This window comes from Pholcus phalangioides, unplaced genomic scaffold, assembly GCF_987345545.1.
Source record: "Pholcus phalangioides strain wild (caught in Gottingen) unplaced genomic scaffold, Ppha-v1.0 ptg000009l_1, whole genome shotgun sequence".
In the NCBI taxonomy this organism is placed as follows: domain Eukaryota; kingdom Metazoa; phylum Arthropoda; class Arachnida; order Araneae; family Pholcidae; genus Pholcus; species Pholcus phalangioides.
In genome coordinates, this window is record NW_028301602.1 from 61,121,989 (window position 1) to 61,194,077 (window position 72,089).

Here is a 72,089-nt window from a genome sequence, read left to right on the forward strand (position 1 = left end):
TTTATAAATATCATACTATATTTATTTTTTCTATGTGGCACATTAATTGAACACAGGTAATTAATTTCAATAGAAAAATCACACCAGTTATTATTTTATTTGATAGGTGGCAGCAGTTGTTCTAGTTCAACGATGGTTTTCACATGTAATACAATTTTGCACTCTGTGCTTATTTTCAATATTTTTCAGAAGCCACGTTTTTACAGATAAAATTTTATTTCTACCCGTTTATTCGTTACGGGCAAAAGTAAGAAGGAAAGTCACAATTTTTTTTTTGATCAAAGTCACTTTTGGTCCTTCACATGCTTTCATACTGTTTAGATTGGTCTTACAGTGTGCGGGGGGGGGGGGGGGCTGGGGGTACTTATTATTCCACACTCGAATGTTTACACACTATTTTGTGTAAAAAGAGTGGCCTAGAAGGTGTGTGTAAGCATGGGAGTGACTAAGAGAGTGTGCAAGCATGAAAGTGATCTGGAGTGTGTGCAAACATGAGAGTGACATCTGGAGAGTGTATGCAACCATGGTTTCTCACATGGTTGCATACACTCTCCAGATGTCACTCTCATGTTTGCACACACTCCAGATCACTTTCATGCTTGCACACTCTCTTAGTCACTCCCATGCTTACACACACCTTCTAGGCCACTCTTTTGATCTCTCTCCCATGCTCATAAACTCTCTAGATCACTCTTTCGTTCGCTCACTGATCCGGTTGAGTTCTGTTTTGATTATTCACATATGCTTGCATACGTTCTAGGTCATTCACATGCTTTTACACATGTTTTGGTTAGTCCTACGTACTGTGCAAGCTTACATTCTTGCCTACTTTCTTGGTCACTTTTACACTGTTTTGGTCACTCAAATGCTTGCATACACTCTATAGGTCACTCTTCTTTTCACTCTCATGAGAATGACCACATTTTTTTGGTCACTCATTGACTCCTCAGTCCCTCACTTTCTAGGCAAAGGTGGATTTATGATTTTACTACCTGTGACCTATAAAAATTTTGCTGCCCTTCTACTATTCTACTCATTTTCATGACCATTCACCCCTCAAATTTGCCACCCTTACTTACCACCCTGGACTATAGCCCGTTAGGCCACCCCCGCCATCCCTATAAATATGCTTCTGAAGGCAACCACTTTCTTTTCGCGGCTGCGAGCAATCGAAGAACGGAAGAAAACTTTAGCAGATGTTTTTGTCAAACTCGACATGTCTAATATTGCAATCATAGGAAATTATGAAGACACCCAAAATCACTTTAGCAGAAAACGTATATGAAGGGTCAGGCGTTCCCTTGATTGGGTTCTGGGAAAAAAGCATGTAATCTTTAATCATCATCATGTAAGCCCACGTGTGTGACTAGAGTCCGAAGTGCTTGATAAGTCCAGTGTTCAAAAATGCGTGCGAAAGTGACACTAATTAATTAATTAATTAGGCGGGGACAACGACGGATAATGAGGGATAATGAATGTGGTACAAGCTATAATGTAAGGCAGAGGGTACACAACCTGCAGTCCGCGAAGGGGGTTCCATCCTTACCGCATTCCGTTGGAAAAGCATCAATACACAGAACACGAAAAAATACCAATTCTTACCACATTTCTTTCACAAAAATACTGTATATCACTAAAAAAGTTTTGAAGGCAAATTACAGGGGGAAAAATTGCCAAAAGAAAATTAAGTTGCCACTTACTGCGAAAAAAATTGCTAATACTGAACAATACCTAGACTGGCCACATTTCTTTCATAAAAGAATGGTTGTCGCCAAAACAATTGTTCTAAAACACTAAGGCAAGACTTGTTTAAGTCTAAGACAAGTAAAGTTGCCGATTGCAGTCGAAAAAATTGTCAAAGACAAGTAAAATTGGCATTAACAGCCGAAAAAAATCGTCATAACCAATTAAAGTTGCCATTTACAACCGACAGAATTGTCCAAGCCAAGTAGTGTTGTCAAAAATATTGTCAAAATGCAAGTGAAGTCGAACACTATTACTAAAATTGCTGAAAAAAATCGCCAATCGTGGAAAATGATGGGCACTGCAAGTCGAAATGCAACTCACCAAAAAAAAAGAAGAAAAAGAAAAAGTATACGTTTAACAAACATGTGAGGTGAATACATTTAAAAGACTATTATATTATGATAGAGTCATAATTATCATAATATAATTTATAAGCTGTGAAAATAATCTTAATTCAACAAAAAGCTTTGGGTAAATCAGTGAATGCCTGTTGTTTAATTAATGTAAGGATCCCCCCCCCCCCTATTTTAGTATCCTGGGCAAATGTCCGAGGCTATAAACCCATTTCCGCCCATACATGCATCCATACTGAATGATTTTTGTTATTGTGTGCAAAATTTGTCAGATTTATTTCTTTTTTTTGCATGCAGACATTGCAACTACCGGCGGCTTCGCGGGCGGGATCGTCGTTGCTGTTATCATCATCATTGGAATTTCATGTTGTATGTGCCGGAAGAAGAAGATCGCTCAGTTACAAAAAGACGACCCAAACATTCCTTCAACTGAGCAGTCCTCAACTCGGAAACCCGACAGAGCCAAATCTAGGTCATATCCAGCCGAGAGAACTAAGAAGTCACGCAGAGTCAAGCCTGCGCCCCATCCAGCCGACTATGATTACCCTTATAGTAGTCACAGATATCCGAATCCGAACGCGGCGACCGAACGATCTTACGTTCCGCGAATCCCGCGTCCTCATGGCGCGAGACCCTCGACAGTGCACATCGATGTGCCGTACGGGACGCACCAAGGCACTATTTCGACTGGTGTCGAGCGTATACCCTTCGGCACGGAAAGCAGCCGTCCGAAACACTATCGCCAATGGACGGCCGCTGCGAACCTTGCGACCGTGCAACTCGCCGCCATCGGGCCGCACAGTGGACACGAGACTGTGATATTACACCCAAACAGTCCTCCTCCTGTGGCTGTCCCTATACTTGCGGTAACGCACTATGTAGTCCATCATCCGTCACCTGGCTATATCGATCAGCCGTGGTATTTGAAATGACTAATTGTATGTATCTTCAGGGACAAATATAAAACGACTTTTACAGTGCAGTGAAAAAGTTATTCATTTTCTCACTCGTATGAATATAAGGGGTGTATCATTATTACCGTATTTATGTGTTATAAACTTGGCTGACCACATTTGTTCTAGAAAAGTACGGGGGATTAGGACCTCTAATATTGGAATATACGAGACATAACTAATTATCGCCAAAAATGATGCGAAAAAGTTGCCAATCGAAAAATGAGTGAATTGAAATGAATTCTACGCAAGAGAAAACGTTTTTGAGGTTAATGTTTGTAGTCATAAGTCTTATTACAATTAATAAGTAGAGAAAATAATTCTAATCTTGAAGTTCAATGAAGAATTAGAATTCAAGTTGGCTTTAACGAATATACGTGAAATAACGGGACGCCAATCGAAAATGATATCACTCTCTGCTATCCATATGAAGGTTTCGACAGCTGGTTGATGCGAAGACTACTAAACATCACATGCACCTTCTTCATATTCCTCTGCGGGAATTCCAATGAATTGGTACATGTTGAAATGTGTATATAAATGTTGCGAACCTAACGTGGAGTTTGTTTCTGTGTAATGCTTGTTATGTGTAGTGCTGCCATCTGCCGTTAATTTTTCTAACTATGACTGGAGTGTAACGATTGGATAATTGTACTATTGCTCTCTGTAGCGAGACTATTTTACGGGGAGATCGTCTCGCATTCGTGCCTCGAAGTTGGGAACCGCAGAAAAGTTGGTGCGAAAAGACTATCGTATCGTAAATATAATAAATCCAGCGGGAGCATCGGAAACGTTTCGAAACAGTGGGTGCTTGCCTTCAGCTTTATACAGTCGACGTACATTTTTAAGAGCCCGTACGGACACTTGATAATTAGTTTGTAAGATCGAGAGTTCGTAAATGGGATGAAAAAAAAGTGCAGGAAATGAAAAATGAATCAGTTTTCCACATTTAAATTGGTGCTTTTTTCAAAAAAATCATTTTTTTTTTAAATTTGCAAAAACAAACACAAAATACATTTCAAAGACAAAACAAAAACCACACAAAAAGGACAAGACATGAACACATAATAACCACTGGTTTATTTTTGTTTGCTTCGTTGCAAAATTTTGGTAAATGTAAGATCCCACGGAATGGATGTAGGGTAAAATTTCGCGCGAATTCAGATTCTCTGAAATATTTTCGGGATAGTGGGACGCCGCTGGAATCACTTTCAGTAGAAACGATCTTTTGCTGATCTTTGATTAGAGAAAACTCGGTGCAATTTATGAATCCCGTAACTTTTTGTCAATTTCTGTCTTTGTAAGGAATTCCCACATTAATTTCTTTCGAAATATATAAATATATTTTTATCCGAAGTCGAGCACGAGCTTTTCCGTTTTGCTGACATTGCGAAGAGCATAATGCACAAGCAGTTGGACGAAGTCAATCGACTACTACTACTAAACCACACACGCACCTCGTCCATAATCCTCTGATTAACTAATTGGTACATGTGTGTGTGTCCGTGTCGTGAACCTAACGTGACGTTTATTTCTGTGCAAGGCTCGTTATAGTGCTGGCATCTGCTTTTCGAACTGTGAGTGAAGTTAATGATTGAAGATCTTTCCATTGTGTAGGCCTGTTGCGAGAATTTCAAACCTGGAGCTTGGCGGACATCTATAGCAGAAGGCCTCCGCGCGAAGCCCGTGACGACACTGAAGGACGCCATTTCCCATGTAGCAATCGGATATAGCAGGCCAACGCGATATTTTTACCTTTTTTTGGCCGCATATCCAATGACTATATGTGAAATGGCCTACTTCGGTGACGTCACGAGCTCGGCGCGGAGGCCTTCTGCTATAGATGGTGTTGGATTGGCACGCATTTGCACCTCGGAGTAGGGAACCACGGAAAAACCCAACTTCAGACGACCACAGCTGTGACAACGATGGGTTCGAACCCGGGTCGTCGCGATGCTAGTCCGTCACTACGACCACTCGACCACCACAGCGGCAGTTCGATCGAAATAGCCTTATCATATACCTAATACAGTGTTCCTCCAACTTTTTTTTTTGACTCGCAGAGCCATTTATAGTCTATAATTTCTATGGCATAGTCCAGTAGCGCACTCTTTTTTAAAATTTATTCATCAAATCTTCTAATTTATTTTATTTTCCTGTAGCGTCCATGGAGTGACCGTACAGCTCCGCGGAGCAAAGGTTGAGAACCCCTATGTAAGTGTGTGTGTGTGTGTGTGAGATGATTTATCATACCATTTCCTCAAACCACCAGTTTGAGGAAATGGTATGATGCACAAAGAAGAATGAATTACATTGTCAACGCATCTTCACTTCAACGCATGGTCACACCGGCCAACCATCGAATCGTCTATGAGTAGGGCTCGGATTTGTATGACGTGCCATATTTTTTATGACAAGTCATATTTAGTGCGTTTTTGAGCTATTAGCACGTGAGAGATATTTACTTGGACACACGAAATCTTCGAGTGCAATGAATTTTCATCATGCCTAAAGTCAAAGCTGCAAGTAGGTGTAATTTTTTTTTCAGGGGGGGGGGGGGTAACTTGGTTTTGCAGCCGCCCCTTTTTCTCCACGGCCACGCGATCATGTGGGCATCGTGCTGGACTCGCATCGTGAGTACTAAGGTTCGAACCCCACTGACGGCGTAGTGAAGGTCGGTTGAAGTTGGAAAACTGGCTCACAAGGCGAAAATACGCGAGAGCCGATTGCCAATTTAAAGTCTCTCCACAGCGAACAGTTGGGCCTATAACATTAAAGTCCTACATTCCAGATTCAGTGGTAATGCTGTGCATCTGATACATTTAAATGGGCCATCATTACGAATTTGGCAACCCGGAGCCAAACAGTTTTTGAGGACTATGATTTCATATAGGCTACATATTTCGAGAAGCCAAATTAGACATCCAAAAGGTATACATAATTACAGAATTTACAGAGTGCCAAAAAAACTTTAATTAAAGAAACAATTATAGAATTATTGAAAAATAATAATTCCGTAATTGATGAAAATCTATAATTAATGAAAAAATAGTTACAGAAATACTGAAAGAAATAATTGCAAAACTAGCGATTGAAATAATTTCAGAATTATCGAGGGCAATTTTCTCAGAAGTGTTAAAAGTAGTGATTCATGAAATTTTTTTTTGAAAGAAATGATTTCATAATCAATGAAAAATTAAAATTAGTGAAAAAGTAATTTCATAATTATATATCGGGACAAGTTTCAGGTTTAATAATAATAATAATAATAAATTAAAAATAATTAATGAATTAATCAAGTAATGAAAGGAAATTATTTAAAATAAATATTAAAATTTAATGAAATAAATAATCGTAGTGAATAAGTGTCCAATGATTTGGAGAACCCTGTTAAGTGACCGATAACAACACGGTATGACTTGGTGACCCGCGGGATTCATGGAAAATTTAATTTGGCCCGTAAACTGATTACAACTGACCCGAAGTGAATTTCTGAACACGCCGAAAAAGTCAAGTGATGTGGCAATTACAAGATGCAAACGGAAATATACGATTTGTGTATACCTGAAGAAGTTGAAAGTAGAACACGGAGCACCAGCACGAATTAAGTGGAGATCACGAATCGGAAAATCTACTGTATTTACTTGTCGGTGAATTGCTGGCGGTGAATTTTCCGGACACGCCGTCGTATATAGAGGTATGGTTTCAATTTAAAAAATCCTCAAAAATTGTTCAAAAATTACTCTGTACTAGTTTTGAGAGTGAGAATACAGTGTGTAAGAAAATAAAGAATCTAAATTTTTATACGGTCCCCCCTTCCTCTAACTTCCAACTAGAAAGTTGTTGCCTTGCATTTTCTGAATCAAACAAAAGAGATCCTATGTTTCCAACTACTTCTACTACTCAGCGGTACATGCACCTCTTACACATTCCTCTACTCAACTGATGCTTCGCGGAGCCCTAAGGGCTCCTTCAATACTCCCCAGGGGCTCCGCAGCAGCTCGAAAAAAATAAAAAAAACAGTAAATTTGAAAAAAAAATTGTAAATATTTTAAATAATATCAGTAATATTAATAAATAAATTAGTAACTTTGATGAATAAATAAAAAATAGGCCTACGGGGGTCTGCCATAGAAATTGCAGATCAAGAAGGGCTCCGCGAGTCAAAAAAGTTGAGAACCGCTGCTCTACGGAATTTCTAACGAATCGGCACATGCCGGAATCTGTGCTCTGAGTGTATGCTTGGCCCTAATTCATTTGTGTTGTCCATTCGCGCTTGTTTCGTGTTCATGCTGCCATCTGGTTTCCGTTTTCTGAAGTAAAGATGGAAATGCTTGAATTCTCATGTTTTGTCAGTATTGTGTTGTAGGCCTGCCTGTTCTCTTCAACTTATGTTTTCAACTGCAATATTCACTCAAAGGTCAGTGAAAAGTTTGTGAAGGAGTGTTGTCCGTTAGTTTTATCTGTTCTTTCATAACTTTTCTCGGTTTTTTGAATTAAAATATCGCAATGAATATTACAGTTAGAAACATGGGATTGTATAAAAATTTAGATTTTCTATTTTGTGATGCTACTGCTATTAAATAACAAACACACACCTCGTCCATATTCCTCTGAGAAAAAAATTGGAAATATTGTGACCCACTGTATTCTCACTCTGAAAACTGGTATAGGGTAATTATAAGGCCTTTTGAGCATTTTTTAAACTGAAGTCATACCTCTACGACGGACGGTTGATGCGATAAAGGCCGTATTAAGCGCTTACAGGACACCTTGTATATTGCTTTATAAATTTTTTTTTCAAAGAAAAATCTGAATCCAAATGCTCAAAGAGGTGTATTGCTGCTTTGAATACGAATACTTGGGAAAAATCAACAAAACTAGATCTATAATTCGGGAGTTTCCCTAATCCGGAATCACCAAAGACCCAAAGAGTCTGGATTTGAGAGGTCGGGTTGTATTGCATTTCCCACGTAATTTTCTCTTTACTCACCACTTTTTATTCCGTATAATACTGGTGAAATGACTTATTCCAAGTGACAAAAGAAGATTAACACAAGACAATAAAAAGCCGATCCGAAAAATAATGGACCAATGAAAAGGACCGACATCTAATTGCCTACGTCACGTGCAAAAAATAATAAATTATAATTTTTTCTTTTCAAACAAGAAAAAAATATCGTATTCTCCGCGCCGAGGCGATATTTCTATTATTATCATCATCTCATCACTACTTTCCCACAAAGAAGTATAATGTACTTAATAATTCGTGACTTGCCAAGGCCATAACGGACGTGTTACACATCAGTGAAGGACATCAGTCAGGAAAAACGTTGGACTGTGATGATACGAACGCACACGTTATGTGCTATAGCTTTTATAATCGCCAGTAGTTGAGACTCATCATCATCACACGAGTCCTAGGCCCCGATAAGCATCTTTTAGATGACTCGATAGCTGATGCGTTAACACTCTTTTCTTATAAACACCTTCTTTTCAAATGTGACTCCCCCACTCTTTCTATCTTTCGTGTGGGCGTTACACTAGGATAATGAAATGATGGGTTTTCAACTCCCGAATCCTTGAAAAGCTAATTCCAAGTGTTGCGCCTTTAGGTCGATCTTCCATTTCGTAGACTCTTTGTTCTGCGAATAATAGACGACCTGGGACAGCACCACTTGAGCCGGAAAACTTCAACGAAAATAATTCCGAAATTATTAATTATCTATGCTGGAAATTTTTATACATGAACAATGGCATTTGTTTTTTTGCCCTTCCCCCCCCCCCCAGAAAAAACTATAGGAAGTACTGGTAATTATGGAATATACCATTGTTTTTCTAATTTATAAGGTGACAGGAACCCGAAATCTGTATTTTATAAAATTGGCGTTCCTGTTGTTGTGGGGGGGGGGGGGGGGGTTCACAAAATGAGGAAAACTAATTCAAACTGATAAATAAAAAAAACCAAGGGTTAATGAGTCTATAAAATACACGCTCAATCCATGGCTCACGGGCCAAATGTGTCCTTCGCTGTCATTTGATGTGCCCCGCGACATCAAACTTAATTTTGTAAAAATGAACTAAGCAGCGCACTTAGCTGACCCACGGCACATTCGCAGATCAATAAAGGGATTCGCGGCACATTTACAGATCTATTAAGTGAACTCGATCAGAGTTCTAGATCACTTAAGCTACCCCGCGGCACACTACAGATCAGTTACGTGATTGCGTTTTCAGTTTCCAATTAATTGACCCGCAACACATTTGCAGATAACTTAAGTGACTCGCGGCGCATTTACATACCACTTAATTGACCCTCGGCGCATCACAGACCACTTAAGTGACCCGCGTCACATTTACAAATCACGTATGTGGCTCGCGACATATTTGCAAACTAATGAGAAGCGGCCCACACTCTTGTTGAGCACCCTTGGTCTATGCGAATGAAAAATAAAAAAAATTGGTAGTTTGTTTTTATAGTCGGCAATGATGTCATAGAGAGTCCATTTACAAAAGTCTTTTCTGCTTTCGGAACATTCAAGGTGGACACACAGAGAACGGGACACGCATTTTATTTCCACAGACCTCTCTCCATCTATCTTCCTATAACTTTTTGTATTGAAGAGATATTGCAGCCCAACTCTCTCAAATGATACTTTTTGTATTCAATATTATTACCCGACACACCATCTTTGAAAAAATAGCCCTCCCCCATTTAACCGTTAGCTAAACAATGAGCACAGCGTAATAAAATGCAACTCTTGCGATGCTTGTTCTTAGTTTGAGAATACTAGGCGCTATTCATTTGTAATTAATAAATACTTTTGAAAACTTAACAGGTTGGGTTTTCCGGACATGCATTCCTATGTGATTCTGTTTTGTTTTTGTGTTTTTTACCCCTTTCCTAAAAATTCGTACTTTGAGTTTTGAATCACCCTGTATATGGTGTAATCATACTGAGAAGTGACGAGGGGGGTTACAAAAAAAAAAAAGCCTTCAGAAAGTCACATCCTTCCTATAGTCTGGCTTCCGAATTTATAGCTAGGAGAAAAAGCATGTCCACCAACTTTTAAAATGACCAGGGGTCAATGATGATTGATCTCCTTGAACACTTCAGCATCAGCAGCGAGACATTGCAATGTGTGCGTCGTATCATAAAAACATGTGTCCGAGGAATGTTGAGTGCGAGTGTTGTGCTGTTGCCCGCAAATAGCAGCCCATACCTGGCACACACTCAACAAATTTCACATACTATCTCCAATTTTCGCAGGGGGCGGGGGAATGTCACATCTTCCCCCGTCAAACTTCGCTGTGGAAATTTGCCTCGGAAACACAGATGAAGGACGTTTTATAAAATAGACGCTTTCAATCGGTGACGAAGCGCGATACCACATTTGACACTTTTATGACCCATGGCTCACTAGTTATACTACTCACATGCTATCAAAGAGCTCGGTTGGAGGGAGGGGGGGGGGGTCACGGTTGGTCTGGAGGGCCATACGTTGGTGCTATAACAAAAGCATTACACAAAAACAAGCATTACGTAGGTTCACAACACATATACTCACGTTTCCCAGCATGGCCCAGGTCTTCGACCACTTGCTAAAATCTCTTCATTGAGACAGAGCGGTGGGCCATGGTCTGGTTAGGGGTCATTCAAGTATTGCGTCAGCATCGATGGGGGGGGGGGGGTTTGGAGGGGGATTTAAGGTTTGCTGACTTTTGATGGCAAGGGGGGGGGGGTTGAATGATACTTACGTCATCAACTACCCTTTATAAAAATATGAAATATTCTTAATGTCATCTTACTTGTCGAAAACGAGAAAAAAACTTTTCCCTAGTTTGTGGTTACTGAACTAACATTTTCCCTATTGATAAGTCCACTATAGAGCCACTTTAGTGACCTCTAAATGTTCCGCGGATCCTTCAAGTGTTCTAGAAATGTGTAGCCGGCTCCCTTAAGTGCTCTAGAAATGTGTCGCGGGCCACTTAAATGGTGTGAAACTGTGCCGCGCATCACTCAAGTGATCCATAATTATGCCGCGGATCATTCAAGTAATTTGGGAATGTGCCGCGGGTAACTTGAGTGATGTAGAACTGCACAGCGGCCCAATTTAGTGGTCCAAAACTGTGTCACGGACAACTTAAGTGTTCTGAAGCTGTGCCGCGGGTCACTAAAGTGATCTGTAAATGTGCCACATAGTTAACTTTTACGAAATTAGGTTTGAGGTGGCGGGCCACATCAGATTACCCCGAGGGCCACATTTGGTCCGCGGGTCATTTGTTTAGCATATATCGTTAAGAGGATGAGTCTCGCAATGAATTTCTTAAAAAGAAATTTTTTAATACCTTTGCCTTCAAATAGCGTCGAAATTAACAGAAATCGATTATAATAACATATAAAGTTTTCTTCTGAAATTTTAATTAAAAAAAAATAAAAATTTTTGCTCGTCTGGGGAGGGGAGACATAGGAGCGCTCGTGTCCCTCCTCCCCACGCACATCTCCGATCCAAATATGCGTTAGGAGGTAGGGGGCAGAGCTGACGGGAGGGGGGGGGGAGCAAAATCTACTGCTGTAATACTTGAACGGCCCCTTAGGAGGAGGAGGGCCATACGCGCGCGTGTTGAAAGCCTTTGCTCTCACATCCTAAATTCCTTCTTTAAGAAATGCATGCAGGCCATACACCAGTTTAATAAACAATGAGATTTATATGCCTTCAGGCCCAGTGCAGTTATTTCTAGATTGTACGTGTCTTTTATCAACAGGGACTCCCGTCACATTTTGATTTGACCATTGACCATATTAAGACTTCATACACGTTGTTTAGCATCTTAATCGACTTGAGAGGAACGATACTATGAAGGAAAGGTCCGAGGAGCAATAAAACAAAAAGCAGTAAAGGTCTCTTTAAAGGAAGATTTTCCATCTACTTTGATCAAAGATTTAAGATACAAATAAGGTGGATTTAAAAAAAAAAAAAATTTAGTTACCCATGCCATATCCACCCCCCCCCCCTCCAAAGAGAGAGAAAAACCTTGAGAAAAGGGCAATAGTTATCCCGAAATCTCGACATTTCAGTGGAAAAACCCGAAGTAAAATACAAGAGACAATAGTGGACATGTTGGGGAGGAATGGATTGTGAAAATGGCGAGACATTGACTAAAAAAAATAAATTTCTCCAACGAGATGTCAAGGTCACCATTGATGATGATGATAGTGATTTCCGCCGATTCCAAGACCATCATCATCTCGGTCCAGACATTCGGCATGGATGGGTTTCTCCTCCCAACAGCACAGATTGGACTAAATCCCAAGTAATGTACAGCAGCTAGTTGTCTGCACGGATCTTGTCTTATTGCGAAACCCGCGAAGATCTTCTTCGAAAGACATTAATTGCCATTAGGAGAAGATTACAATCTATACATGTTAGAGTTCAAAGGTCACACCTGCAGCAAACGAAGATTTATTCATTTCTTTTCTTCTGTGAAATCTTTCTCAATTTTTATTTCCCTTGTAAATGAAAGTCGGATTTATTGATAAATCCAGTTTTCTTCATTTTTTTTATTTCTTTAGTCGCTAAAGAAATAGAAAAAAAAAAAACTCTCTAGTGATTCACTTTCTCGGCCGAATGGCTTCTAACGGCTAAAATGTCAAGGATATTTACGACGAGTTTGCATTGGAGATGAGAATGGCCATTATATCGCACGTGTATGTGCTATATACATTCAAAAATAAAATCGTCGCGTTTGATTTTTGGATAAAGCCAAACTTGTTCCGAGGTTTTCATGGTCTTTATCCTCATAATGCGGTTCAATTATTGAGTAATAAGATTGATGATTTGTGATGATTGAGACGCAAAAATTCGAGGTTGGGAATTTTCTTTGTTCTGAAAGCTTTACGACTCGTGCAAATATGAAAATGAAATTATGCGGTTTTGGTCCTTGGGGATCGCGCGGCTTCAATACCTTACTTTTTATTTTCCTCTCGATTTTTTTAGGAAACAAACGATTTTTGCGATGTCTGCGAATTGTTCAATAATCGATTATTGGGATAGATGACACTTTTTTTCTGATGATGGATGGATTCCCATTCAGTGTTTACCGTAGAAAACAAACAAAAGAATCATTTGTCAAACAGGGCAAAGTGACGCAGTCTGCGGTTTGAGATGTGATATGCGAGGAAAACTTAATTTTGGTCTCGACTGACTGAATTGCTGCATTTTTTCATCGATTGGCCTTGAGCGACACTGTAGCTTTAATTAGAGAAATGAAGCTGTTGAGTGGACTGATATGCTGGCATTGGTAGTTTATTATGTTTCTAAAAATTTGTATGAAGACTTTTCTTATAAATTCTCATATAAAATACTTTGCTTTAACATAGTCGGTATCACCCTATTCTTAAGTAAAATTCAAACTAGTTGAACGGAGTTGCGCAGCGCACAACAAGGAGACTCAAAACTAATATTGAGATGTTTTCACTATATAACTTAACCGTACATGCACCTCGTATATAAGCATTCCTCTAGAGAATTTCTAACGAATTGTTTACATGCAGGAACGTGTTTCGTGCGTGTGTGTGTGGCCCTGAGTATTTACGGTGTCAGAGTTATTCTTTGTTGTTGTTGTTTCATGTTATACTGGTGATGCTATGGCTATTTGTCTTCCATACTTTGAAGTGATACTGGCAAGTGCCTGAATTTTTATGTAAGTATTGTGTTAAAGCTCTGCTAGTTCTCCGCGTAGAAACTTTTTTCAAATGAGAGCCTGTCTCCCATTCGAAAATTAATCTATGTAAATCATATAAATATAGTGTGTTTCCCTGAAGTACAACATCGCATAGTTTTTTAAATATTGACAATAATATATTTTTTTGTCACGTAACAGCATTCAGGGTACCTTATTTGCCTAATCTCTGGATATTTTAACCATTTAATTGATAAGCATTGAATTATTTTATGTTATCGCTTAATATCCGAAATTCTGTGATATCTGATTCACTATAACGAGAAAGAATACATTCGCAAATAAATTACTCTGACACAAATTTCTCTCTGCTTTTCATTAAGATTAATGGGGAAAAAATAACTTTTGTTATAGGAAGGTATTAGTTGACACTCATAATATATCAATTTTATGAGTAATCATTTTTCATGAATTCAATTCGCATTGCTTTTTTTTTTCTGTAGAAGAACACACAAATATAGAAGAAGCAGCATAATGCACATTTGAGATGAATCGGCCAAAACGAGTGTTAAGAGTGAATAGCATAATGTTCATCTTCATGGTTCGTTTGCGTGGTGAGTGAGCATTAACATTGGAGATGGAATAAAGAAAAAACAAAACAAAAAAAATGACTCAAAAAGATCACGTGATCATTCATTATGAAAAGAAATCACAAGAATGACAGGCTTTTTTTCTGCTATTAAAAGAAAATTGTTGAACAAAACAAAAGGAATATCATTAGAACTTCACTTTTGTGACTGGACTCAGGAAATCATGATTGAGCTCCGTCTCTGTGTTTGTGAACACGAGCGGAAATTTCTAGTTTTCGCTTTCTCAATGTACACTCAATTCAAACAAAAAAAAAATTGTTCTTTTTTTTTGTTTACTCTCCTCAGGCATGTCCATTGAATGAGACAAAATAAATTAATGTGACGATCAGTAGTCGCTTCCATTTAGAACCTTTTCCTTTAAGGTTTATAAACGTGGTGACTGTTAGCTAATGCGTCCTTCATGAGGAAACCCCGTCGATATATTTGTCGGAAAAATTTCACGGAAACCATTGCGATTGTCTGTTTGGGAGAAATCATGCCCTCTTTAGTCAACTTTGACGCATCACGGTCATTTTTTGATTTATTCAAATAGCCGAGATTGATTGAGACCTATTTAGCGCCGGTTCCAGAACTGAAGGCTAAATAAATAGTTACATGAATGCCAGGTGTATAGTATTTATTCTTCCTGTACTAGTGGCTTTGAAAAACTTTGTTTTTTTGGGGGGGCGGGGGTGTGGCGGCAGACCAGTCAGGGCTCTGAATTCATTCCACGATCACTTATTCAATATGACGATGAGGCGTCAAAATAAATGTTTGTCCCAGTCAGGGTTGGCAGAAACCCGGGCTTTCTCAGAAAACATCCAACCCACTTGTTTTTTCGGAGTTTTCAGGTTTTTGGGTTTATGATACTACTTTACCGCTTACCAACTCCAATCATATATCGCCATATGGCAATTTCCAACTAGTGGAGTTGAGTGGGAAACGAAGGAGCCATCTGTCGGTGGCCGCCCCAGGATCGATGGGTAAAGAACTTTTCTGATGTTCTCTTGGCTGGATTCGAACCTATGGACCTTGACGGCAACCTTTATGATACCAGAGCATGAGGAAAGCAAGTTATATATACCGCAGCTTCCATAAATATAATAGACCTAGTAATGTATGGCAATTATTTATGTAATTATTATATCAGTGGTGGCTCATTACACAAAATTCTGGGGGGGGGGGCGAAATCATTTTGCATCTTAATATGATAAATGGGTTTATAAAATGTGTTTTTTAAGGGTTTTTCCTCTCTAACCGCTACAATCGAAATTGCATTAAATACATGGATTTATTAATGTATTACTCTTTAGATAGAGTATGAAAATACAATAAGCCGAGAAAGCATAATATTTGCGTGTAAGTGCAGTTTTGAAGTGTTATTTTTGTTGGTCTTTTCACCAGGGTTTTTTTTGGGTTGGACGAAATCAGACCGACCCTGGTCCCAGTAGGCCGTGTTACGGCCCTTGAAAATGAGTCTAGGACTGCTCCATCCATACAAAACTGATTTTTTTTTCGAACTATGTATTCCATCGAAAGCTGCTAATAACATCAAATCGTTGGGGAAAAACGATGGCTTTTGAAGTTTTTATTCTTTTTCTCTGATATTTGTTAACAGATCTATCTGTAAAGAATCATGAATATCCCTGAATTACTTACAGTGGATCGTTATAAATAAACTAAACTGACACTGCTCAGACGTATACATCCACTCCGAAGGAGGTATTTTGATGAAACTTGGTATATAGGATACATAGACCACGGGGAAAAGAAAGATTCAATAAAAAGTAATTCACTTTTCGACCACCAGGTGGAAAAGTGGCACTTTTTATAGCGGTTATATTTTCCCCATAATCCAGCGATTCTCAAAGTGTGCGCTGCGGCTCCTAGGGGCGTCGCGGCGAGATGGAGATATTGATGTGTTCCTACTCTCAGTGCTTTGAAATAGTTCTTTTATAGACGCAGAATATGTACTGGATTATTCTGGGGAGCAGCGGATGAACTATGGCTAGGGCGAAGGGAACGGTGAGAAGCACTGTCATAGACCAAATAACGTATATATACCAAGTTCCAATGAAATACGTCCACCACAACTGGCGCTACATCGGAGTAGTGTCAGTGTAATTAAGCTGAGTAGCGTCACTTTAATTATACTTAAAGTCAAACTTTTCTCTTTGTTTAAAAACTTACAAGTATAGGAAAATATCCAGAATTTTCTTGATGGCCCAATAAGCTAAAAAATTAAATAAATGTATGCGTATATTTCTTGAATATAACAATACTTCGCAATGCATGGAAATAATTAATAAATTAAAATCTTAGCTTTTCGAATGCTTTCTCAGTTCTTAAAATTCAAAGCCGAGTCAAATAATGAAGAAATAATAATAATAATAATAATTTAACTACTTTCTAAGTTGTAACTACAGATCATCAAGAAGTGTTGAGGCCACTTCAAGGTCTATGAATAAAGTAAACTCTAGAAACGGAACAGCTCAAATACCAACTCACACATTGGGTTTTTCCGTCGCTTAATACAAGTTCGACTTTTTTTTATAAATGTCACAATTTTCTTCTTTTCTTTACCGTAGGTGTTAAAAGAAATAAGTCATCAACTTGCCGTAAGATTTTGAAAATGATGGAGGCTCTTAAGTTGCACAAGAGACGGAAATGAACAGGAATTAGCAAATTACGCGCATTTCACCTTGGGTAACATCCATTCAAACGATCATCAATTCTATATTGACGAGAGAAATTAATTTTTTTTTTTGCTATCCTTAGAAACATAATGATGGGAAAAGATACTCAATAGGACGTGAGGAATTGTGGGTACATTGACCTTTAGCAAGACTTTTTCTTTTCAAAACCAAATGTTTATATCTATTGAAATCCAGATTGCGCTGAAGTAGATGTAGGGATTTACGCTATTACAAAGCACTCATCCTAATGCTATATTTCATTTTTTAAAAATTTTCCCACCTAAATCTTTCTCAATGACTTTATTTGTTAAGAACACCGTTTCTAAACTGGGGCTTACCCGAGACATCGCAGGGGAGTATGATCCACGAGGTATGGAATAGAAAAACAGTGCAGGTGATTGTATTAATGATATAGAAAACGGATATAAAAAAAATAAAGATTTGCTGAGACATTTTTGATTTTAATACATGTTTTGAATATGAAACCTGCAGAAACATTTTGAAAATTCTAAAAAATGAACGCTCGGGTCTGAAATGGATATGGAACCACTTTTTTGCCAAAAAATTGGGGTCAATGGTACATGTTGAAGTGTGTTGTGAACCCAATGTGAAATTTGTTTCTTTGGAACGCTTGTTATGTGTGCAAATAGTGTTGCCGTCTGTTTTCCAATTTCGAAAACAGACAATTCGGCAGGTTAAGTTTTGCTTGTTGTGTCAATTCTAAAATGTTGTAGGCTTGATTGCTATTTGTGGAGAGACTTTTTCAAATGGCTCAGCTATACTACACACAGAGGCGGATTAAATGGCGGGAGCACCGGACGCGCGCCCGGGCCCTGACTACAAAAAGGGCCCCGAAAAACCAAAACTTCACACTTTTTCCTAATTTAAGGGGCTCAATATTTCCTTTTACGTCAGGGGCCTCGACCGACTTTAATCCGCCACTGACTACACACGTTACTCCTCAGTGAGCTACAAGCAGCCTGCGTACCAAGCGTTGAATATCCTCGTTCTAGAAAGTAAATGTTATTTCATGCGTTCTATAGAACACGGGCATTTTCCTGATGAGATTATGGATATTTTCGAGGTGATTCCTGGAAGACGCATGATATTCGAGGGCTTATTTTTTTCAACGTTTATGCTTCTTAGTGTGTGAGTGGATTCTTAGACTATAGATATTATTTCAAAGGCTCTTCTTAGACCATAGATATCACCACAAGGATTCCTTTGAACACGGTAATTGTTTGAAGGGTTCCTTAGGACGTGGATATTGCTTCTGGAGGGGGGGGGGGGTATTCTCTGGAACATGGGAATTATTTCCAACTTTCACCAAGGGTAAGATCTGCACTACGCTTCGGATTATACATGTACTAAAATTGGAACGATACAGAGCAAGGGCAAGAAAAGACACAAACGAATAAAGAAAAATTAAAATAAGTTGAAAGAGATCTTCACATGCTTTTTTTCTCTCTCGAGAAGTCAACGACAAATTTTCATACCAATGACTCATTAGTTCCAAAAAATTTTAGCATAAATCTCGAAAGAGAAATGTTCAGTGTATTCTCACATGAAACTTGCTTGAGAAATATTTAAATGGACACAGAAAGAGGGAAAACGTTTTGATAATTTACCAACTCTATTCTTACTTCGAAACATGAGTATAGCACCCACGCACACACATTAACACACTCACACAACCTAATATTGTGGCAATTTCCGTTGTATTTCAACAAAGGAATAAAAACAAAAGTGTAAAATAAGGTCCTATTTTCAAAAAAGAAAAAGATGATTGTTTTCGCTATCTCATTACCTGTACTTTTGACGGCCTATCATTTATTCTTTCACAAAATACAAATGAATCTCCGGTGTATTGTAAAACTAAAAAATAGTAGAACGGACTTCAATAACCGAGGTTTTATTTTTGAGGAAGTCTGGAAGAGAGTATATGAAAGAGGTATTTTATATTTTGACAAGGGTTCAATTCCCCGTGTGGTTGAAGGTCATTTCGTACCTCACATTGGACCTACGCGCTCGGCTTGACGGCTATAGACGTCCGAGCCAAGTGACCCATTTCTCTTGTTCACATATAAGTTTCCATCAAGATGGAGATTTTTTTCCATCATTTTTTTTCGTTCCGATACCATGGGTTCCCTGAACAATGATGTCTCTTGACCCCGTTTCCGTTTTCTCTATCTTTTATTCTTAAATATACATTTCGAGAGATAGATAGAGAGAGAATTACTGTATTATAACATTAAATACTCTCATACAGCGTTTTCTTTCACGGGGCTGTATGGTAATGAAGGTGTGCAGCACCTTGCCCTTTGATCTTTCTCGATGGCCCAGCTTGTCCGTGTATTTAGACGTACTAATAACCGATCTATAGATCTTTTTTTACTTTTTATTTCTTAACTATTAGGGTCAAGGAGAAATTCGAGTAATGTATACCAACAACAAATCACGATCGGTCGTTTCGTCACTTATTTAGTATTCAGAATGGACAGTCCAATTATTATTATTTTGATAGTGGGTGAGAATTTCATTACACCTATCTAATAATATAGTTTTTCCTCATTTTTTTTTATTTGATTGAGGGCTTTAATCTATGGGGTCGAGAAACAACATTTTATACAATGTAAAAAGGTTATGATAGTATCTTATAATGATATAAACATGTAGATTTTGTATTATTTTCTTGTATTATATCGTGGAGGGTCAAAGAGTCTTCTTCGCGTAGAAACTTGTTCTCCATAGTGTAATAATAATGATTTACATTAGATATTTCTTTTTTGTAGGTATAGATCTGATTATTATGTAAATATATTTTGTTTTTAATTTTCGCGTTTTTTTGCATGAAATTTTTTAAATGAAAATTATAGTAGTTAATGGTTTGCAAATGATCATGTTTAAAATTATTCTAGCATATACCGGCAATGTACCTAAAGTCGACGCTCATTATAAGGAACATGCGTTATTGCGATCGTTCCGTTACAAAGACCAGCACAATATCTCCAAAAATGCGTTCCCATTTATCGCGTTATTTTTCATCCAATATAACGACCAAGAAAGGACACCTAATCCACTACAACGTCCGAATTCAGCTCTATTCTGACCCTTTCTTGCAAATAAAATAACGAAGTACGCGTTTTCCGTTTGTCAAAAAACTGTGTTTCACCTTAACTATTAATACTATTAATATGTATTGGAGAATTCGATACATATGTGTGCATTGTAATACATAACAATTTATTATTCCAGTTTTACTATTATACTATTATTTTCTAACCTGATTCATTTTCATTGCATTTGTTAGTGTTATAACAAAATGAATAACATAATTTTTTTTTATTCTGTCAAAATAGTAATTCTCTTATGAAGTTAGCTTTTTTCAAACGTAATGATCTTCCCGTATAACAATTGGGGGGGGGGGGGGTCGTTTAATGATCTTTGACTCATCGCAATTTTCTGCACGTAATCGCAGGTGCTAATTTCGCTACTTCAAGAAAAACTGACACGTGTAATCCCCAGTGGTGTAAAATCCACAAAATTCATGTAAATTTCAAATAACTATGCCAATTTCGCTCATCAATAATGAAATCTTAAATGATTTAAGAGGTTTTTTTGCCACATTTCTTGGAGAAGAAAATTGCCCGAAAGAGAAGTCAACTCTTTTTTTCTACTCACATCTATAAACAGTATCTACAAATCTTTGAAAAATTATTTTTATTAGAATCAGTTTTGAAGAAAAACAACAACTTATCTCTATTCCAACCTCTCATGAAAGAAAAAATAGGGCTGGGAACCGATTAAAATTTTCAACTGGTTAATCAAAAAAAATTTAATCGATTAATCGAATTTAGTTGAATATTTTCAAATGTTATTCATTTACGGCAAATAGCGTTGGTAACTATGTAATATCAATTGATGGGGTATAAAAACATATTCTATTCAGTTTTCACGCATCTATCCACTGGATGAATGTAAATATATATAGAAATAGATTAACACACACAAGTAAAAGGCTGCCCGCTTGAAGCTATTAAATATCGTCTCCCCTTTGCCAGAAATATGAATGTTAAAATTTCTAGAACTTGGAAAATGACTTTCGAATGTATCTCTCTCCATGTTACTCTATGGAAGTTGTTCTAAAATGTTTTTTTAAAATGTATTTCAATAGGAGATGCGCATTTGCGCGTTTCTGGCAAAACTTAGCAAAGTAAGTGAACCAACCAGCTGATAATCCCAAAAGTCAAAATTTGCACATTCATGTCCCTAGCATAAGGGGGACGATATGCTGAATATGCTTTCAAATCCTGGAATTACTTAACTTCAATCTTGTCGTTTTTTTTTTAAATCAGTAAATTTTAGAAATCATCACTAATTTACATTGATTCGACTTACGTTTCGTCATATTGAAAAATTTGATGAAAATATTGATCCAAATAGTTTTGAATACAGCCACTTATCTGAAATATCATGTACAAGAACATAATTTAAGACATTTAATCAGTTCAGTCAAATAAATCATGTAAAAGTATAAACTGTTAATACAAATTTTAATCGAATTTTGATCGGATTGATTGAGTCAATCGACTCAATCAAAATTTTTAACTTCGATTAGCAAATGATCGATTAACCGACCCGATTAATCGGACCAGCCCTAAACATTCTCTGGACTGATATTTTTTCGTATGGAATACATGGATTATACGCAGTAAATTACGGTATTTCGCACCCCAATGAAAATAATTGAGGGAAATTCACCAAACTTACTAAAATGCTCAATATATAATAACTGAATTTATCACATTGACCGTTATACCAGTTAGTTTGTATTACGGCTAAAAATTTATTTTTTTTCTTGGAAGGTCTTCGTGAAAAATTTAAATACATACAATATGAAACAAATGATATACAAATTTCAAATAACTTATATTATTTAATTTTTTTCTACTTTTACCTAAAGTAGAGAAGAATATATTTGCAGATATTTCTTCAGGAAAACTGTCTCGCCCATGTCTTGAAAAATTTCAAAGTGATGACGTTGTCAAGCACGTATAAATCAACGATGTTGCCGAATATTAAAAAAAAATTCAAATTCTGTAGTTGAACGTCTCCGATATAATAAATAATGCGAATAACGAATGAAAAATACCATAAAAAAAATCACGAAACATATTTTTTTCCCTTCTAAGTAAGAAATTTCTAGACATTGTACGTAAAATTAGTATATAAAAAACAGAAACAAAGTAGAATCGTTTACTACAAGGACGTAGATAGAATTCATGGCCACTTAAAAGGCCATCGGTGTCTCAGTATAATACCCGAATACAAAAGAATACCAAAATACGCTAGAAACAATAACTTATATCACGTTTGAATTATTTAGTAGTATCAGCGAAAGGTATATTACAAACGGAAGTTTGTAAGTACTGTATTATAATTGTTCTTTCTTAAACAAAGTGCTCACTTAAGTTGTTTTTTTTTAAACGGTTTATGTTAAACAAGTAAATTAAACAATTATAATATATAAACATATGTATGTGAAGGTTGCCAAACAGAAATAAATAAGTGGTGCACTGACTCCAAATGATGAATGTTCATTATATCGTTTCGCTTGGAAGAGGATTTTATTGAATAGAACAACAAGAAGCTATTTTGTTTTTTTCTTTCGTCTTCTTTTGTTATCTACTATTATCATGGACGGTGGTAATTCACTGACCACTTTCACCAGTAACCTTTAAGGAAACAAAGACCTGAAAATAATAGTCGATACAATACAAAAAAAGGCATTGTAAAATAAAACATAAATGTGTTTTTTATTTGGATAGAAAATTCTTTTAAAAGAAACATTTTGTTTTACTACTCGTTTTTTGTTATTTTTGAAATGAAAGTTTTGTATTTTGCACGTTGTGCATGTTTTTTGTGTGTGTGTAAGAATGAATGTTATCCATGTGTCGAACAGTATTCTATGGTTTTACACTGTTCGATGATGAATAGATTATTGTTTAAGAAATTGTTTTTATTTAATAGCTTCATCTTATTTTTTTTCAGATTTTTTTCATCGCAAAAAATTGAAATTTAAAGTTTTTTGTTAACGGAGAATAATTAATGATAAAGGACGGAAAATTTTCAAATGTGGAATATTTAATATAATTTATTTTCATTAACGGGAGGAATTAAGGAAAGAGTTGTATAACGAATTTGAACAGTATAAAATATTTTCACTTTTGCTGCAAACTTTTGAAAACTAAATTTCTAAGTATAATATTCAAAAGTTATTCTAAAGCAGATTTAAGTTCGCTAATAACACGAAGGAAAGATCTAAAATTTATCATTCATTGTCATTTGATCATTTTTGTCGCCCAATGGCCATTTTCTGCACACGAGGGCAAATTAGACCGGGACCTACAGTTTATTGCCGATTTCTAACGGCAGGTTTGTTTTTTATACTCATTGAGAGGTTGGTGCGCTAACCCGTTGATGAGGGATTCCCTGCGGTAGTAATTTTTTCTGTGGTCATGTCGCCGTTTCTGTTGTACCCCTGTATCAGGAAAGTTTTCTGACAGGACGAACCGGGTATCGAACTGGCGACACCTCTAAACATCCTTTGGTACTTTAGGAGAGTATCTTATCGACCTGGGCTACCGCACCCATCATTTGTTGTATTAAAATATCATTAAATAATCAAAATTTGAAGAAAAAAATTGATTTATCATGAAAATAATCAGACTAGCTTTTGAATTAAAACTTTTAAAATGTAAAAAATTACGTGTGGTTATATGTATTAAAATTTCTTGTTTGTCTCAAGTATGGTAAATTCCAGATCTTTATTACATATGAATGATTTTATTGTAGTTTTTAAAAACATTATTATATGAATACATTTTTTAGTCATTTATTTTTTTATTAAAAACCTAGTTTTATTTTACACTGAAGCAGTCAGGTACTTTTTTTAAAGAGATGAAATAAAATAAATAAAAGTGATTTTATAATTTTTTGTGGTCTATAAATAATTTCTTATATTTTTGTACTATAATGCTCACATTAAAGTAAGAAAATAACCATAATCAAATGAGACTCATATGTATATATATATCAATACAATATCAATATCAATCAATATCAATATATCAATTACAATACGAATAAGTATATTGTGAAAAATTCAAGTGCATTGTCTGAATTTAATTATTGTGAAATATAAGTAAGGTGACTCTTATACACATATATATCTTTTATACTTGTATTGAATACCAATGATTATCATGGAGAGTTTAAAAATTAATAAAAATATTATATATATATATATTTGTTCCAAAACAATTATTTAATCTGATTTAAAATATTTGTGCTCAAATATATATATATATTCACATAAAAAATTTTGTAGATGGAACGGAACCACATGATTTATTCATGAAAAATTAGTCTGAAAATGAAAAAAAAAATTTAAGACTGTATCATGTCTGTATTACGATTAGTTATTTGCTTAATTATTCATCATAGGATTCTGAAGATCTTTTGCATCATTACATTATTCATGGAAATTAAATTATCACAAATTGGTAAATATTAATACAAAATATTGAACATGTTAACGTTAAATAATTCATAATCGAATCGAGTGACAATAAATTAAATAAAATGAGAAATATATACTGAATTTTTTTTGCAAATTGATGAATTTTTATTTACTTAAATATTGATTAAAAAAAATTAAACGAGTTGATTTTAGAAGGTTAATACAAATGTGGATGATTGATTGGTTGGTATGAAAGCACAAAAATACCAAAATTTATCATTTAACTTAAGATTTTATATAGAAATGATCATTTCCGGTTCGGAAATCAGAGAAATGCAAAGATAAGAAAATTATACCACTGCCATCCGTAGACCACCAAGGACTTAGAAGATAAAAAAAAATTAAAAAAAATCTTCTAACATATTATTCGCCGAAGTTTCCACAAATTGAACACGAAGAAAATAAAGTAGAATAGTTTAGAACAACTTGACAATCGAGTCATCGTAAATTGTGTGACCGCATTACCATACTCATTTCTCAAGGTATATACAATCAACGGAGAGAGAGAGAGAAAACAATTTACACTGATTTATTATTATTGCTTTTGTTTTTCTTTTTCTCTTCTTCTTGCATTTATAATAGCAGTTTGTTTATTTACCAAAAAATAGCATCAATGATTGTCAACTAGAAATTTCCTAGTCACGAATCACAGAAGAAAAAAAAAAAAACAAGGAACAACATGATAGTGTTTATATGACCAACCAGAAAGAAGGCCAATTATCATCTAAGTAAATTCTCAGTATAACGAAGGATGACTAAATTTAATAAATTTCCCATATTCAAAATTTGATGGTTTCTTTTTTTAAATTATTTTTCTTAAATGAAGTCGAAACCAGTTTCGTTTTAGGAAACCAAGGTTCATTTTCTTTTCTTGTTTTTGAAACTTTTCGAAAGATGCTACGATATCATTGGTCGTTGTTGTTGCGGCAATCGTTGTAGAGAGAGAGAGAGGATGTTCAAGAGAGTTACCGCCTTGAAGATATGCATGTTGATTTGATGTTGCGTCACGATTCCTTGGAGGCCCGAACAGGTAACGTCATCTTGGACGCGTCTAAACGGATGTTGTAGAAGCCATCTTCTCTCTCTCTCTCCTCCCCCATCTTGTCGTGGTTCTTCTTCATCTTCATTGGATTATCCCCACTTTCGGTTTTTCTTTTTCTTTTTTGTTAGTGGAAACATGTATATATATATGAAAGCATGTCATACAAAACGTGAGAAATCAAGAATCGAAGCGTTTTTTTGGGATACGAGTCTTGTGTGAATGCTGATATCATGAAGATTCTGGTGAGCGAGCGTTTATGCATTTTGTCTGAAACATTAATAATTTTTCGAATAATATTTATAATTTCTTTAAATATATTTTAAGAAAATGAATAATTTCCATATTCACCGGTAACGAGATATAAAAGTTGTGGAAATACTTTTTTCAGTAGATATCACCTCTTGAATACTTTTTGGAAGTACCGGTATGTGTAGTACTTTCTGGCTGTATCAGTAGTGCACAAATTTTTCACGGCGTCATAAAACCACACTTTTATAACGCTTGTTATCATGTGCTATGTTGTTGGAAAATACAAGTGATGTTTATAATGTTCGACATGTTCTTAATGTCACTCGATTTAAGTCAATATAATGTCAAGGTCGATAAAAAGCAAATTAATTTGATTTTCTATCCTGAAATTTTTGTAAATTTTGAAATTGGGGCTTAGAGCCGTGTTGAAATGTCCGGGGAAAGGTTTGCATGCACGGCACAACCCTAATTAAAAAATAATATTGTAATACATAGTTCACAAAAAAAATTCAAAATATTTCGCAGTTTATTGAATACGTTGAGGTTAGTAACAGGAAACCACTTTTTCTTAATTAGTTTGTATTAAGGCTAAAGATTTAATTTTTCTGTAAAAGTTCTCCATAAAAAATTTAAATACACAACATTAAAAAATTACATAGAGATCAAAAATAATTTTTTGTTATATAAGTTTTCCCCCTTTCATTTGAAGTAGAAAAGAAAATGATTGCAAAAATCTTCACGAAAAATGCCAAACGCATAAAAAATAATTGAAATTCTAATGCTGAACGTCTCCGTTATAATAAAGGAATAAGGAAATGACTTCGCAATATCAGCTTAAATTTTAATATAACTAATGTTTCAATAATGTATGAATTTCAATTTATTAAATTTTAGCGATGAATAATTTATATCAATATTTTAATATGATAGTTATTAAGTTTAATAGAAATTTCATTATTTTGTGATTCATTAAAAAAAAATTATCGAAGCTATTTCAAAAACAATTAATAAAAGATTGCCAATTAACAAACGGTCACAACAAGGATTTACATACTCGCTGAATGTCTATAATTATAAAAATTATGAATAACACTACAAGAGAAGAGATATTGGTTATGATGGGTAAAATTTTGCTGGTTTTGTACCTTATAAGTGTTTCAAAATTTAAATCTTAAGAAGATTCATTTGGATTTCAGAATAGTGTCTTTAAGAATATGTAGGCTGTCATGAGGATAACTGCATATTTTCTGGTTTTTACTATTAACATTTGAAATGACACAGCAGGTATCACTAAACTCCCTCCAAAATATCATATCTTTTTTTAGTGGAGCAAGCTTCCTTCCGATTTTCCGTAGGTGTAAATTAAGGAAAGGGAGAAGTGTTTCAGTGAGAAATCAACTTTACCAACCATCTGGGCTGGTCAATAATAAGAGGCTTTTACGGTGGCGAGATATCTTGTCAATGCCGCTTAAAGGGTTAAATAATTCTTTTAAATTATTCATTATAATTATCTACCGTCTTACCAAATATGGGGATGGGGATACTGTGAGCACGAGTTGCTATAACAATCGCTACAACAAAGAATTAAGTATGTACAGGGTGAACCAAAAGTAAATTATTGTTTTAAAAATGTATGAAAGTTGAATAAATTTACTTACAAGTATGCAATACAAAATTTATTCAATGCACAATAGATCATACTCCGAATACACAATAAATAACATTCGTAACATGATTCCTGTTATGTATTATGATTTTATTTGGCAGCAAATTACATTTGGGTTCAAAATATTGCGCTCCCCCGAAGGAAGCATAGAGATACCGTAATAAAATTATCTTCAAAAACTTATGTCCATGAACAAAATTTAATTTATTTTCGTTCGCTCGACTGCAATATTTCTTAAAATTAGTTTCTTTTTTCAAATGTGCTGTGGAAGACAAATTGAATACATGATATAAAACATTGTCTGATTAGGCAATTGACATCATTCGAGAATATTTGATTTCGTTAAATGCTTAAAAAATGAAATAATTGAACTAATTTTCAGCTATTATCTATAATAATATCATGAAATCCGAATTCGGGATATGAATTGAAAATAACTTGAAGAGTTTATTGATAATTTCTTGTTGTGCTTTCACGGAAGAATTAATATATTTTTTTGAATTATGAATTAAGATTATATGGTATTTTTAATAAATTAATACAAACGTCAATTGGCAGTTTCCAATTTTCATCAAGATTATATTAAGAAAATCTCGAAATGTGATTTTTGCCTCCTTTAATCCCATTTACAGATTCTCGAAGTTATGTTAATTCAATGAATTTGTAGACTCTGAGAATTTTTCTTTCGTGGGTGGTTAGAGATTTTACATTCTATTAGAGTATAGTTTGCATAAGTATTGTATTTAAGTACATCAAAATGTTTATTAAGTTTGTTCAACGACTTTTGCTGAGATGCACAGATTATATAAAACACGTAGACTCAAAATTTGTAGAAGATATGAATTTTTTCGAAAGAATTTATCAAAACTGTATGCTTTTTTTCTTCAATTCTTTAAAACTTAAATGTAATGAGAACTGTTGAAATATCATATCAATAATTGATAAAATTTTGATTATATTTTTGAATATATTGATTGAATGTATTGAATACAATGAGGTAAACTGATATTTTCGTGACGACGCAGGGAAAAAACCTAATTGAGTTACTGAACATGAATGTCAAGTTGAAAATGAAAATAGAAGTTTTACTTTAAAAAAAGAAGAGGAAATTTCAAAAAAAATTTAACGGAAATTTTCTTTTGTTTTATTTTAGGTCCTCCTTTTCATGTTGCTGGTAGCCTTCGCTTCTACCACGGGTACTGGATTCGGAGGAGGTGGCGGCTATGGTGGTGGTGGTGGATATGGTGGCCGAGGAGGATATGGCAAAGGTGGCGGTGGCTATAAAATGATTTCTATTAGCGGAGGAGGGAATAGAGGATACGGAGGTTATGGCGGCGGCGGTGGCTATGGAGGCAAAGGAGGTGGATATGGCGGGGGCAGAGGAGGATATGGTGGCGGAGGCTATGGAGGATATGGTGGTGGTGGTTACGGCGGTGGACACGGTGGCGGCTATGGTGGCAACCGAGGAGGTGGAGGTGGATATGGAGGAAAAGGAGGCAGAGGGGGTTACGGTGGAGGAGGTTATGGTGGTGGTGGCTATGGTGGAGGCTACGGTAAAGGTGGCTACGGAGGCGGAAGAGGAGGTTACGGAGGAAGCAGAGGAGGATACGGAGGTGGTGGATACGGAATGAAAGGTGGATTTAGTGGAGGAGGACGAGGAGGATATGGAGGCTATGGAGGTGGTGGATACGGAGGCGGCAAAGGTGGATACGGTGGTGGTGGTTATGGAGGAAACTTCAAAGGAAGATGACCGTAGAAAAGAAGATTGTGTCAATCAAAATTTTAGGTGAGTAACATGTATCTTTTCTCTTATACGGAAAAATGTTAGCCCATAGTTAAGGATTCGATGTCTGGTACTCGATATCGAACAGAAAATGCAGTATGACAACAGTAGGTTCTATACGTATTAAAAAAGAATCTTTTTCTGAATATTCTTATAGGCCTTGGAGAAGATCGAAGTATACAACGCCTAACGTCTGCACAACGATTGTATATTACATCTCATACTGCCATACTTTGATCATGATGATGATGATGTCGATGCATTCTAATACTTCCTCGTTACGATTCGCACATTTCCCTTTCATGCAATGATTATTTGGTTCCTAAAACTCATGATTTTGATTTTAATTTTACTTTCACGTTTATTCGATGCTTCAAAGACAATTTCAATACGAATATTGAAAAAAATTTAACCATGAATTATTTTTTGTAAAAATTTATTCAAAAATATTTTTTAAAGTCTTTTTTTCTTTAAAAAAAACCCATTTTTTTGTTTTGTTTTATATGAATAAAAAAATGTAAAAAAAATATAAAATTAGAATTTTTTCACGTTTCATTCACTGTGTGCTGATATACTGTTAGTGTTCACAAATCACCTAGAAGACACTCGTATATTTAAATAGTGTTAGTATATAGTAAAATAGTTCTACGATCAGATATATTTAGGACATGGAGAAAAGAATAAAAGCCATCAAGTGGAATGTTATTGATATTCTCTGATAAATATTATTATTTATCGGTTTTCGCACGATTTTTAATGTACTTTACGAGAGAGACTTCGTGATCTCAGTCATTATCTCAGTACAAGGAGCATGTTTGTTCTATGAATTTTCTAGAAACATTTTTTGATCAGAACTTATTATAACATGTTTTTCCGCCTTATAGACATATATATAAATTTGCATTGAATACAATGTCTGGTTATTCATGACAGAATCACTTTTTTTTTTTGGGCTTTTATTTCTTATTCAAACGCTGGCGGTTCGTCGTCTCATTTATTATGAAAAAATTCAGTTTCACAAAGATCGTGTGGACAGTTTGAAACAATAGCGTGATTTATGCTATAAAACTGAAGGACAAATTGGAAATGCATTTCAAGCCAAATGCGAATCGATTAATATTTCTTTATGGCATTTGAAGATTCCTGAATGAAAATTTTAAGAAAACGAATAAAGATGATAGGACAATTGGGGACTTGCTAAACTTCAGTTACCCATTCTGAAATTGTTTCGGTAAATTATGATAAAAATTTGATGGTAAAAAAATATCTGATATATATTTCTTAAGTACGGACTTTTGGCAACAAAGCTACGCGATGTGAATTTGATACAATGAAGTACCAGAGATAAATCTCCAAAACTGGTATTATTGCTAACATAGAGGGTGATTCAAATTGTTTGTCCGTAGGACCGCCTCCCTCCGTAACCGTTGACTTTAGAAGTATACTTCCAACTAAAAAACATTATCAAAAGACACGCGGTTTCTTTAAGTGACGTAATTTTTATTGAGGGATCGTACGCAAGAAAAACTAAAAACATTAACTTTTTATACAGTCCCCATGTGCCTAAAAACCTGGTTAGAAAGTTGTTGCCTCTGTTGTCTCTTCTGAGGCCAGTAAAAGAAAAAAAATTCACATTTCTAAGTGTAATATTTGCTGATATATTTGGATTCAAGGATCAGAGAAAAGTTATGGGGGGGGGGGGGGGGGGGCGTCATTTCAACTTTTTCCGGGGGGGGGGCAAAGCACATGTACTCGATGTATGTGTGTGTATATATATATATATATATATATATATAGTGTATTTTCAAAAGCCAGCTCCCCCCCCCTAAATGACAGGCCTTGGGGACAGCATAAATAAAGAAAAAGAGCTTTTTCCGTAAGTTTATTCTGTTCTTTCGCAACTCTTCTTATTTTTCGAATTCAAATATGTCAGCGAATATTGCACTTGGAAACGTGGAATTTTTTTTCGTTGGCCGGAAGAGAAATAGAGCAAGAACTTTTCTTTTTAATTGGGTTTTTTAGCACACGGGGACAGTATAACAGGTTGGTGGTTTTTATTTTTTATGCGTACGATCCCTCAAAAAATTACGTCATTCAAAGGAACCGCATGTCATTTGATAACTTTTTGTAGTTGGAAGTATACTTCTAAAGTAAACGGTTACGTAGGGAGGTGGACCTACGGACAAACACGTTGAATCACCCTGTATAGGGAAACTAATGGAGAAAAGTCGAGAAGAAGAGGAAGTTTTCCATTCTTTACCCTCTCTCCCAGCAATCTTTATTTCCTTCGTCAAACCGTAACGAGAGAGAGAAAAAGAAAATAATGCTGAGGTGAGAAGGAAAAAAAAAAATCAGTTTTTTCGTTTACAGGGTTGCCAATGAAGAGACTCGAAAGAAGGGGAAGAGAGAGAGAGAGAGGGAGAGACCAAAAATACACCGTTTCCATTTACTCAAGGCCGAGATATCTCGCTCGTACGTTAGGGGACTAAAGGAAAGTATGGAAAGAAAAATTCCAGAGTCTTCATTTTGAACACAATCAAAAACAGTTCTGATAATATGCCAATTGATATTAAATCAAATCAAGAGATTTTTAGGGTATCATACCGAGGTGAATTCCGGAAAAAAAGTTGTTTGTCTCCATCATGAATCGAGCCCCGAACATCTTGCAATAGGGGCAAGTACAATTTTTAATGGCTATTAACAAATGCGCTAATAGTCACTACTTTTAACAAATTAAGGGCGATATTCGCTGTGATATTTGAATTCGAAAAACGGAGAAAGTTTGGGACAGCATTAAATGCGGGTTTACTTTTATTTACTATGGAAGCATGAATTTAGGATCCACGGTTTGTCAGTAAAATGTCGTGCGTGGTGTTACCTATGCACCCTGTATAACTATGCAGAACATGAGCGATATTCGTTTCATTCTGTTCGAAATTAGAGGAAATATACAAAAAAAAAAAAAAATGTGTGAGAATTTCGCTCGATAGAAGTGAAACTTCTAGGTTTGACATGACAACATTCACCTCTCCTCACATCTATGCCAAATGAAGTTTAGAAATGCATTAAAAACAGCTTGCACACATGATAAAATAGTCCGACACATCAATGTAATTGAATAAAAATTCATTCAATGAAAGGTTGAGATTTCATTGACGCAATCTTAATCAAAATTGAATACAGAAATTTTAAATAAGATTGACCTTGTTTACCGCTAATTTTTCTTAAAACCTCCCCCCCCCCCCCCACCAAACATGACAGGGGAATGTGATTGACCCACTTGATCTTATTGTTCCCTTAAACCCCAAGGGGCATCATCAGCCCCGTGCAATTCAAACGAGTTTGGCGTTATATGGAATCATATCCCGCTAAAAATCCCATGTGAGGCAGATTTGTTCACTAAAAATTTCTGGCGATTATAAGGATTGGCTTTAAAACAGAATGAGGGGGGGGGGGGCTTTTTATATCGGGACTGCGACTTTTAAATGACAATAAACTTTCACAAAAGAATTTTACGCGCAAAGAAGAGTGAAATTTCTGATTATGCGCAAGTACCGAAATAATAGTTCAATAAACAAATATCAAATGATGTGGTTGTATTCGGTTATGTTGTCATTGTTGATAGAATGGTTTTGCCAAGGTACAGGTAAATTGTAAGTCTAGTACAGGAGTGAAGAGCAAGAAAAAAGTGAAGCGCTCCGGATGTATTCTGCGTTATGACAGCACAGAAAATTGGAAGCTGGCACTGTGGCGTCGCAAAACTTGCGCTCGCGAGTTAAATATACCCTTGCGTGGCCAGGGGGCGTCACAACGGGTAGGGAAAGTTAATAAGAATAACTTAGAAGAGAAATAAAGGGAAAGAAAAAGGAGAATTATAGATATTATCCTCTATGGATTTCATCCCGCACAAAAAGTCCAAATCCCACCCCCTCCCCCAAACTTTACTTTCTTACACGAATCACTACTGACATCTCCCCCACCACAACCCATCTGCTTCTCGGAACTTCTCACACGATAAGCTACGGAACGGGTTTTGAAGGGGGAAAAGACAACGTTTCTCATTCTGTGACGAATTTTCTATCCCTCACGAAAATTCACTTCCCTGGCTAAAGAAGTTTCACTTCAAAAATTGACCATATTACCATGAGGCATCTTCTGAAAACTCGTTGAGAATCGAAATTAATGTTTCTACACGAAAAAAATGAACATTGCAAAGACCAATTCAAACAGGAATTGTTGCTAATTTTATTTTATCAGAAAAAACAATACACAGTAAGCTTTTCCACTAGTCAACTTAATTACTAGTTTTGATTCACGCAGGGATTCGTTATATGGGTCAGAGAATCATATTAAAACAGTTAATTCAGTGAATGAAGATGATTTTGGCTATTGCCTATAGGTGTTATGTTTATCATTTATCTCGCCTCGGGTATTTCGAAAAATCCCGGAAAGTTTCCGATTGGCTCAAAGGGAGGAGAAATCGTTGGCCTTCCGTTTGGGAACCTTCTTGTAGGGAACACTCGATTGGGTCGCACCGTCGGGACTCTGATGGGAGGCCTGGGTGGACGTTTAGTAGGTGTATTAGCTACTGGATCTGCGGGTGGATAGACTGCCGGCTTTGGTGGTGGATCCGGAGGAAAATAAGGATCTTCAACAATCATTCTGTCAGGAAAGATTTGTGGCCTCGGTCTTTCAGGACGTCTCGTAGGTGCATCTGTTACAGGATATGGATCTGCCGGAGGATAGGCTGCGGGTATTGGTTGTTCATAATTGGGTTGGTAATAGAGGTCATCAACGATAACTTTCACTGGTTCGACGGCTGGTGCACTGTAAGGCGCTTCGGTGTATACTTTTAGTGGGAGATAGTAAGGTGCCTTCGTGCTCGCTTCAGTGTATAAGGTTCGCGGAGGATAATAAGGTGCTTTCGTGCTTGCTTCAGTGTATAAGGTTCGCGGAGTATAAGGGGCTTTCGTTGTCCGTTTCGGTGGCCGATGACTAACTCGACAGGGTTTTGGTTTCGGCTTGACAGGGGGAGCAACTGTCGATGGTTTGTAGTCCTTTACGTAATTCGTGGTCTTTATGATTGGGTAATCACGGACGGTTACTGGCGGTGGACTGGTGTACACAGGTTCAACAGGCACGATTTCTCTCGGAGGCACGGCTACGCGTGGAATAGCTGGAGGCATCCATCCAGTTTTTTTGTAAAGACTAACCTCGGCGTTTCCGAATGAAACCGCGTAGGCATTGGAACGTTGTCTTCCACTCCTGGAGAAGCTGAAATGGCCAATTGGAACTCCGCCTATTGAACCACCGAACATTGTACCGCTGTCAAATGTATCAAATTGGCCGTTGGCTCGAAAACTGGCTGATGGGAAGATGAAAATCAGAAGCTACGGAAAAAAAAAGGTGAAGGTGAATACATAGTAATGATCTCAAAAAAATTTAAGTACTGACTTCCATGGAAATTGCAATAAGTTAATAAAAGCTCAAACAACGAGGACTGACTAGGTAAGAATTGCGTTTTCATTGAATTTTGGCCAAGTTTTAATAAACAGGCGTTTCCCAACCTCTGGTCCACGGGCCAGAAGTGGTCCACGATGATGGTACGGGGGGGGGGAATTCGCAAGCAGATTTGATAATTTAATTATTTAATTCTAACTGAATGAAAATAATTCAACTGTTGTAAGGGCACGGAAGCCCATTTCGATAAAATACTCGCAATACCAAAGGATGTTTAGAGGTGTCGCGAGTTCGATACCCGCTTCGTCCTTGTCAGAAACTTTCCTGACGCGGTGATACAAAAGAAACGGCGACATGAACGGCTATCGCAGGGAGTCCAACACCGAAGGGTTGGCGCACCAACCGCTCGGTGAGTATTAAAAGAAGGCTACCGTTCAGAATTGGCAGTAAATTATGGGTTCCGTTCTAATAGCCTTTATGTGCAGAAAATGACTGAAGTGCGACAAAAATGATCACCTTTCATAATTTATATTAATAATACCCTTAAAATAAAAATTATAACTTTACGGTAACCATATCTTGTCGGGAGAAATTGCAATACCAAACATAGGATATCGGTACTTGTAGCCAATAATAATAATAATAAAACATTTTTCGACAAATTTTCTAATTATTGCTGAAATTGCTGAAGGGCGGGACAGTAAAAGGGTACTGTTTTGCGGGATATTGCGGAGGCAATAAAAAAACGAACGGTAACGCATTTCATAAAAGAATAAAAGGAATATTCATCGTGAGACCATTACTACTAAACCCCACATGCACCTCGTTCCTGTGTGGAACTTTTAACGAAGTGGTACATGTTGGGATATGCGTGTCCGTGTTGTGAGCCTAACGTGAAGCTTGTTTCTGTGTAATGCTTGTATAGTACTGCCTTCTGTTCACTAATTTACACGCTATTTACAACATGGATAGATAATTTTAAAAATAATTAAATATTTCCAATTACTAAATTTAAAAAAATTAAAAAAAAATTAAATGATTACTATGATTCAAAAAAACTACACAAGTGCTTTGATAAAATTAACCATCGCTCTACTAATTTACTAATGGGAAGAACTATTTGAAAAAATTAAATTTAAATATTGAATTTTTTTTTCAAATCAGGAAAATTAAAAAAAAATGGGCGCGACATTTGTGTGGAAACAGGTTCATTTCACCAACGCATGCTGTAAAGAAAACTCCCACGAAATTTCAGGAATTTTAGTGCAAGTAATTCTTTTAAGCAATCGGAGAAAATTACATTCAAATTACAAAAGCACCGCACTTTCACAATTTCATTTTTTCTTCAGTTCTAAAAGAAACAATTGACCGATTGACACGCAGTAAATTATCATATGAATTTCAAATGAAGTGAATTAATTAAAAATTGATTTTTGGAAGCTTCAATGGTCGTGACACCCCCTTTATTTTGACACATCTTGATGGGTAAAATTATTATAGATAAATAAATAAATATATATATATATAAAATTGTAAAATATTACCGCTAGTAACATCCTGGAGTTTGTTTTTCACAGCCGCATTTGTCACGCACGTTTACTTGCAACACAAAAGTATTTTTTTATTAATTAGTACAGAAGCTAATCGAATGTAGCAGAGAGAGAGAGAGACAGAAGTTCACGCTTGTTTCACGGTGAAACCTAATCGATGTTGCAGCTGAAAAGTTTCAGTTAAAAAAAAAACTTCCCGCCTGTCACAAACAAAACGCCTACCCTCTTTAACATAGTGTGAAAATAAAACAAAAATAAACTGAGAGCACTCATGTGCCATAATCCATACCAAATGTATCAGACAAGAGAAAACAATGTATATTTTGGTAATGTTACATCTATTCCTGGAATGAAATGGAAAAATAACTTTGTTTACGTTCTGGCACGAGGCTTTTTCTCGGTAATTTCCCCTGAATATGGTAACGAAATCATGAAAAAACATATATTTTAATCATTTTTTACTGATTATATTAATTAGAAATTCGAGTGACATCAAGTCGGACTAGACATGATCAATTTTTTTTGTGTTCGCGAGCTCATTTCCACAAACAATGAAAACAAAATCTACCCCAGTGATTTCGAAAATTCTGTTTTTTGACAATGAAGCGGCTGATGGATTTCAATTAAAATTTTAATATTAATTATCAAATTTTTGCAAAAACCAGTTAAAAAATGCAAAAAACTGATGGAAAGTAGCTATAACTAATGGAAAGTAGCTATAACTAATGGAAAGTAGCTATAACTAATGAGTAATTTTACTCGGCTTTTCACGAATTTCTCGGAATGAGCTCCGCGTTGAGGAAAAACGATAGAAAATAAAAAGTGTTCTGAAAGGAAAAGATCACTTGACTATAGGAACATTTAACCGTAAATTTGAGAGTTCTTATATTCAAGTTCTTTCATCAAGTACTACAGTAACCTCATTCATTTTTGTAGAGATAGACTGTGGTTACGGACGGTCAACAAAGTGATTTTATATGTATTTTTTAATCGTGCAAATATGATACACACTCGGCCACGCTCAATCGGGTAACGGTTAAACGGACATCCCGCTTATGTGGATAAAATCCTCATAACCCAACCTTCTTCCATAGAGATCATGCTAAAGCTGTTCACTCAGCACAAGGGTTCTCAAATTGTGGTCCGTGGTGCCCCTTAGAAAGGTTTTTCGAGAGAAGAGATTCTTTGCTAAACGTCTCAGGGGACCTGCGGGGAAAGGGGCGGCGCTGGTGGAAAAAGTTGAGGACCCTTGGTTTAATATAATGATTTCCTCCCCCACCCAATCAAATACATTATATGAATTCTCAAGGCAATTGTGAATATATGTTAACCACTTTATAAGTGATATGTTTATTTGATAAAATATTTAAAAATTATGATAAATATATCATAATTATGTGTTTAATTATGATATATATTTAATTATTTTTCATTAAATATTACAATTTAAGATTTAAAAAAATATCGGACTTGAATGCTTGAACTGGCCTTGATGGTCCCCCGGTATTCTCAAACTATCCTCCACCAAACATTTCTTGGTGCCCTCGAAGATAATGTAGAATAAATAAATAAATTTTCCAATTATTTTTCGAAAACTTACATTTATTCCAGGTTATTCTTGGGAGCTATCTTCCTTTCGAATCAATGAAAGCAAATGCCATTTTCAATATGCTTTTTAATATTAACTACATGGTGAGCAAAAATTCCGTAAAAATTTAAAAATTCATAAAAACCGGAAAATTAACTGAAATAAAAAACGGTTTGCGCTGGGTAAGCATCGCTTGGTTACGGGAATGTTTTGAAGACGGGGGAAAAAAAAACAGCCGGTAAGTAGTGCTGACGCACATAAAGAAAAGATACGCAAATAACGAACAGAATGCCTCCAAATCGTTTATTACAGAAGTATGTGTTCTCCACGAGAATACACCACCATAGGGAATAATACATTGCGGGCGAATACATTACATCCAGCAACGGCAGAGTGCAGCAGGTTCATATACACGGTTTATAACGGTGAACTGGTTGTGGATTAGGGGATCAAGGTGTTATAATCGTCTCATTTGCATATTTACAACGAAGTCTCTCGTACCAGCGCCACCTACCGGCTGGTTTTTTTGCTATTTTTTCCCGTCTTAAAAAAATTCCCGTGACCTAGCGATGCTCACCCAGCAAACCGTTTTTCATTTCGGTTTTTTTTATTAATTTCTAAATTTTCTACGGACGTTTTGCCCACCCTGTATATCGGGGCAAACCTTGAAAGCATTGTTTTTGCACTAAACTTCGTTCACCCTACCAGGAGGTGAGCAATTTTCGAGAGTATTTCTTCTTGGTCTGGGTCCATACGTTAAGACGCCTGTGCACCACATGCCATCTTCGAATCGCAATTAACTTGTTCGATTTCAATCAAGCATTACCGGATTATAGTTTCATACGCGTTCCACTATACTTTCACACACAGCCACTCACCAGCCTGGTATAGTTCATTTATATATTGGACTAGTCATTCCATGCACCATCAATCAACAATGATCCCTTCCAACTTTTAATGAATGTATTTATTTATTTTTTTTCAAACGAAAACACACATTAAATAAAAGTAATGAAATAACGTAATCTTCGTTTTGATATGCTCTTCCCGGGCAAATCGATATTTTGGGGTCTCTGTATATAGTTTGAAGTACCTGCCTACCAATTTCTATACTTTCTCTCGAAAATCAGAGTGCCAAATCTCGTAATACTTGAGGCCTTTGGGCCCATGCATTGAGACAGTCCGCTGTAGACCAGTGTCCAGCAACCTTTTTCTACTTGAAGACATGTGAAATTAAGGGAACAAATAATTTCGTGGAACGGCATAAATGGGATGTTCGTGTAAAATGTTAATTTTTATATTTTAATAACTATACAATCCCTTGCAAAATCGATTACGCATACATATATATGAGTTCTACTCGTTATTTGGGTAATTTTTGTAAATGGAAGTATGTCTTAGGGTCAACGGTTCGCCAGTAAATTGCGGCAAGGGGAATTAAGTAGTCACCCTGCATATAACTAATTCATACTTATTACAAACTAATTCACTAATATTACAAACGACCATTTATAAATGTTTATATAATTTGCTTTAAATTTCACAAAATGCACTGAAAGATTATATTTTCTTTGTATATTTAACCGCCGAATACGATCAAAAATACGTAAAATATTTTTACTCCATTAAAATCCGTTTTATTATTCGAATCGTCCTTTCAACCGTTTGCTCAGCTCTAATTATTTTCTTTTCTTTCGAAAAAAAAAAAAAAAAAGAGCCAGCGAAGAGTTTGAGCAAATCAGCAAATTATTCGCAATCAATTACGTCTAATGTTATGTCTACTAATAGCCGACTCCGCTAAATCAGGTAGATAATAGCAACTAGGATCTAAGTAGTCGGTTACTATTCCTGCATATTCCGCACACGGCTGGTTCGTTGCTTACATTTTCTCTCTCTCTCCAGTCAACCCGACACCATGAAATTTTCGGTAAGTCTCACATTTCCACAAGAAATTTGTTTCATTCAGTTAATACCTCGAAACCATTGTTCATTTAAAAGCGTTGAATTTCACGCGATAATTGCAATGACTATAAAATGATGAATGAAAGTAAAAAAATATATAGTTCAGTAGAGTCTCAATAATCCGAGGTGAACGGGACCGAGGCTACCTCGGATTACTGAAAATTTGGATTATCCGAAAATCAATAGAAAAAACTTTCATGGGGTGGAGGGGGGAGAATCTTTCCTTTTTTATTTCATGGTAAGCATGCCATGTACTGTATATTGTGTAGTAAAAAAATTGAGAAAATGCAAGGTCCATCCCTGGGCCATCGGGCTGGTGGAGCTTATCCTTCTTACGCGTTTTCTTTGGACCTACGCGTATTCGTACTTACCCTCGAAGTTTTTAAATTCTTGATTCACTTAATTTCTTAGATAAGGGCTGCTAAGGTCCATATCCTGTTTATAACAGGGGCTGCAGCCCTATTAAAGAAAACAGTATGTGATTTTTTTTTAAATACTATAAATTTACTACAGATGATCCTGCGAAAAATTGTGCCCTGAAGTCCTCCGGCGACTTCTTTCAGTCATGGATGGAGGTAACGGGACAAGGAAAATGTCCTCTTGAAACTGAAATGGCTGGCATTCCTGGAAAAAATGAAACAAAACGCATTGTTGGCAAAAATCAGGAGAGAGTTTTTTTTTTGAGAAGGAATTTTTCAAAAAATTCCAGCACCGGGAACGTTTCGAACTCCAATTAGGCCGGTATTACACTATAAAAGTCTTATTACAAAATTTTGATAAAAGTTCTTTTATCAAACTCGAAAAATGCAACCGATAAGCGCATCGGTTACATTCGCTAAAATGTAAGCGACGCGCTTATTGGTTGCATTTTTTTCGAGTTTGATGAAAGAATTTTTATCAAAATTTTGTAGCGTAATCCCGGCCTTATTGATACTACACCGTATGACGCTTTTTTCCCCTTTAGAAAATTTGCACGGGGAATTTGAGAAACAATGTCACGGTAAAAGCCTCGAGAACGGGTGATCGTGTGAAATTTTGATTATTTAATTATTTTGATTGATTATTTTGATTGATTATTTTGATCATTTTTATAGCACCACGGCCCTACTATAATAATTATTTCTCAGACTATAAAAACATTCTTTTGTAAAACTTGACAAATGCAAATAATAAGCTTATCGGTAGCATTCGAGCGAATACAACCGATACGCTTACTGCTTGCATTTGTCAAATTTCATATAAGAGAAGTTTTATTAAATTTTTATAGTGTAATGCCGTCTATGTAATTGACCTTAAATTGATATGAAATTTATTATTTTGTTTTCAAACCCGATACAATTTCATTGTAACTGCTTCCATTAAACAAAATCAATAATTTTTTTATTAGCCCGAATATGCAATTTTCTTAAGGCTAGGGTTACACTATAAATGTTTGATAAAAGTTCGTTTATAGAACTTTTATTTAAAATGCAAACAATAATCGTCTCGATTACATTAGACCGAATGTAATCAATAGGCTTATTGGTGTTTATTTAGTCTTTTGAAAAACTTTCAATTTTTTCGGGGTGATTTTTCGTTTAACGATCGGGTTGCAATATACGACAGTGAAAAAAAAAAAAATCAAAACTATTATTATCATTCAAAATGGGTGTGATAGTGTTTTCCCAATTCAAATCTAAATACAGGGTGCTCTATAAATTCGTAAAGTTTAGAAGTTCATTAAAAAAAAAGGAATCGGTATATTTGAACAGGAAAAAAATTTTTTGGTGCAGAAAAAAACTTAGTTCAAACATTGTCGATAGAAGGCGCTGAACGAAAGCAAATCACTGGAAATACGCAAATCAGAGTTCCATTAAATGCAAGGGTGTTTCAACGGCTAATTTTTGAATTTTGTTGTTATTAGCGATTAGATAAGGTTTTCATTGTGGTGTTAACATCGGTGGATGAATCATTATTGGTGAAGTTATGTGTGTGATTTACCTCAGCCACGAATCACGGCGGAAGCTTTACGAACGTTTTGGACAAAGAAGGGTTTGAAGAAAGAGTTTCCCTCGAAATTCTATAATTTCCTTTCGCTTAGGCTTAGTGCCCTCTATCAAAAAACCCTGTGTCAAAAAACCCTTCCTGAGAATTTTTCGCAAACGGCATTCAAATGCATAAATTTCTTCAATTTTTATGAATCTTTAAACTATTTACAAAACATTTATTAATTAACGTTTATAAACATTTATTTCGTGAAAACTGAAGAAATGTGTTCTAATTAGTTTTAATTGTAATTGTTATTGTCCGATACTTAATGGGCGCGCTGATCACTCCGTTAAAAAGCTACTCCTCAGAGAGTAACAGGCCTACAACGGTACAATTATTTAATTATACCACTTCACTCATAGTTAGAAAAACTGATGACAGATGGCAGTACCATAATAAGCATTACACACGAACAAAACTTGACGTTAGGTTCACAACACATACACGGGCATTTTCCAGCCACAGGAGGAGGAGGTATTTAGTAGTGGTGAAAATTATATATATATATATTGATGATTCTTCGCTCTCTTTTTCTTAACTTTAGGAATCTGAATCCTGGTTCATGGTCGGTATTCAATGTTAATGTGAAATAATGGGCACACAGTTGTTATTTTTTCGAATCTCTTTCAAGGTATGCTTGTTGGCCGTCGCAGTCGTTGCGATAGAATGCCAACGGATCTTACCTCAAGCCGGAGACACGGACGAATATGCTGCGTCTCTTGGCGGAGCTCCGGTCGGAATGTTCAGCAGATTCAGGGATGCCTTTGGTGGGACCGAAGTCCATGGAATATCATTGTCAGGAGCTAAAGTCGGGTTGGCCGGAAAGGATAGAAATTCTAACAGCATGGCTATACCTTATGCAGGTACGAGAGATACCTCATTATTATCACTATATTTTATTATTATGCTATTCCTCATTATTATAACTTATTATTATTGCTCTACCTTATTATTATTTTATCGGTTCGACTTTAATTGAAATTTCATTCACAAAATCAGTTGACATTTAGTTTTATTACCACTTTAGCCAGTATACTGGATCACTGGTTCTCAACCTGGGGGGGGGAGCCCATATGCTCCTCCTTGCGGTCCTGGGATATTCTAAGTGGGCCCACGGGTCAAAATCAAATGAAAGGGGAGCCATGGCAAGTGGTGAAGGTTGCCACGGAGAGCTGAGAAAAATTAGAGCTGTCTGGTGAAATATGCTGGTGGAAAATATTAATACTTGCAGAATATGGCAGAGAGCTACATTGAACCAGAGGCTATCTTACCGCTCCTTGCCCTCATATCCATAGGGGGACGGAGATTACATAATGACATCTGATATAATGATTTTTGTATGTAAGTATGAAAATATGTAAGCTGTTATACTTGCTTGCTATGTATGGGCCCTAGAACATCACTTTGTCCGAGGACCCATCGAGTCAGCCATGCATATCCTTTCACAAGAAGGAAGCTCACTGATCTCTAGCCCAGGGTAGTCGCAGTCGCAGACCGAGAGTGATGTGTCAGGAAGGTTGATTGTAGGTTCGTTGTGGATCGTCCCATATTTTACACAGACCTATTTTTCACTTATAATTCTGTTTTCTGAGGGTTAATTTCCCTGCCCGCTTCTAGATCCGTGACCGACCCAGGGTTCCAGAGATCCGTCTTATTTATAAATTTTTGTTCATTAAAATTTAGTCTTGATTAAATTAAATTACATAGGTAGAAAGGGTCTTGATCGGGGATGGGGAGGGCGAGAAGACAAGAACCACAAGAAGTAATATGAAAGTATATTGCACAAAGATTGCCGTGGATTGAAAAGGTTGAGAAACACTATAATATAGACGTATCCCCAATTAAATCGATATGTTTTTACGTATAACAAAACGCTTGATATTGGTGCCTAAGACGCCCTCTGTTTTTCAATTTATTTTCAAATAAAAAAAAACGCGTCTTTCAAGCCGGTAAATACGGTGTTTCTATTAGAGCACGAATTGGAAATACGTTGCAACTATTATCGTAAGTTGATGATTTTTGTTTTTAACGTTGTTTCTTTTAAATTTTAAATTTTTCTTCAGTTGCACCACCACCACTATTACCCACTGCATTTCGATTTCCTCTTCCATATCTTCAACTGAACCCGATGGTACCTTTCCTTGGTTACCCACCGAGGTATCCGTCGTCATTGACCGACTACGACTACAGAAGGAGGCAAGCATTAGCCGAATATCAAAGGATACCATGACCCGAAAAAGGTACATTTCTTAATTATTTTCATCGAGCTTTTCATACAATATATACTCACTATAACACTTCCAAACAATATCTTGAAAAAAAAGAGAAATTTATGTGTAGTGGGGCAGGTGGAAACGTAGAAAAATAATTATTCTGTATATTCCCCCCATTATATTATCAATGAAACAACCATGTAGATGATGGCGAAAAAAATATACAGGGTAATCCAAAAGTAACAGAATAACTTATAAAATTCAATATTTTCCAATTTGTCTTAGTTTTCTGCGAAAAATCCACGGAGATAAATTTCATTGTTTCAAAAAAATACATCATCGTATTGTTCGCAGCCGCGTATAATATGCAAGTGAAAATCTCATTCATCAATAATTTTATCTTAACTCCTTGATAGTGATGCCCGAGAGTTATCAGTTCGGGTAACAGAAAAATTTTATATTTGTGATTTGATGATTATATTTGTGACAAAAAAATAGAGTTTTTAATGATGTCCGAATTGAGTTTGTTCATCTTTTTTATTGATAAATTTCAATTTTTTATGAATTTTTCTGAAATAAATTATGCTGTCAAGAGGTTAATCCAGTGTTTCTTGAAATCTGTGTCGCGGCTCCCACGGACGTCACCAACCTTTGCCAGAGGCGTCGAGGCGAGCTGGAGATATTGATTTGCGTGCCTGTTTATGCTTTGAAGTGTGGTTCTTTTCTAAGTAGTAAAATATCTACTGAACTATATATATATTCTGGGAGCTGCATATGAACCATCAATTGGACAAGGCAGTCGTGGGTGACAGAAGTTTGAGAAACACTGGTTTAAGCAACGGAAGGGGGTAGCTTATCACATTTTCGTAGAGAAAATGTCTCGCCATCTATCTATAAATCCTTGAAAAACTAGTCTTTACAAAATAATTTTGAAAAAAATATTCATCTCTATTCCAACCTCTCAGGAAAAAAATGACAGTTGCAGATAAGACGCAGTGGTATATAATCAACATTTATAAAATTCCGATGTTTCTTTTTTACATATAATCCACTGATTATTGGCTTAGGAAATTACGATCTGCACAATACGATTTTCAGAGGAATGTACAAAAAGTTACGCCCGGAATACCCATTTTTTCCGGCATGCTGGGAAATTCGAGTAACAGATTCTAGAGAGAATTCTTAAATGTCTCTTTATTTTAAAAATCCACTGAATTTACCAAATGCATATTGTGAGTCTTTTTAAAGTTTGCTTTTTCCGGCATTCCTGGAACGGAACAAATCCCAACTTGTAAAAAGCTGTTGTCTCTCGAGTTTATGGCGTTATCTCTCTTACGTTATGGCGGCTAATGCGGGGAGAATACGATATTTAGTTAATTTTAGGAAAAGAAACTAAACTTACATCTATATTTAAAATTTTCACTACCTATTTTCATTTTTATTCCAGAGCTCGGACTATATTGAATGGAAAAGAACATTATTTGTGCTTCAAGAGAGGAGATCATTTGCAACGAGAAAGAAAACATTGACTTTTTCAAACAGTATATAGCTTGCTATGGTTCATCATTTTCATTTATACAGTGTGATTCCGTAATTCCTCTTGCCGCAAATTACTGTTCAACCGTTGATCCTACAGGCATACTTCCAGTTAGAAAAAGTATCCAAATAACGAGTACACCACAGATAAGTCATTCATATTGAAGGAATTGTATGACTGTGCTTCAAAATCCAACGAAGAAGTTGTTGTCCTGTCTTTGCTGAAGCGGAAAAAAAAGTTTCCAAGTGGCTGAAATATTTGAATTCGAAAATCGGAGAAAACTTGGGTGGGGGGGGGGAATAGAATAAACGCTTTTTACCCTCAAATTTGTGCTGTTCTTTCCCAACTCTCCTTTGATTTTTGAATTCAAACACACTCGGTCAACATTGCGCTTGGAAACGTGGATTGCTTCTGCCGGCCTCAGGACAGACGAGGCAACAACTTTCTAATTGGGTTTTTGAGAACAGGGTAGCCGGGGTTAATGTAAAATAATTTTTATATGTTAATAACTATAATAACAACCTCTTGAATAACGTAAATGTGAGTTCTACATGGTATTTGGATACTTTTTCCAATTGCAAGTATGCCTCTAAGATCAACGGTTCACTGGTGAAATGAGGCAAGGGGGAATTATGTAATGACTCTGTATATCTCTCACAGAAAACATATTAATTTATCACGTATGCAAGCTTGAACATAAATCTGTATGATTCTCAAAATAAAATTTCTCATTTTTAACTCTATTTCATTATTTCTTTTCGTTAACCCATTTTTGACTGACGTTGCATTTGCACATCGCTTCGTTTAACAGTTTTTAAACTTTTTTTAGAAAAATATGATGAATACAAAACGTATATATGCTTCATAATTTCAACCAAATTTAAATAATCACTTTAAAAACTGAGTACAGGAAATACGGAAAACTGGCTACATGTAGAGATGTTGATTTTTTGGAAAGTAAAATTCATCCTTGTCTCCTCGGGAACATCAAGTGTGCCGAGAGAACGTTCTACCATTAAGCTATAGAAGCAGATGGGATGTTTCCCTTTTTGGAGCGTATATATGGAGAGAGGAATTTTTTTCTCACAACAACTATTGATTTAAACATCAATAGTTGTTACCAGAAAATAAGCAATCTCTGTACATATGTAGCCAGTTTTTCTTATACAATATCTTGTATTAACTGTGCATGTGCAGCTCACCTCGTATATATTCCTGTAAAGTATGGTTACTCATAACTTCATCCTGAGAATGCCATTGTTTGACTAGTAATAGCTAATGATGTGCACCGGGAGGGAGTTACCCAGTGTCGTCTCAAAAGCATCATGACCCCCCTCCCTCGGACAAAGTAGCTTTCAGGTACCACTTTTACCTGGATGGAAACACAACCTTCCAATTTACATATTTTTCACAATCATAGCAAAAGCTATTGTTATAACTGAGTTCTCCTATACATCCAAGGCTCCCAGACGCGGCTTGAAATGACTGCCTACCAATTTGCATGTTTACTCTCAAAAAATTGAATCCGATCTGCTACTACTACTACTAAACCAACGCATGCACCTCGTCCATAACATGCTCCTGCAGAGCTTCTAACGAATTGGTACATGTTGGAATGTTCGCGTTGTAAATATAACGTAAAGTTTGTTTATGTGTAATGCTTGTTGTGTGTAGTGATGCCATCTGCCATTAATGTTGATCAGATCGCATTCTTCATAAGGGGTCATTCAAGTATTACGTCAACATCAGGGGGGGGGGAAGGGGGTTTCGGATTTGCTGACTTTTGATGACAAGGGGGAAGGGGGGGGGGTTTGAAGGTTGCTTACGTCATCAACCACCCTTTTTGAAGAAATTAAGTATTTAAGTATTCTAAGCTGCTGACGAAATTTTGCTGACAGGGGGGGGGGGGGTCAAAAATAGCTAAAAATCTGCTTACGTAATACTTGAATGGCCCCTAAGGCTGCTCCCTGTACTTGAGGGCAGTGTCCAGATAAGTCTCATGCTTTATGATGGCACTGTTGAAAAATCGAAGCGAATAAGTTAATATATAAGTAATATATATATTTTTTTTATTTGCTTAGCTAAGCTCTGCTCGGAAAGCGGATTCACGTCTCGTAACAAAACGAACAAACCATTAAGTCTACAGTACACTACATTTCCCTATATTATAATATTGCAGCAGCGAATTTGATATTTCTTTTTCTGCGTCGCCTCAAGGAATCCACTATATACGGATATTTTTCTAGATCTCCCTCTTATATAAGGCTAAAGTTTCATCTCGACGAGTCCTCGCTACCGTTCGTCGATCCAGGAACCCGCTTTTCGTTGTTGTTGTCGTCGTCGTCGTCATTGTAGTCGTCGCCGCTCTTATTCAGTACGCCGCCGTCCACGCGTTGACGATCCACCAGTTTGACAGTCGGCAGAGGATTGAACCTATAGACGTTCCGGTATCTCTTGGCGCACACTTTTAGCTTCGTGCGTCGCTTCGGTCCTTCGTTGGATGACGGATCCGCTGGAGACGGAGTGATGTCCATCGTGGCTGCTGCGGCGTTTGTCTTTCCGTTACCCCGAGGTCCGGTTGTATGCATCAAACCGTCGGAGGTGGTCCCGGAATCGTCGATGGTCAATGACTCGCCCGACTCACCGGATGATGAAATGGACACCCCGTCGTCTTCGGATTCGAAGTCGTTTTCCATCGTCGAATCGACGACGTAATAATCATCAGGTGATACACGCTCGTCGTTGTATTCCGCGTCGGTTATAGCTTCACCGACATATGGCGGAGTTGTCGGCGAGCAACTCTCCAGGCCGCAGTTGTTCAGTAGATTGCAAATGTCGTCCAATGCTTCACCGACGTCGTCGTTGTCTATCCTGCTGAAATATTGTGAGGTCTGCGACACTTGCCTGGACCCGTAGTTGCTTCCGAAACTCGAAAAGCCACCATCTGATTCGTCCGCATCCGACGTGTCGAAAGGCAGCCTCCATTTTTTTTTCGGTGGACACGGAACTGTGGGAGCCCGGAATCCGGGTGTCGTAGGATACTTCTTATCCCTTTTTCGTACATTTTCTTCGTCGTCCGTCCTCTGGAACGCTGCAATTGATATTCAAGATTCATTGTTAAATGAGCATGAATGGAGCACATTTCTTTGAAATCGGTTTCAAATCACAGTATACAAAATCTAACAGGTTCAAAACCTTAAATTCTCCTGATTCATGATTGATAAAACAATTTTTTACAGCAATGGCGGTAAAAGCAGGACGTGGGTAAGATCAGTGGTTCTCAACCTGGGATCATATGGCCACCTTGTGGTTCTTGCTTATTCTAAGTAGTCCACACTGGTGAAAATCAGATGAAGGGGAGCCATGGCAAGTGGTAAAGAGAACCACGGGTAGCCGTGAAGAATTAGAGCTTTCAAGTGAAATATGGTAGAAGAAAATGTTACTGCTTTCAGAATCCAGCAGAGCTGCCCCCTGAACCAGGGCCATCCTATCCTAACCAACGCACCCATGTGGAAATGGCCCGTGGCCTCATATTCGTGGGAGGCCTACATAACGAAATCTGGTGCTATGATTTTCGAATGTAAATGTAACGGCTTGCATATTTACATTCGAAAATTGTAGTGCTAGATATCCTCATGTAGTCCTCCTATAGATATGAGGCAACGGGTCAACTAGGTCTGTGTGAAAAGTGGGACGATCCAACAGAACCTACAATCGGAAAGATTATTATACTTCCTTCAAAAGAAATTATGAAAGGCGACTGAATTTGCCGATTACAGAAAAAAAATTTCCAAAAGCATGTTAAGTTGTGAACAATCGCAAATTGCTGAAAAGTTGCCGATCGCGAAATGTAATGTCAAATGTCGCGCATGTCAAATGTAATTCATCAGAAAAAAAGTATGACAAATATGTGAGATGAATATTATTATGTGTGATTATTATTAATTATAATAAGTGGAGTCATAATATAATTTATAACTTATGAAAATAATCTTGATTCTTGATTTTAAAACCTCTTTGAAAATAAGGATCTAAAATGTTCCGTTTTTCCTCTTACAAGTTGGGACGGCCAAAATTACGGGAATATCTCTTAAAATACAGATCCTAACACCACCCACCCTTTACGTGCAAGTTTCTAGCCCCCGAGCGGAAGAAATACCGAATATCTGACCCGCGGACTGAGAAAGTTTTAAACCCCTGCTCTGAAAAAATGAGTGAGTCACGGATTCCAGAGACGTCACCAAACTTTGCTGAAGCGTCATGCTGATTGATACATCGCCATAATGGTGACTCATCCTGGTCAATGTTTCTTGGTGGATGTTTGCTCCTAGAACAATTAAATACGTCAGTGCGTGTGAAGATCGGGAAGGAAAGCGGTTCCTTTGACTTGGGAGAGAGATGGGGCTGGCAAATCCTTTTCATTCTCTTCGACCAGCCTTTCAGCACAATGGTCATTGCCGATGGTGGAGTGGCTGCACTACTCGCCCATAACCAATTTTGGAACGTATTGGGCCACGCTGGACTAGCTTTGGGGGGGGGGGGGGGGAAGAAAGCCGTGAGTGAACATAGAATGAACAAAGACGGGGCATAATGAGAAATCTCGGATTCAGCGTGAATGGGACTTTTCGATTAGGGGTGTTCAATTCGGTTCGATCAAGACCTTGCGAGCAAAAAATGAAGAGCAGGTATCGAGTCCTCACAAGTGCTCCATCGAGCACCACGGGAACGATATCTGCTGTACGGAAATAATACACGATTCTTCTAAGGTTAAATAACATGAATCTCTCGCTATGGATATCGGTAAGGGTGCGTAAAAGAAAAAGGGATGCCTTTATGACAGTTTTCTCAGAAATGAATGACTGCCCAAATTTACGAACATTCAAAGCTTTTGGTTTTTCAGTACGGTCAGCAGGACCTCAGCCCGGAGGCACGAAAGGATGATTACATATATTTTCTAAATTTACTAACGGAAGGACCTATAGAAAGTCTGGTCAAGGGACCCTGCTGCCGGATGTGGGTGGGGGGCATGGTTTTAGTCATGAGTTTAGTACAAAGGAGTCCAAGCAAAAACAGCTGAAAATATACAGGGTTACTAATACATTACCAAACACACACCATTATCGCCATGAAACAATTTACTACCGATCGAGTTAGGTTGAAAATGAAGGCTCTATCTATCGGTGATCACCTCAGGCTCGGTAGGGAAAAGAACTTATTATTAATATGTTCTTTCTCCATGTTCGAACCCGACGACCTGACGGAAAATTTCATCGTGGTAGACGAACATCTTTCCACAGCACCACTCGGGCGCATACATGGTTACTGCCCAAGAAAAAAAAGGGGCTTACTGTATACATCAAATTACCTAGTTCCTTGAGTATCCCCGCGAGAAGCTCCGTGACTCCCGTAGCACTTCTCACGAAATTGTGTTCTAGAGATTTCGAAGCCGAGATTCGTTTCGAGGGGATCAAGTTGAGAAAACATCCTATGAAATCCAAAACATCAGTTATCTCTCCGTCGGCGAAACTATGGAGCGGGAAGGACTTCTTGAGCCAGGTCGTGAAGACGATCTCTTCCAGGATGAACTTCAGCAGGGGACGAACGTCGCGACTCCACAGCTTGCAACCGTCGAGTCTGTTGTACATTTGTTCCAGCGTGAAGGCCTCGACGGCCATGATCCCGTAGGCCCAGATGTCGACTTTCTTGCCGTCCATCGTCCCGTGTTCTTTCTTCTTGTACATCTCCGGCGGACGGTACATCGCCGGTAGCCCGATGGTGTCGCGATTCATCGACTCGTCCGAGATGTTGATGAAGCTGAAGTCGCATATCCTGGCGACGCCCTCGCAACTGATGAGCACGTTGTCTAGCTTCAGGTCTAGGTGACAGATGCCGTTGCGGTGCATGTACACCAGGCCGTGCAGGGCGTCCACCAGCCACCTCCTGGTGCAGACGTAGCCGTGTTCGAAATACGGGAAGCGTTTGTCGCATATGATCTCGTCGAAAGACTTCAGGAGCAACGGACTTATGAAGACGATGCTCTTGCTCCTCAGGGTCAAGGTTTTCTCGAGCGGCAACACGTTCTCGTGGTTGAGGAGTGGCCACAGGGCTATCTCCTTGTCTTCGATGTTGTCCTTGATGATCACCTTGGCCGCCTTGTAGGTGCTGGATTCGGAGTCGTACACTTTGATGACGTCGCCGTACGACCCGTTGCCCAACATGGACTCGTAACTATAGTTGTGAATGGCGAGTTCCTGTATCGCTTCCGCAACCGCTCGCTGCCGTTCTGCATCCGCCGAGCTGCTACTTCCGCTACTTTTCCCCATCGAGAAGAAAAATAGCAAATAAGAGAAAAAGGAGGTAAAAAGGCAACGATAGTAATTTAGTTAACGTTCCTTCTATAGATAATTTCTATAACTTCAGAATTTGAAATCTGATGGAAATATAAGTTCCCTAACACTTAACAATCGATCGATATTTGTGTGGAAAATGGCGACTCCTGCCTGATTCACCCTCAACAATCGCTGGAAAAATCCAATTCTCAGGATGCTTCTCTTGATCATTTTGGTGAGCAATATCAACACAACAGACCGACGTTGTACAGAGGACGTTTTCCGTAATTCACTCTTTTCATCAGCTTGATATTTCACATCCATATGAGTGTCACATCGAACACTGATATCACTTCGATTATTCGAATCGTGGAGTATCTATCCGATGGTGTCGTGGTGCACCTGCATTTACAAAATCTTCACTAAAAAATATGGAAGACAGATGGATGAACACGAAACAAGCACAACTTCAACAACATGAATACGTTAGGGTAGGGTTACGTTAGGAAAGAGAACGCCTGTGCTTGCACTCTTGCTAACGTCACGTTTCCCAATTTTTACAACAGATCGCGCCACTAAACTGACGTAAAACTGACCACCACACTAATTTTTTCCCAACTAAAACAGAACCGCTGAAAAAAAGAAAAGAAAAAAGGAACACGTAAAGATCCCTCTCCCCTTAGCTTTTAATGATTTTTTCCAACCGTCTGGTCAGTTTTATTGCTTTGCGGAAAACGAGAGATACATGAGAGTGCAATTTTTTTTTCCTAGGAACAAAAGATAAATAATTTTCGGAACCTGACTAGGAGGACAAAATGGTGAATTTTTTGAAATGTAGGAGGGGTGCTTGGAATAACTATAAAAAAGGAAGACGTCAGGGAGCTCTACGTTAGGGGGTCTCACACGCACTCACGCACGCACACTTTCTTGCATGTTCCGATTCGTTAGAAATTCCGCAGATGAATAATCACGACATGCACGTAGGGTTAAGTAGTAGTAGTAGTAGTGTTGCACCGAGGAGTTTCCCTTAATTTTTTAATCACATCTGGAATTTTTTTCCCCTCTCGATGGAGTTCGAAAACTTGATTATTTTGCAGAAGAAAAAAAATAGATGAATTTCCTAAGGAAGCAAATAAATCTAAAGCTCCGGAAAATTAGTACAATTGGAAAGCAAAAGTACCCTTATTTTGATACTTTACTTTAATGATTTCCCCCCCTTTCTTCTCAAACATCTCAATCCATTTGTATCGAAACTCTGTGATTTCCATCTAATTTCTTTCGTTTCATTTGAGAGATTTTGTACCTCCCCCCCCCCCTTCCCTTGAAATGAACTATTACTAGGTCTGCACCAACTCGGTTCTCGGAGTCAATTTCAAATTATTGGACAAAAATGCCGAACAGAAATTCAAAGCTGGATCTGTTGAAATGGTTAATTGTTGTATGTATTAAACGCATGAAGGAAAAACGAGCATCACCCATTTATTACGAGATCATTTTTGATCTCACAAAGAGTTCCGTAATTTATCAACAAATGCCTCATTTAAAAAACCTCGTGTCTTTCATTTACAACAATAAACAAACACACCTTTGTATGGTAATAAAGAATATTTTTATTTTTATTTTATTGAACAAACAGCACAATTGACAAAACAGACAAAAAAAAAAAAAAAAAAAAAAAAAAAAAAATTAAACAAACACTTTTCGACCCAAAGGGATATAAGAAACCTTCCATGGGTCGTATTGATACATTACATAAAGAATTTCTGGCAACATACATAGATATATTTTACTACAATTGCTGCATTCAAGTCACACCAACTATATTACCTTAAAAGTTAAACTATAGTCTGATATGTCGAAAGGGGTGTAATGTGATAGGCCTCCTCGTGGTGCACTCTGGGTAACGCCAAATCTATCACACGTCATTGTCATCGCTTTGTGTGCTCATATACTTCACCTTCAATAGCCCAAATTACATGTTTATTTCCACACATCTTGCAGTACATGTCTTGCGTCTCGTTTTGTCCTGTACATGTTTGTCTTCAGTGTCCAACCCCTCATTGTGGGCCCCGCTCCGGCGGGGAGGGGTCCTCCCGGATGGGGCATTGCTTCTTGCGTATGCTCCATCCGGGACGCTGTCTACCTGCGTGTTTGCCGTGCGTGGAGACCCGTAAGGCTGGAGATGGGGATCCTGGTTAGCCTGATGCGCTAGCTTTGGCCTCGGATTCAGCCGAAACGGGAGGCTTGGATTAGCCCCGTCCAGGTCAATCGGCTGTGGTCGCCTCGGTGGCTGAAGGGGTTACACTACTGGGCAGGTAGAGGGGCCGGGCCTGCCGGACGTCGTTGAGGTTTGTTGGTGCTGCTTCACGACGATCTTGGATCTTGAACGCGTCTGCTCGCCTGCTTTGGTGGTGTATAGCTCTCACCTAACCTGACGTTGCTACTAACCTTCACCGGTTACGTGGGCGCGTCCCCTCGTAGGGCTCCATGGTGGGCATGGTGGGTGAGAGTGGAACAATACCCATTCAAATATGGGAAAAACAAAAAATGCACCAAAACGTCAAAGAACTGCACTTAGTGAAACAATTGTCTCAGAAACCGCTTCTTCAAATCTGTCATCTGTCTCATTCTTCTTCTTGCATAGCTCTGATATCAATAAACAGCTGTCAAAAGTATCACCATTCCTGATTGATAAAGCTCTTTATGGCGCAGTTGGAACTCTGAAATCAGTGAAGGCTCTCCGTTCAGGAGACCTTCTCGTCGAAACTAACACTCCCAAACAAGCCGAACTCATTCAAAAGCTCACATCTCTCGGGGACATTCCCATAACAATCAAAATCCACCCCACGCTGAATTATTCACGTGGTGTCATCTCAGACCCTAACTTAATTAACATGGATGAAGATGAACTAACCCAGGAGCTAGCGTCTCAAGGCGTAACATCTGCCAAACATATCATGAGCCGCAAAGATGGCAATCTAGCTCCATCACGTAATATAATCCTGACATTTTCATCCCCAACATTGCCGAAAGATGTCAAAATCGGTTACTATAACCTCCATATCCGGCCATACATACCTAACCCTGTAAGATGTTTCAACTGCCAAAAATTCGGTCACTCACGAATGGCGTGCCGTGGTCAACCCACCTGCGCAAAGTGCGGTGAGAGGGACCACATTTCGGACAGCTGCACTAATTCACCATTCAAGTGCGTCAATTGCGGTGGCGACCACCCCGCATTTGACAGGAAATGTCCGAAATGGAATGAAGAAAAAGAGATCCAGAAGATCAAGGTTCTCAATAACATCTCATATATTGAAGCACGCCGTCGTGTAATCCCTAACCAAACTCCAATAGCTGGTACATCATACTCTAATATGGTAACAAATCCATCAACAGCTAATAAGACTAACAATGTCACGAAAGCATCCGTAACAACTCAGACCGAACCCATAGCTGATACATCCACTCAAACATCATCTAACCAACCATGTAATAGTTGTGGCTGCTGTTGCTCTGCTGGAATACGGAAGGAGTCCACCACCTCCGAAGAAGCAGGAAAAGCAACAGCGAACACATTCAAAGTAACTACAGCTACTAAACCAAAATTCAATAGTGGAAATAAATCTAAAATTAAACTATTCAAGACCGGATATTCAAGAAAAGCCATTCAGAGAGCAAAGAAGAACCCTACATTACAAAACATGTCACTTCTTGATGACAAATCAATTGGTGACATGGATCTCGATAATCCTACAGAATCCGGTACTACTCGCCGGAAATTGGACCGAAATAAGTTCAAAGACCTTGAACCGTCTACATCTATTTGAAATTTATGGCCAACATTATTCAATGGAACATTCGTGGTCTTAGATCCAATTACGAAGATCTCAAGGATTTGATCAATCGCTATCATCCTGTTTGCGTGGCACTCCAGGAAACTTTTACGAAGCCCTCGGAGACATGGAACATCAGGCAACATTCCCTGTTTCGTATTGATTACGATGACGGGAGTAGGGCTTGCCGCGGTGTTGCTCTGCTGGTTCCACATCATGTGTCGTCGCGCGTTTTAACGCTGCGCACGAACCTGCAAGCCATCGCGGTGGAAATCTCTACAGGCCTAAGAATTACCATCTGTTCCATTTATTTGCCACCAAATGACACCATCTTACAGAGAGATCTAGAACAACTGATTGATCAATTACCACCACCATATTTTCTTCTTGGAGACTTCAATGCACATAACATAATATGGGGTTCTAACAGCAACACCCCTCGTGGGGAAATGGTTGAACGTCTATTAGACGACATGAACCTCGCCATCATGAATGATGGCAGTTTCACTCATTTCCATGCCCCGAACAATAGTTTCACTGCAATAGATTTATCGTTATGCTCACCTTCACTCTTGCCCAACTGGTCCTGGTCGGTTGATCCAGACCTCCACGGGAGCAATCATTTTCCTCTAGTGGTTAAGTGCCTTGATCGAAGCCATAGCATACCTGAGGGTCCTCCTCGGTGGAAGCTTGTGGCCGCCCGATGGGCAGACTTCACGGTCAAGGCAGAAATCACGGAGGATATGGTTTCGCAACCCGACGTCGACCATTGTGTCGACCTTGTGACCAGTTGTATCATCTCTGCAGCAAATGAAACAATACCTAAAGTCTCCTCGAAACTTCCTAAATTTCCTAAACCTTGGTGGAACCACGAATGTAGTCTTACGATTAAAGCACAAAAGAAAGCATGGAGTAGGTTCCGGCGGTATCCTACCCATGATAATAAGTTGGCATTTTTAAAAGCAAAGGCGATAGCAAGAAGAACCAGGCGCCAGGCTCAACGCGAGTCCTGGCAAAAGTTTACGACGGGAATCAATTCATCAACTTCATCCAAAATCATTTGGGACCGGATCCGAAAAATCAATGGTCATTATCAGTCTCATCCCATCACCATTTTAAATACCAATGGCACTATCATCAGCGATGTGAGGGATATTGCGGACACTATCGCCGCCCATTTCGCCGCTGTTTCCAGTGATGCGAACTATCCCCCATCGTTTCATCCCATTAAATCATCAGCCGAACGTACATCGTACACCTTCCGGCCTTTTACACCGGAGGGGTACAATTCATTGTTCACCCTTCATGAATTGACGACGGCCTTGCAGCGAAGTCCTGACTCAGCTGTAGGGCCCGATGCCATTCATTATTCCATGATTCGGCATCTCTCACCAGAATCACTCTCACATTTACTCATATTATTTAATCGGATCTGGGTCAGTCATTCATTTCCTGACACCTGGCGAGCAGCCATTGTTCTTGCATTCCCGAAGCCTGGCAAAAATCCTCAGCAACCTAACAGTTACAGACCTATTGCTTTGACCAGTTGTCTATGTAAGCTCATGGAACGTATGGTCAACTATCGCCTTATGCACTACCTTGAGGTTAACAATATTTTATCTAAACATCAAAGCGGCTTTAGACGGTTCAGGTCCACAACATGCAATTTGTTACGCCTTGAGACATCAATAAGACAAGCATTTGTGAAGAGGGAGCATATGCTAGCCATATTTTTCGATATAGAAAAGGCCTACGATCGTACTTGGAGGCACGGAATTCTCTCCGACCTCTATAATTGCGGCTTGCGGGGCAACTTGCCCATTTTCATTAAGAACTTTCTCGCTCGCCGCATCTTCCAGGTACGGATCGGAAGCACATTATCAGCTCCCCAAATTCAAGAACAAGGTGTACCTCAAGGTAGCATTTTAAGTGTTACACTTTTTATTTTAAGACTCAACGGGGTGTTGAACCAACTCCCGTTGTCTGTCACTGGCGCACTTTACGTGGATGATCTGTTGATATCATATCAATCAGTGAATATGAGGACAGCCGAGAGACAATTGCAAACCGCACTCAACAAGATCAGCAAGTGGGCACATAATAACGGCTTCTCATTCTCCGCTGACAAAACTGTCGCTATGCACTTTTGTCGGCGTCGAGACCTACATGATGACCCACAATTGTTTCTAAACAATAGTATAATACCAATAGTAGAAAATACAAAAGTCCTCGGCATCACATTCGATAAAAAACTTACTTTCAAACCTCATATTGCACAATTGAGAGCTCGTTGCATGAAGACGATGAACCTCTTGAAGGTCATCTCGTCTACATCATGGGGAGCAGACCGTAAGTCACTCATTCACTTGTATAAAGCTCTAATAAGATCAAAGCTTGACTACGGCTCCATTGTATACGGGTCAGCACCTCGGAGTTATCTGAGTGTGCTCGACCCAATTCATCATCTCGCTCTCCGCATTTGCTCTGGAGCTTTCCGAACTTCTCCCATGGAAAGCCTCTATGTCGAATGCAACGAGCCATCACTGACTTCAAGACGCCAGCAACTTTCCTTGAAATATTATTTCAAAATGAAGTCTTTACCAGGTCATCCACTTCATCGTGTCATTTTTAATCCCTCATTTCATAGACTATTTGCTGCTCGCCCTTCATGTGTTCCATCTTACGGTCTTCGTATGAGAGCACTTGTGGAAGAACTAGAATTAGACATCAGTCGTGTGGCCCCAGTTGCTTGGCAACTGGCACCATGGGAGCAGTCTCTGCCAGATGTCTCTCTTTCATTATTGTTATACTCTAGAGCCACCACAGCAGATGTCATATATCGACAGATATTCTTTAGGCACAGGGGTAGGTACAACAGGTACTTCCCCATATATACCGACGGCTCCAAGAGCCCTGGCCATGCCGGTTGTGCCTACATCTGCTGTGAGGAGACATCTTTCAAACTTCCTGACACATTCACTATATATTCGGCAGAACTGTACGCAATCCTTCAGGCTCTACGTCATATACGACGCAAACGCCACCGACGATGCATCATCTATAGCGACTCTCTCAGCGCATTACAAGCACTGTGTTCCTGTACGTTTCACACTCATCCATTCATTCATGCCATTTTTCATGAACTGCATTACCTCATTCATCATGGTACCACAGTAAAATTTTACTGGGTACCAGGTCATGTAGGAATACCGGGCAACGAAAAAGCAGACACCGCAGCTCGAACAACAACTAACATTGACAATAACCTTTTGGTACCTGCCAGTGACCACTTCTCAATCCTCCGGGAAGTGATGCATCACCGCTGGCAGGATCATTGGAACCATCAGATAAATAATAAACTTCATGCCATCAAGCCCACACTTGGCCATTGGCGTTCGAGCTGCAGAACTAACAGAAAGGAGGAAGTTCTGCTTGCCCGGTTACGCATAGGACACAGTCGCCTCACACAATCATATTTATTATTACGAGAGAGTCAACCAGAGTGCCCTCATTGTCAAAGTCCATTAACCATTGCTCATGCTTTTACTTGTTCACATCATCGTCATCATTTTAGGACCGCTTTTGGTCATAGTCATCTTTCACTTCATGACATTTTAAATGACAATAGCGATGCATCTCGCATTTTTAAATTCATCAAAGCCATTGGTTTATATGACAAATTATAGTTTTTAAAATTTATGTCATCGTTTTACGTTTCACGTTCCGTTTTATATGTTTTAGTTTTTTGACATGACAGAAGGACATTTTTCTCATTTTTATGTCTTGCTTTGGCGCAGTTTGACCAAATTGGTCCTTGCGCCAATAAATTCAAAATCCAATCCAATCCAATCCGATATGTCGAAATACAGATATATTTTCTTACACAACAAATAGAGAAATATTCTATATAGAATATAGAATATTTCTATATTGAACGATGCCGAATGTTCGTTAACTCTTGAAGCGGATTTTAAAATTTCACTGATCCGCATCGTAACTGCCCCAGTGGATATCACTAACAAGTTGAAAGGACGGACGGAAAATATAATTGCAATTAAAGCCTACCTTACTGAGAAAGCTGGGCTCGTCATTGTCGAAATAAGCGAGTTTCAAGGAGGCGAGATATCTCGTAATTTCCGAAATACAAAGCGTCTAGTCAGGCGAGATATCTCGTTAATTTCACTAAAAATTGCGTGAAAAACTCGTTAATTACACGGAAATTAATCCAATAAAGTTCATCTCCGTTTAGATATCATTAAACCAGTACTTTTTAACTAAGGGTCTACGGAACCCTTGGCGTCCTTGGAGAGGTAACAGGGGTGCGGGAGGTCTGTGTGCCCGCTTGCATGATATAACAATTAATTTTTTTTTCACATCAAAATGTGTTGAATGTTATTCTCGGTAGGGGTCCGTTGGGGCAAAGGAGATCACTGGCCTTCGCCTTATTGGCAGAAAGTGTCCATGAAACACACAAAAAAAGGTTAAGAACGTCTGCTCTAAACATTTATAGTTGCTAATCATTATTGTATGTCAGAGTTATGTTTTTGTGTTCGAGAAACGCTTTCTTAGACTTCAACTCCATCCATATCACCACATAGCAATTTTCTTCCGATCGAGTTGGGTCGAAAATAAAACTCTCTAGAGAATGTCATGCCATAGTTCTATCCATGTAGGGGACTTTCAATTAGGGAATATTGAGAAGGCTTCATCTATAGGTGGTCGCCTCAGTCTCGATTGGGAAAGAATTTTTCTTTGGCAATCCTTGGGATCGAACCTGCGGTAACCTTCATTGGAGGTATAGGAGCATATTACCATTATGTAACTTGCTCCTTTTTCGAAAAGTGTCTTCCACATTAGAAATGAAAGTAGCGAATGCTTGAATTTTTCATGTTTGTTCAAGTATCGCGTTGAAAATATGACTGCTCTCTTCGGAGACGCTATTTTAAATATGAAGTCAGTCAGGAACAGCTGGAGAGGGAGGAACACTGGTGCGAGATATCTTATCAGCAACCCCTCCGGCGTAAAACGATTAGAAATACTTGCAGATTTTGAGAAAGCTTATGCATTAAAAATCTCAAAAAATTTCTCTTTAAATTATTTCGAACAATATGTTCATAGTTCGAATTTTAAAGACAAAACATATTTTCCCCCCTTTGCCTTACGTCCGATTCGGTGCCTCTCCTTTAGCTAGGGTTAATAGATTTCGAAAATTGGAAATGAGGACGCATGCGCGTACTTTTGGCAACGTTACTTACATATTTTCTCAACAGATGGTATCACTACACCAAAAAAAACAACAACAATTGTTTCCCAACCGAAAACACGCTCATTTTTAATATCCTTATAGAATTTTTTCTGAGGCGTGCTTTCTAACAGATGGTACTTATTGAGCAATAGGGCATTGAGAGTTGTTTCATCTATTTGGTTTATTTCTGACTGGAAGAGGAATGATTACTCCAGGGACATATCTCAACACCAGGGCACAGCCTGGGGGTGGGGGTATACACGGTGTTCTGTTAATGGACCGACAAACTCAGAGAGCTGTTAGTAGGCATCAAGAGGAACAAAAATTGCAATGGAAAATGATGTCGCAAACCACGTTGAGAGGGTGGAAATCGTGAAAAACGCATGCGGGCTCTGAGTCCGGAGGAAACGAAAGGTGGATGTCATTTAATCGCTGAATGCGTTCGTGGGTTCGCTCACCATATCTAACGTAAGCAGCGTCGCGATACGCATGCGCTGGGGTAGGATCACGCGCTGCGGATGACGTAAATTAGCGCTATTACGGTAGTAAGCACGTGTAGCAGTTAGTTGTCTGTTTCAATGAGTATCGTGATGGCTGACTACACGAACGAGGAATACGCCGATATGCATCTGATTTACGGCCGAGCAGATGGCAATGGGCGCTTAGCATAGCGGATATACCAACAGAAATATCCAATGGTGCTTGGTAGCACCATACTACCTTCGCCACGATCAATCGACTACTACTGGAGACGGGGATCTTCCACCGAGCACGGCGTGAGAGAGGGAGGTGTAGGGAGACCGCGCAATGTACGTACTTTTGAAATGGAAGAAACCGTGCTGCAACAGTTGGCTGATTCCCCATCGACAAGTACACGAGTGGTTGCAGCTGAACTCGATGTTCAGCACACGGCGGTCTGGAATGTTCTGCATAGTGAAAAGATGCAGAACATTGTACCCCTTCCCCATCCAGAAGGTACAACTCCTAACCGAAGATGACTATCCCCTTCGTGAACAGTTCGTGCTCTGGATGCTTGACGTCACCACACATTCTTATCCTCAATTTCCTGCCACTCTTTTATTTACTGATGAGGCCAGCTTTACGCTAGAAGGCATTGTCAACACACACTGAATGCACATATGTGGGTGATTTTCACCCTCTCAACATGGTCTGCGACACCATGTTCCATTGCAATTTTTGTTCCTCTTGATGCCTACTAACAACCCTCCGAGTTTGTCGGTCTATTAACAGAACACTCTGTATAAGGAGACTTCATGATATTAAGATCTAGTGGTAGATTTTGAAAAGTATCTAAATTTTTGTAGGTTGAAATTTTCAGCCAGTGTAGTTGGGGGGGACCCAGGAATATTACTTTGCCCGAGGTACCTAATGTGTTCTTGTAGTGTCCTTTGGTGAACATCTTACAGTGCACGGCATTAGCTGTTGCTAAGTGTATAGAATAACACATGGGTGTTTAAAACGCTCTTTTACAACCCATATATGTAATGAGATTTCTGCTGTTAAAATTGTCTAGATAATCACTGATACTTGAAACAATAAACCCTTACTTTGCATAACATTAGAATTTATATAGCAATCAAAATACCTAATTGTAGGATCAAATTGTCCTTTAATTTGGCAGTAATGATGTTACATTATGCTTAAGAAACTCCTGTAACTAAAAAACTAAGGTGTTTTACTAGCATTTATATAATGCAATGGTTTTTTAATTGAAGTTTTATTTAAACGTGCAAAACAATGTTTTGCAATGTTATCAAGTCCTGCCAGCTCTGCTTTGATTGAAAATAATCTTTAAACTCAGGATTTATACAACCTTAGCTAAGAAATTTTTATGTGAGAATAAATGAATTTAATTAGTGCATTAATTGATGATTAGGGCGAGAGTTTTTATATGGAATGAAATTTTGGACAGATCAGAAAATGTTAAATATCAAAATAGATATTTTTCTGAGTAATTATAATTCAAAGTATGAAACGCTTTTATCTACATCGAAAGTGTTTGTTATTTAGCGTATCTATCAGGTTAAAAAAAACAATTTGACAACATTGGTAATAAGTTTTTGACTGCTTTAATACTAAGTTGGCTTCTGAAGTCAAAAACCTAACCCTGCTGCCCTATCACATCTATTTTGAATAAACAGCTTTATTTCACTTAGCAAATTGAGTAGTTTAGATATAAAGTTATATAAAGAGATATAAATATGTTCTAGACTCGTTTATGTCAAAATATTCAAAATTGCAAATTGTAATTAATATTCTGCTTTAATTATTGTAATAAATTAATGTTTAAAAATTAAACATTGTAATATACAAAAAAAAAAAAATCCTGTTATACTGTATATCTTATTGAGCTGAAAACATTATCCAAAAGCATTCATTTTGATAAATATGGAAATTTTTTGTAGTTATAGAACTTTAATCAATCGTTAAAAGAACAAAAATGCATATATTTTTTTCGTTTGGCAAACACAAATTCAGATCTTGTTTCTTGGTTATGCAATCGAACAGCCAAGTTTCGGATGACACCAATTTTCCAAGTAGACAGACTAAATAACTTTAAAAATAATAATAATAAAGCCAATATTTGTGACTCCCGCTTTTTTTTTTTGTTTTGATTCCATCTCGCGAGTATCATTTCACAATATTCGGTATAAAACCATCCCGATATTCTCAAAATTCAGCTTTTTGTACCACACGCTCTATTTGGATACGTTCGATTCGATTTACGCGCATCGAAGTGAGGATGAAGCTCGTAGTAAGTCCACTCTTGAATTGTAAAATTTTAAACCTATTTTTTTACGCTATTGTAGTTTTTTTTTTAATTTTCTCATGTATACGTTTTGTCATGTAATGTTGATAAAGTAGTGTCACTTTCTCTGTAAGACAGTAAACTTCTTTACAGGGACAATGCATATGAAAGAGAATTTCATTAATCAACTAATTAATTACGATTTTTCGTAACAAAAAATGCTTTAAAGCGCGTTTTCTGATTGCAGTAACAATGAAAATTTAGAAAAATTCCCAGCAGCATAAATTTTGTGGCACGTGATGAGAATGTTGCCCATCTCAATATAACGATAATCTCTCTACAACGGTAATTTTTCTTGGCCCTCAGAACATCGTTATATCGAGGCTTCACTGAATATTAGAGTATAGACAGTTCCAAGCAAAATTTGAAAGAATATCGTTTCAGAGGGATTTATCGTTGTAGCGAGGTTTTACTGTATACTGGGTGGGTGAGAATTCCTACGCACATTTCAAAAATTGATTAAAAAATTAACCAGTTGGCATAAAAAAGTGCATTAAAATACTTATCATGGCTTAAAGTTTCTATTTTTGATTAATACAAAACAAATAGTTCAAAATTCCAATCATAGGTACACTTTTATATCTCAAAAAAACTAGACATAGCGCGTAAAATGCGACACAAACAGGGTATAATTATTGTTTATTATGATTCGCGTTCCATGTAACGCAACATTTATTTAGCGCTGTTGTGTTTTTTAAAAGGCTAAATAAATAAATCAATAAAAAATTATAATGATAATGAAAGGTTTGGTCTCAAATGATTGGTCTCACTGATGTACTGCGGTCAGTTATTCATTCTTTTATCTTGTGTTTAATTTTAGCAAGTCCACGGATATTGTTTAACATTTGTTGCAAAAAGATTATAGTGAGAAAAGATAGTGAATATTTAGCAAAATTTTAATTGATCTAGCAGAATGAACACCAGAACTCTCTGCCATCGGACATTATCCCGTTGCCACTATCTCTTCCAGCCCAGCTCCGTCGCAATTATTGATGAAGATGCAGAACTGCACAAATTCATAAGGCTAAATTGAGATTACAATAATGACAAGAGAATTAGTAGAAGACTTTGATCAGTTGCAAAAACGCTGGCAATACTGAGATTCTGAGGACGGGACGAATAGAAAAACAATAAGAAAAAGTGAAAAAAATCGACCTTTCTCTCTCTCTCTCTCTCTCTCTCTAGATTTCTAATCTTTCTTTCTAATCGATCTTTCTAAATTTATAGATTTTCAACTTGTCGTTGTTGGTTTTGTGTGCCGTTGCATCAGCGCAGAGCGTTCTACCAGAATTATTCCCAACTGGATTGTATAATGCATACGAAGCCTCTCTCGGTGGAGTTCCGATCGCTACTTACGAGAGAAACACCGACCAGTTCGGAAACACTGAACTGACAGCTACTTCATTGGCTAATGGTAAAGTTGGCTTGGCCGGAAAAGATAGGTTTCCAGTCAGAGGTACGGATTTCCCAACTTTCAGATCATTTATATATAAGTCAGGTCCATACCTCCAGAACTCCACAGTATTCCACAGCGCAAAAAAACCGGTTTTGAGATGTGGCTAGCACAGCACGGGCGATTTCGAGTAGCCACATATCCCAAAACCGGTTTTTACGCTGCAAAATTCCACGGAGTCTGCGGTTGTGGACGCGGCCTTAATATTCATAGTACGGCATTTATTTAGTCACATCTCACTCACTGATACATCTCACTCTTAGTCACATATCACTTAATTTTACCGAAATGTTGTCATCAACAGAGAGGGAGAAGGGGAGATAGGACATCTTTGAGCTTCCCCACATAGTCTTGTAGCCTGATAACGATAACTTACTAGGAAAAAAGTAAAGTTTGTTTAAACCTTAGCTTCAGTATGCGCGAAAAAAAAACCTTCTGACGGAAAAAAAAATCAATAACATTATCCGCGAACTTCCGATAACTACAAACAAATTTTTTCCTATGTCCTTGGTCCGTTCGTTCCGTTCTTTGCAAAGGTGACAACAATACCCGAATGATAACATTATCAGTGATTCTAATAAGCGGCAGTATTTTACATATTTACCTGTATGATTACCTATTTGAATATAATTTTTTTCACATATTACATTACACACACACACACACAATATATTCTAGTCTCGTAGGATAACCTATTCGGTACATCAGGAATTTCAATTGATATAAAATGACGTTGATGCACGGAAGTAACCATTCAATGAACTCAACAGATTCTTGATAAGAATTACCGTACATAGAAATATGCAATAAAAATACTAACCAACCAATGTTTTAACAAAGTTCATACCTTTCGAGTTGTTATATGCAGTGTAAACAAAGAAGCCTGGAACACATGGCGTAACCCCCCCCCCCCCCAAAGGTATGAACTTCATTATGCACTCCGTCCGTGAAAAAGCCTTTCTTCTCTTTTCAATCAAAGTTTTGTTTCCCTAGGTCCATTGCCGTGGTACCCGTACCTTCCAGGGTACTTCCCACTCGGTGGACTTGCTGGTTGGCCAGCACCAGCCGTGTTATGAGAAGACGAAAGCATACCAAAATTGTCATGGTAAGTTTCATTTCATTAATGGACAATAATTGTTGCCCAAACAAAACAAGGTAATTATTTGACAGAAAGATTTTTTCCTCCTAATTCCCTGCTGTTATGGGATCGGTGATCTAATATTGGCAAATACTACTCTACTACTAGACCGTACATTTACCTCGAACACAATTTCGTTTTAGCTCATAAACACCATTCATCTGAGGAATTTCTAATGAATTGGTGAATGCCGGAAAGTGCTGCGTATTTGTGGGGAAATGTTCAAGAAGTGCTGCCACCTGTCTTTCGGATTCGGAAACAAAAAATCAGCAGATAATTGCTTCCAGGAATTTTAAGCGCGGATTGTGTGTAATTCCTTATAGGCAATTACCAAGTAATTCGTCGTTTTCTGATTTGATTTTTGCCAGTGCTGCAAACATACCTCGGTGTTGTATCTCGATATCATAAAAAAAAGTAAATGGACTGAGATTTCCCTCCCAATGAAAATCATTCACTCACAGTAGTGTCTTAACGTGTGGCCTAGGGCGGTATTCACCGACATGGGGTTTAAACTATAGTCACAATTTTTTGATGAGAGATCGACACGGATTGGTTAAATTCAGGGTTTTAACCAATCTATATTGATCTATCATCCAAAAATTGTGACTACAGTTTAAACCAGTGTTTCTCAACCGCCGGGCCGCGACATCATTCTTACCGGACCGCGACTGATCTGACGTTTCCTTTCCCCCATTCATGCTCTGTTAATCATGTGTTTGACCGGGCCTTCCACTTACAAAAATAAATGAAACCGGGCCGCGGGCTTCCAAAGGTTGAGAACCACTGGTTTAAACCATGTCGGTGAATACGGCCTTTAACTATTCAACCCAAGCTGAACGCGTTATGACGGCCCCGCTCGCTCACTCATTTATCTTTACAGGGGGAAAATTTAAAATTTGTTCGTCGAATTTTAACTATTTGAAATTTCTACAGTAGATGCGAAGTATAATTTTGAACGTATTTAAAATAATAATTATTTTTACTTTCATTAGCAGGTACGCAAACTCGATAGGAATGAAGAACTAAATGAACCTTCACGATTGAAAATTCAAGATTTGACATGTATGAACTTTGTTGTATCAGGAATAAAACAAAAACTGATGAAAAAAAAGAGAATTTGAGTAATTTTCCCTTCAATTTCCAAGAAGTCATTTCTTCTTTGCATCGATAAATTTGTAAGACAGAGTGTTTCTAAATTCATGAGACAAACTTTAAGAGGATTAAAGTTTGCCAGGGACGGAGATAGACTTGGAAGTCTTGGGGGGGGGGGGGGAAGGCACGATGATGATGATGTCAATTCCTCTATACATATATGCATTAGATCAATCGACTTAACCTTTGATGCTGGGGGGGGGGGGGAAGAGCAGCCCCCCCCCCCGTATATTCACCTATGGTGATAAACAAGCATTTTTTATTATAGAATGCGCGGTCGAATCGCAGTAGCAAAGGAGGTAGAGGATGGCTTTAGGAAGTGCACAACAGCACTTCACCGAAAGCAAAAACATCTTATTTTTCCGACGGATTTGCTGTGATATATGGTATCAACCATTCGAGGGTGCATATGCACCTTCGGATTGAATTTGCACTGCCCAGTTTGCACCATAAGAAGGCCTACCACATTGCAATGCCCTGCATCCTTGAATGGTTGATTGCACTTATCCAATAAACAAATCCGTCAGAAAAATATGATATTTGCTGTCAAAGAAAAGATGTGAAAACATGCATGGAAACTAATACTTGATTACGCTCACCACGCGGACGTGGGCCCGCCATTTACTAGAAGACTCCCGCTCAAACATTTGGCCAACGCTCGGACGATTCCCTTCTTCCTCTGCGCCTGAAAGATTTCTAACCCAATAGCACTTCTTGAGTTAGAGCGGGTGTTTGGGAGATACATAGTTATGCGCGGACGCGGTTGCACCCGCTCCGTTTGAAAGGGCTCTTATACTACCTGTCAGGCTATTTTCTACTTTTGTAAAGCAAATGTACGGAAGAATTTGTTTTTTTACTTCTAGTGTAAATTTAGCAAGAGTGGAAATGTTCTCTTTTGAAAATAAGTTTCTCACTTAATATGACACCACACACACTAGCACATGCAACAGAAGAGTATTGATATATGATCATTTGATCATTTTTGTCGCACCACGGTCATATTCTGCACAAGGGTGCTAATTAGACCAGGACCTACAATTTATTGCCGATTCCGAACGGCTGCCTTTTATTTATACTCACCGAGAGGTTGGTGCGCTAACCCCTCGATGTGGGACTCACTGCGGTAGCAATCTTTTTCTGTGGTCATGCCGCCTTTTCTGTTGTACTCCAGTGTCAGGAATGTTTCTGACAAGGATGTACCGGGTATCGAACTCGCGACACCTCTAAACATCTTTTGGTACTTTAGGCCAGTATCTTATCGGCCTGGGCTACCGCGTGTTATTTAAATATGTTCCAGTGCAACTTGATTGATTAAGATGACTTTTTGACTCTTCTTTGGATAATATGGTGATTGGTATTCCGAATCCTTTCGGTAGAGCAGTGTTTCTCCACTTTTCTGATGTCGATCCCTGTAGTGAAGGTCAATGTTCCGAGGACCCTATGCGGCGTCAGAAGACCAATTTCAATGTCACTCTCCCATAAAATCAATTACTTTTTTATACTTTGCATATTATAAAAAAATTTATTTAAGTAATAAATTGCAATTTCGCAGCACAAAATCTGTCATTCGTACAATGGTAGTAAATAAAAATGATCCTGCGGACCCTTTACAGAGTACTCATGGACACCCGTGGCCCCTCGGACTGCAGGTTGAAAAACACTGTTTCACGAAACAGGTGGACAAAACAACTACATATGGGAAGTACACTGATTGTGCAGAATTACGCGAATTAGCACATTATATATGTTGAATTCCTGAAAAACTAATGGAGAGATTTTAGTGAAAATTGGTACGACTGCACAGTTATATAGCAGAGAAAGAGATGTACCACATACAAAAGTCACAGTACGCACGCATGATTGTCAGTAAAGCTCATCATTGCAGGAATGTTCAGGAATGTTCGCGAGATCGAACCGAAAATGAGTCTAATGTGGGGTATGGTCCCTTCTCACAGTCAGACAGGTTAAGTAGGTAAAGGGTGGAAAATTTGTATAATAGCCCACAGGAGGAAAACTATATATCCGCCCCGAAAAGTGCTCGAGATTGTTTTAGCTCCTTACCCCGTGTCTGGTAAGGGCGGCCCAGCCAAGACTTTCGTGATATTAAGCGTGTGTGTGGCAAAATTTTTGTATTGAAACGAGTACACAAGCATTTTTCTGAAATCGTAGTTATACATAGTTTCACCAGTAAAATACGACAATAACTGTACTTCGATTCTATAACTTTTGAATTCCACAGTAAAAACTCAAACTAAGAATGTAAAATAAAAAAAAACAATCGATACATCTCTATTGTTGAAACCGCTTATAAAAAACCAGACTCCTCCTTCCGAACAACCAGCGACATTGGATGTTGTCCGCCGTGTATTTCGGTTTTTTTACTCTCCGGGTGAGAGAGAAAGCAGAAAAACCGAAACTTTACCAACACGCCGCGGTAATGCGTGAAACCTATGATAATTTCCCGACGAAGCAAATTAACAAAAAGGTTATGAAGGCGCTACCAGCCTGGCGAATCTGGTACCAGGTGGTTAATTTCTTGCTTATGCAGTCAAGTCGCTAAATTTTGTCTCTAGCGATATAGATGTCGGAACGATTGCCATACACATACTGGTGTTGATTTTCAACCGTAACAGACGGCATTAACGCGTAGAATATGGAATCACGGAACTGGCCTCGAAAGGATTGTCACTATTTTTGGACGCGGGACTACGGGCGTCACTAGATTGAGGCAATCTACACATTTTAACGCTGCCGAGGTGGTGAAAAGTGGCACCATTCCCGATGGGTGTACTAGAGGAGACTCCATTTTCCTCCGAGAGTGTACGTTCACCGCTAGGATGCCTATCACTAGACTGATATCCTATGTACGTGTGATATAGGTAATCTGTTAACTTAGATATCAGGTCACGATAACATGTATACAGTGTTCGGATGCCAGGCTCGAACATTTAACGAGCAAAAATGGTCTTTCGCAAGAGGCACAGGATAAAACTGTTTTCTTTTTTGCCGCTGTGCGGTCGTATGGGCATCGTGCTGGGCTCTCATTGTGAGAATCCAGGCTGACAAACCCTGTTGACGGCATGGTGGTGGTCGACTGAAGTTGGTCTTCTCAGGTTTTCGAACTAAGAGTCGTGAATGCGCGAGTCTGTCTCCCACTTGAAATTGTCTCTGCACAGAGAGAAGGCAGACCTTCAACATGATACTTACACAATATGGAAATTCGAATAACTGATTATTTATAAGCATGGTGATTATGTGATTTGTTTATATATATTCGATTATATATAATATTTATACACTGAGTTTAAATTATAGATTTTACTCCATATTTTTTTTTTTTTCAAAATAATAATTTTTAAATAATGAAATGAATTTTCAAATAAATTTTTGTAATAATTATGCTGATATACAAGTTCACATTTGATATAATAACAGTTGATATGAGGCAACTACAGGCGTATGGATAATAATATAATTCGCTTCTATAATTGAAAATATACATCTATATCGTCTATTGCTATTAGAAATTCAAAAAGTGATTTTTTAAATGATGCAAACCTAGATATATTCTGTATAACCAACGGTAAAGCATTAAATAGTTTAGGAGCAAGGTAGTAAAAATGTTTGCGAAATATTTCTTTTCTAAATGAGGGTATGCGATAAATTTCGTTTGGTCTTCTCAATGATATGGACTCTCTTTGAGTGCATATTGATTTATTACGATATATGTAGAGTATGATTCGGTAGATGGCGTTATGTCTTATGGGGAGTAGATTTAAATTTCTATAAATTGAGATTTGAGAACGAGCACTGTAAATAGTTTTAAAACATCTGTTTTGAATAGAACAAATAGGCAGCAGATTTGTCTTGTAATCGCCACCCCAGATGATGATACCATAATTGACAATTGAATAAAACCAGGTTACTTTATTATAAACGATTATGTATCAAGGGATCAACTTCTCACTGTTCATGTACTGTTCAGCGTCACGGCCGCACCAAGGGCAACGGTCCGGTTTATAAGCCGCACCCTTAAAATTATCACGAAGACGTGCAGATTTGTGTCAGACATAAGTAATATGAAGCTAATCGTATAATCCAGTATTTTTCTGGTTCCCAGCTAGTTCTTATTCTGACACCACCGTCATCACAGTAGACCATTGGTAGGCTGTAGTTGGTCTTCTGTGGTTCGAGATTTCTAGGCGCGAATGCGAGCCGATCTCCCGGTTAAATAGTCTCGCCACAGACAGCAACAGGCCTACAACGGTAATATCATTAATCATTACACTTCACTCATGGTTAGAAAAATTGATGACAGATGGCAGCACACTGCACATAACAATCCTTACACAGAAACAAGTTTCACGTTAGGTTCACAACACGGAC

General features: G+C 37.9%; 3 protein-coding genes across 3 annotated transcripts; 2 read left to right on the top strand and 1 right to left on the bottom strand.

The window, feature by feature from the left end:
* The first annotated feature begins 25,783 nt into the window (after positions 1 to 25,783).
* On the top strand, positions 25,784 to 29,841 carry LOC149083442 (uncharacterized). Its single transcript, XM_089236733.1, has 3 exons — positions 25,784 to 25,926; positions 28,753 to 29,385; positions 29,540 to 29,841. The coding sequence occupies exons 1-2, from the start codon at positions 25,915 to 25,917 to the stop codon at positions 29,347 to 29,349; spliced, it is 609 nt and encodes a 202-aa protein (XP_089092859.1). The 5' UTR covers positions 25,784 to 25,914; the 3' UTR covers positions 29,350 to 29,385; positions 29,540 to 29,841.
* Positions 29,842 to 33,603: 3,762 nt separating this feature from the next.
* Positions 33,604 to 36,516, bottom strand: LOC149083443 (uncharacterized). Its single transcript, XM_089236735.1, has 2 exons — positions 36,387 to 36,516; positions 33,604 to 34,772 (listed from the first exon to the last, which is right to left on the bottom strand). Exons 1-2 carry the CDS (start codon positions 36,396 to 36,398, stop codon positions 33,798 to 33,800), a joined length of 987 nt encoding a protein of 328 aa, XP_089092861.1. The 5' UTR covers positions 36,399 to 36,516; the 3' UTR covers positions 33,604 to 33,797.
* A 3,226-nt stretch (positions 36,517 to 39,742) lies between these two features.
* Positions 39,743 to 46,462, top strand: LOC149083444 (uncharacterized). Its single transcript, XM_089236938.1, has 4 exons — positions 39,743 to 39,907; positions 42,602 to 42,833; positions 44,034 to 44,210; positions 45,631 to 46,462. The coding sequence occupies exons 1-3, from the start codon at positions 39,896 to 39,898 to the stop codon at positions 44,198 to 44,200; spliced, it is 411 nt and encodes a 136-aa protein (XP_089093064.1). The 5' UTR covers positions 39,743 to 39,895; the 3' UTR covers positions 44,201 to 44,210; positions 45,631 to 46,462.
* The last annotated feature ends 25,627 nt before the right edge of the window (positions 46,463 to 72,089 follow it).

Coding starts and splice junctions, on each gene's coding strand:
- LOC149083444 (XM_089236938.1), top strand. Junction 42,834..44,033: donor CATGGCTATACCTTATGCAG/GTACGAGAGATA, acceptor ATTTTTCTTCAG/TTGCACCACCACCACTATTA.